The sequence below is a fragment of the Salminus brasiliensis genome, chromosome 4, assembly GCF_030463535.1.
Source record: "Salminus brasiliensis chromosome 4, fSalBra1.hap2, whole genome shotgun sequence".
Lineage (NCBI taxonomy): Eukaryota > Metazoa > Chordata > Actinopteri > Characiformes > Bryconidae > Salminus > Salminus brasiliensis.
Genome location: NC_132881.1, coordinates 5,150,537 through 5,211,484, shown reverse-complemented (window position 1 = coordinate 5,211,484; position 60,948 = coordinate 5,150,537). Strand labels below are relative to the sequence as shown.

The 60,948-nt window shown below is 43.1% G+C and overlaps 5 protein-coding genes across 6 annotated transcripts; 2 read left to right on the top strand and 3 right to left on the bottom strand.

The window, feature by feature from the left end:
- Nucleotides 1–209: 209 nt before the first annotated feature.
- maco1b (macoilin 1b) lies at nt 210–19,714 on the bottom strand. Its single transcript, XM_072677382.1, has 11 exons — nt 19,194–19,714; nt 14,251–14,392; nt 12,958–13,084; nt 10,432–10,555; nt 8,300–8,478; nt 7,537–8,140; nt 6,128–6,286; nt 5,849–6,031; nt 5,090–5,210; nt 4,778–4,952; nt 210–3,648 (listed from the first exon to the last, which is right to left on the bottom strand). The coding sequence occupies exons 1-11, from the start codon at nt 19,271–19,273 to the stop codon at nt 3,446–3,448; spliced, it is 2,097 nt and encodes a 698-aa protein (XP_072533483.1). The 5' UTR covers nt 19,274–19,714; the 3' UTR covers nt 210–3,445.
- Nucleotides 19,715–22,453: 2,739 nt separating this feature from the next.
- Nucleotides 22,454–33,718, top strand: rhd (Rh blood group, D antigen). Its single transcript, XM_072677380.1, has 10 exons — nt 22,454–22,644; nt 24,532–24,721; nt 25,693–25,843; nt 26,158–26,299; nt 28,033–28,187; nt 28,839–28,970; nt 29,868–29,995; nt 30,849–30,928; nt 31,951–32,024; nt 32,177–33,718. The coding sequence occupies exons 1-10, from the start codon at nt 22,494–22,496 to the stop codon at nt 32,201–32,203; spliced, it is 1,230 nt and encodes a 409-aa protein (XP_072533481.1). The 5' UTR covers nt 22,454–22,493; the 3' UTR covers nt 32,204–33,718.
- Nucleotides 33,719–33,965: 247 nt separating this feature from the next.
- tmem50a (transmembrane protein 50A) lies at nt 33,966–43,941 on the bottom strand. The gene is made up of 7 exons (XM_072677381.1): nt 43,890–43,941; nt 39,906–40,011; nt 39,697–39,809; nt 39,399–39,466; nt 36,421–36,513; nt 36,173–36,233; nt 33,966–35,864 (listed from the first exon to the last, which is right to left on the bottom strand). Exons 2-7 carry the CDS (start codon nt 40,005–40,007, stop codon nt 35,819–35,821), a joined length of 483 nt encoding a protein of 160 aa, XP_072533482.1. The 5' UTR covers nt 40,008–40,011; nt 43,890–43,941; the 3' UTR covers nt 33,966–35,818.
- Nucleotides 43,942–46,373: 2,432 nt separating this feature from the next.
- On the bottom strand, nt 46,374–51,198 carry mgst3b (microsomal glutathione S-transferase 3b). Its single transcript, XM_072676779.1, has 4 exons — nt 50,897–51,198; nt 48,295–48,417; nt 47,504–47,576; nt 46,374–46,727 (listed from the first exon to the last, which is right to left on the bottom strand). The coding sequence occupies exons 1-4, from the start codon at nt 51,020–51,022 to the stop codon at nt 46,627–46,629; spliced, it is 423 nt and encodes a 140-aa protein (XP_072532880.1). The 5' UTR covers nt 51,023–51,198; the 3' UTR covers nt 46,374–46,626.
- Nucleotides 51,199–52,128: 930 nt separating this feature from the next.
- Nucleotides 52,129–56,211, top strand: rsrp1 (arginine/serine-rich protein 1). 2 transcript variants are annotated; one of them, XM_072677379.1, is made up of 5 exons: nt 52,161–52,279; nt 53,300–53,929; nt 54,019–54,179; nt 55,450–55,527; nt 55,830–56,211. In XM_072677379.1, the coding sequence occupies exons 2-5, from the start codon at nt 53,308–53,310 to the stop codon at nt 55,968–55,970; spliced, it is 1,002 nt and encodes a 333-aa protein (XP_072533480.1). In that variant the 5' UTR covers nt 52,161–52,279; nt 53,300–53,307; the 3' UTR covers nt 55,971–56,211. The 2 variants fall into 2 exon arrangements, 1 of the variants encoding a protein (XP_072533480.1); XR_011979612.1 differs by lacking the exons at nt 55,450–55,527; nt 55,830–56,211 and adding an exon at nt 54,685–55,039 and having other exon boundaries at nt 52,129–52,279; nt 54,019–54,513.
- The last annotated feature ends 4,737 nt before the right edge of the window (nt 56,212–60,948 follow it).

The window sequence follows — 60,948 nt, the reverse complement described above, 5'->3', positions numbered from 1 at the left end:
TGCTGATGCCAAAGTGGCATGGCTCGGAATTTGAATTCAGGGACCTCGGGCATAATGATGTTATTATTGTCTTATAAAAACTGCATTCAAGCAGAAAAGAACGCAAAGGAGATCTTCACCAGGGGTTTCAGACATCTGGACCCCACTGACCATCGCTTTGGACCATTGGACCACTCCCTTTGTTGGACAGAGGACAAGAACTTCAGAGATGCCAGAAAAAAAAAATTCTTTTTATTCCTCAAAAAACCTCACAGAGTGAGAATGCAGCCACGGTCAGGTCTGAAGAAAGAAAAACAGGAGAGGGAGGAGAGCTGACGCAGGGCAAGAACACAAACAAGTGCCTTCCTCCATCATCATCATCATCATCATCATCATCAACTTTATCCACGTCCACTGTGACACATCACCGTTCTCGGGAACACTTTTGGGACCACAAACATTGCCGTATGTTGCAGTCTCCCACACACCATAATTTAAACACACTCACACACACACACACTCGCTCAAAACAACCACTGCTGATCACTACACAACACCACGTAGGACTCCCTCGGGCTAATCCGATCTCGTAGCCCTAACACAGTAATACCACTGACCGGCGAGAAACTCGTCCCATCCAGAGCCGAACAGCCAACCCTCGTTCTCCAGAAATCCCTGTGGGGACACAGCACAGCGATGTTCCTGACGGTCTGCAGAAGCAGATCCCAACTTCAGTCCCTAAATTTGCCAATGCCCTAAACCACTGGTCAACAACCCTCCTGGTGGAGAGCTCCAGTCCTGTAGGGGTCACCTCCACACCCAGACTGAACTGGACTCAGTCTGCTGCTCTGTTGAACTGGGGTTGGAGGACGAGGTTGAGGTCACTGTTGAAACTTTCCATTCCACCTTAAATGGCATTAGAAGACTAGGAGGCTTCGTGGCTGGATTACAGACGGAGCTGAAGTCTGGAGGACACTGCACACCAAATGTAACTGCTGTCCCATTTAAGGTGGAACGGAAAGTTTAATTGAAAAGCCAACGTCTGCTGTGGGCTGGAGCTCAAGTCTGAGGAGCTAGAACTGCTAAACCACTTAAGGTGGAGCAGAAAATTAGCATCCTTTGAGAGGCAGAATATAACTGATGTGCCACTTAAGGTGGAATGGAAATTCTGAATAAGAACTTGAGCTTTGTGGGTGTATTAGGGCTGGAGCTGAAGTCTGAGGAGCTAGAGAGTGACTGGTGCACCACTTAAGGTGGATCTGAAATAGGGAGGGGGAAATATAACTGCTGCACCGCTTAAGGTGGAATGAAAGATCTCTGGGTGGGCTTTTTGGGTGGATAAGGGCTGGAGCGCGAGTCTGAAGGGCTAGGAACTGCAGCACCATTTAAGGTGGAACTGGAAACTAGGATAATTTAAGGAGGGGCCAAATATAACTGACGCACCACTTAAGGTGGAACAACAAAGTTGAGGCTCCAGAAAAAGAAATTCTGCAACACTTAAGGTGGAATGGACATTTTGAATATTTTAAAGGCACCCTAACATAACTGATGCAGCACTTAAGGTGGAATGGAAAGTCTGGGGATTAAGAATACAGCATATTTAATGGAAAATACTGAACATGTGGACCCCTCAAAGTTTGAACGGCTTGCATAAATGGTTCTCTCCTAGTCAAAAGACGCCAAATACACAAGTTATTAAGAACAGCAGCAGCAGTAATTACACAGGTCTGGTAATGGGGGATAACTAAGGTAATGGCATATATTTAAAAAAAAAAAATCCCATCCACCTTAAATGGTGTAGTAAGATTCTGCTGCATTGGGGTTGGAGCTTCTGCAGGACGGTAAATCTCCAGGAGAAGGGTTGGTGACCACTGCCCTCACCATTTTTTGCACCATCACTAAAGCCTAGCATGGGACGTTCCACTCAGGTCCTCTCCTCCTGGTCTTTGCACAGTAGGTTTTAATCATTGCTACCAAACACCACGAGACTCCTACTGCTTTGAGAACGAGGGCTGACCGCAGGCTCTGGTTGAGGCCTTATTTCCTTTAACACTCCGTCCTTCGCATGAAGTGAACTCTGCAATACTGAGAACTTGAGTCCCAATACTTTTCCTACGCACAATGGCGCCACCGTGTGGCAACATCGAACAGCTTTCGGCTACCAAGACACTGAACTAGAAAATACAATTCAACTTTTTTCCTTTTTTTTTTTTTTTAAACCTCGGTTGTGTCCGACACAAGTCAGCGGGGCTGCAGCTCATAGTCCTGGTCAATGAAATCTGGACAAAAACAAATGAAAGAAGGAGAAAAAAAATAAAATAAAAAAAATAAAATAAATCGGCCTAGCTACTTGGCACTGGACTAAGTTTTAGCATTCATCAGATAAAGAGAATCGACTGGCCAATGGAATTGAATTTCAGGAGTAATCAGACCTCACATGCTCATAGGTACAATGCATCACGTCCATCTAAAGTTACCCCATTGTTTCCCTTCTAAGCTACAGTTTAAGCATAGTTTCACTCAACAGTGCAACGTATGTCAAAATAAATAGATGTAAACAAGCGACCGAATCAAATGGAAAATGTTCACAAGCCTTCTTTTGTTTTCGTACATTTTTAAGGGAAGTTTTTGGCGTTCGATAGCAGTTGCAATACGATTGAAAGGTGGGCTGGCTGGGCGGAGGCTTGGGAAGGGGACAAGGCCTTTCAGTTCCACCAATGAGGTCATGTCTAAAGGCACTGGTTATCTATGACTGAACGTCAAAAGTCCAAAACAGCTAGACTGGCGCTGCGCTTGGGTTGTTGACAGAATGAGGAATTTCTAGATACGTTTTTTTGGGGGGGCAAATTTGGGTTCCTTTAAACGGTGTGACCAGGGATCCCTAGAGAGGCCTCAAATCAAAAGCAGGAATTCAGCAAAATGCATTACAGCTAGAATGACCTTATGCTGGAGCCCTGAGACCAGAGTCCCCTTCTGTCATTTAGGGAGAGAATTTTTTCCCCAAATTAAAATTAAAGGCCAAAAATAAATGCTAATTTAATTTTGCACCAAAAAAATAAAACAAAAAAAGAAAAACAAACAAACAAAAAAAAAGCACACCAACTTCTGTGAGGTTTCTAGATATTTACCAGAAAGAAAAAAAAAACAAAAAAACCCAAAAAACAGCAATTTCCTACTCAACGGGCAATGTCCCTTAAAAGTCTTTTTTTGTTATTTTGTTTTTGTTTTGTTTTTTTACTACAACAAATACAGTCACACAATACAACATCCTTCTGACCAGGTGAGAAGTATCCGTAGAAGGAGAAGGGGGGAGAAAAGAAAAAAAAAAAAAAAAAAAATAAAAAAATCATCCTGAAACATTCTGAGCCTCAGACATCTGTATCTGGGCCTATGAAAGAGAAAAACTGAACACAGAGAAAGAGAAAGAGAGAGATGAATGGTGAGAGTTGTGAGCTGGAGCGAGCATTCATTTCTTGAGGGGCTGGTAGACGGATGCGTTGGGGTCCAGGCCGGAGGGGCTGGTGTCCATGAACTTGGAGGAGTAGTGGGGGGCGACCGGATTCATGTTGCTGGTATCTGCTGAATAAGCGATGCTGGGCATGACTGCCATCACCTCTGCGATCTTCTGTTTCAGGTCTTTTATCTCCTGGTCTTTCTGCAGGATCTGACCTGAAAGCAGAAGAGGAACACGTTAGATTTCTGTACCAAGCCAACCGTCAGAAGAGCCACTTCGCTAAAACGCTGCAACAAGGACCCACATGCATGCAGACTGCCTGGCTCGGACACCTGAGGAGGAGTGCGGTGTGAAACGTGCGGCTAAACGGACTGATGGGTCTCTATGGAAAAGTAATGACCTTGTGTCGAAGCCCACGGTCACCGAATAAGAAAAAGCTAAGGCTGGGCAAAAAAAAAAAACGGAGCAAAGCAATGGGGGGGGGAGAGAGAGAGAGAGAGAGAGAGAAAGTAAATAATAATCCTATCTTGATATATTTTAGATGAATGGCAATAAACAATACATGATATTATATACGTTGTTCCAGGTTCTGTAAAAAATGACTTTAAGAACTGTAGGTTAAATAGAACTTTTTAAAATGGAGCTAATTTAGCCCTAATTAAATATTATCAACATCTCAGTACACATTAGAGATACAATTTTACGTTAGTAGGCCATTGTACATTGTATGCTGTAGTCAATTTAATAGAGGATGTTTATTATGATATAAGCAACAAATATTGAACTGATTTAACTCATTGTAAATGGACCCAGTTAAATAAACTGCTGAATTCCAGCTTTGAGAAATATAACAATACAGCATTTAACGTTAATTTGTTCAAGTATGCACTTTACCAACTGACAGATAAAGTCGAAGCCTCACTCCATATCCCGCTCTGTTTATATCCTGATATTTTAAATAACGATATATCGCCCAGCTCTAGAAGAAGCCACGAAGGCACAGGCCTGCCATAAACCAGAAGCTGCTGGAACTTCAGAACTTGTTACATCGCCATTGACTGAGAGGCTGCCGCCGTCAAAGAAAAAAAGCTCCAGCTCTAAAAAAAAAAAAAAATGATAAGATGTACATCACATCATAACTGTCCATGTTTCCCGATTTCTACTGAACACATCAGCTGCCCTTTATACTGTGTGAACATTTCTTGACCAATGGACCAATAGCAGGGGTGCAGAACTGGAAATAAAACCCTCACGTTCACATATATATTCAGATTTAAGCACCATTTCAGAGATGCATTATTTTAAAACACCAACGTTCTGCAGCTCCTTCATCCGGGTACAGACCTTGTGCGATCTCCAGCTGCCTCTTGGCATCTCCGAGAGCAGAGAAGAGGTCAAGCTTGATCCTGGTCTCTGCACTCAGACTGTTCTCCAAGTGCTGGGTTTTATCCTGCATCGCCGACAAGGCTGACATCAACACCTCTGTGTCCTTTTCATTCTCTTTATACTTATGCAGCTCCTGTGGGGGACAAAGCACCAACACTGGATTTAAATGGTGAAAGGTCAGGTTGCCCACCATCAGTGGCGTTGCATGAGGCAATAGTCCAGTCTTCTCCACATCAGAAGAGTGGACTAGAACGTGGACACAACACGCACCTGGACTTTGAGCTCGAGGTCATGGATCTGGTCCTCTTTGACTTTTATGTCCAGCGTGAGTTTCTTACACTCAGCCTCAAGTTCAGAGATCCTCCTCCTCAGAGACTCTGTACACTCCCCTCTGAGAGACAGATAGACAGAAAGTCATCAGCTACACAGGAGCCAGCTTAACGGCCGAAAGAGCAGGAAACAAAATTAGAAAGGGGTCATTATTTTATCAGGTACTTTTCTACTGAACGTACTGGTTGATGTAGTAAAATCAGCGAGGAACCTTATTAAGACTCAAACACCCTTGGAATAAAGGTCTAGTATTTGCATACTGTCAAACCAACCCAAATCATCTTTGTGTAAAACCCACTTCTTTTAAAACCAGTCAATGTTGTACACAATGTTTCCCCACTTACCCTAGACGTAGTCCCCCTCCGCACCCCCTCCATGTAGCTTATTATGACACTGGAGCCAACAATCCGACATCGTTAAACACTAACACTCAACTGTCAGGCAGTACATGCAGGTCTCCTGTACACTTGTAGCTAATCAGGCCTGCCTGGCGACCTGAGACCATCAGGACATAGCCTCCACCTGCATGAGAATGCAACAGAGCCAGCACATGAGCCGCCCCCCCAAATCCACCCCAACCTCAGCGACAGCCTTTAGGGACCACACAGCTGTAGCTGCATTTACTGCTTTACCACACACCAAGATAAATCACGCAGTTTAACCCAGGTTTGCCTCCTGAGTTTTTAGGTGACGGGTTACCTGGAAGCGGCGGCGAGAGCTACAGCCCTGGCTGCTGTGGCCTCCTCCAGCTTCTTGCGCTTTTTCTCTTCCGACAGCTGCCGCTCTGCTGCCGCTCGCGCCTCCTGTTCGGCCTTTAGCCGCTTTTCCAGCTGCCCCAACGTCTGTTTATCCTTCTGCTTTGCTTGTACAGCGTTGTGGAGCCTAACATGCATGATGCACACAGTAAAAATGCTATTGTCGTCACCGGTGCTGCAGGACACCAACATACTACTCTGATCTCACAGACCGGTGTCTTACTTGTTCTGCAGCAGTTCGTTCTCCTGGCGGAGCTGGCTGAGCTCTGAGCGTATGCTGCGCTCCGAGCTGCCCAGGGAGCCCAGCTGGCTGCGAAGGTCCTGCTCTGTCTGCCTGCTCGCCTGCAGGTCCGCCTTCAGCTTCTTTACGTCCTGCTCCAGCCTGGTGGCGAGACATATGGGGCAGTTACTCTTAAAGAATATGAATGAATGAAAAGCTGGATTAGCTAATCCTTCGCAATAATTATACCTCTGCGTCTATTCTAGTCAGAAGGCAGCCACGACCGTATGGACAATTAAGACCTCTAAATGTGTCCAAAACGAACCTGTATGAACACTGCATTACTCATCTGACTCATGTTCATAAATATCACTCTGGATATAAACGGAACGTCAGGTTAAACATGAACGCTAAAAACTGAGAGTGGTTAATGTAGTGTTCCTGCAGCCCTGAAGACTTACAAACTCTCTAATAGTTAAACATGCTGCTACTTAATCTCCCATCTCTAAATAAGCAGTTTTTAATCAGGAGCTGAAAGCAACAGACAGCAGATACTAACTGGGTTTCAGATTTCAGCCAACTCAAACCACAAACTTCCTCATATCTAGCACACAAGGTTTTTTTTGGTTCATAAATGCAGCCATATGACCTCTGAAAAGAACAAAAGTTGTTAAGGACTGAGCATGTAGGTTTTTTTTTATGTACTGTGCTTAAGTATGTATGCTCAGAGGCAGCATGCGAAACACAGGGTCTTGTAGAAATCTTACTTTCACAGTGTCTTCAGAGAGCTAAACAGCTGATCTTTGAGGAGAACACTAACAGCAGGTTCTGTCAAGTTAGCCAAAAAGCCTTCTGTGTGGCTAGCATCACACCGAGAAATGGGGAGAGGGAGGGCCATTCCAGCCATCCCGGAAAAGCAAGGAATTTTATGTTCTTGTGGCATCACCACTGAAGCCCTGGAGCTACCAGGGCTTCCATTCTAGCTAACATATCTAAAATGTAACAGAAATAAAAAAAGACGGAATAGTTTTAAAAATAGTTTCAAAAGTTATTCATGAGTTTAAAGAAGCAGTATGGAAAACTGGAATTACCTGCTCCTGGGCTCCCCCTACAGTTCACAGTTTTAGCTACTTATCAAGGAGGACACGCTTACATGAATTTCTGGCAAAGCTGAGAGATACAGAAGCAGAATCTAAAAAAAAAATGATGTGGGCTTCAGTGGAGAATCAATGTGATTCTGAAGCTGCTATTTTAAGGTAAAATTGCTACATAATGTTGCTTTAATTTGTAAACCTTAAAACAACAGACATTAGGTTATGGTTCTGGTGTGTATGTAAGATCAGGTTCACCGCCTCCTTGCTTTCTGTTGTGTAAAATTTGAGTGCTTGTGTGTGTCGGCATGTCCGTTTTACCTGACCAGCGCCTCAGGTTTGCTGAGCTGGTTATTAGGGATGCAGTTCTCCACAGGATCTCGGTGGGACCCAGCTCCCTTCCCACCGCCACACTTCTGCTTTTTCTCGCCCTTCCCCGAGGAGGAGGACGTCGACTGCCCGCCCGAGGAGGGCACGCTGCCATTGGCCGTGCCGTGGCCTCGGGGTGACGAGTTACCGCCGGCCCCGCCTCCGCCACTTGCGTTTTTGTAATTTTTGGAGGCGGTGGAGTTGGAGGAGGACGATGAGCATGAGGACGAAGAGTTGTCCTCTTTCAGGAGCAGATTCTCTGTGCTGCCCAGCAGCTCCGAGCCGCTCAGTCTCTTACTGCTCACGTGATTCTCCATGTACTCCAGCTCCTGAGCTTTATAGTCCACTACTGGCAGGATGCTGCTGCTGCTGCTGTTGTGATGGTTCTGGTTCTGGTTGTGTTGTTTCTTGGACTCCCGGCTCTCGCCCTTGCCTCTTTCTTTCTCCCGGTACTCCAGCTCCGGTAACGTACTGGACGCGGGCTTCTTGCCTCCGGCCGAGCCGTTCTGAGTTGCTGGAGGGGAGTCGGCGTCGTGGACGCCTTTGGCTGCTGCGGCTAGGAGAGCAGAGATAAGAGTGAGATTGAGAGCGGGACAGACGGGCGAAGAGAAGGCTGGAACAATGCTCTCTTAGAAATGACTCATAACCTGAACAATTATAGTAGAATATCATATTTTCTAGCCATATCCATCCTACCAGCCCCTCAATTGCTTACCTTCTTCAGCTTCTCTCTCCTGTTTCTGCAGCATCTGCTGTTCTGGAGGAAGGGCTTGCTGGAGGAGCTGCATGTAGAACTCGTTCTCCTTCTGCACCTCCTTCTGCTTCCGCAGACGCATCTTGTAGCTCACATAGCTCTTGAAGCCAAAGCCCAGCGTCACCACTGGGTACCCAATACTACAGAGAAAGAGAGAGACAGACAACAGGGGAAACGCCAGGTAAGTTATAGAGTTCACACTGCATGACACACACTTTCACTTGGAGACTCGAGATGCACAGTAAGATGATAGTCATTAAATAGTCATTACAGTAAAGATTCAGAAATCCTTCACACCATACACATCAGTGAATGTAGGACCAGGCCTCATTTAAATACATCAGCACAGAGCTGGAAGCACCTCAAGATTTTCTAGGACGCATTTCCTATAGCTTACACTAGTGGGGGAAAAAGGAAGTGAGTTGGAGTGAAGGAAGTGTGAGAATCAGCAATGCGCCTGAACTGCTGGGAGCTTTAAATAGTCCAACTCACAGCAGACAGCAGCACAACCTCCTAAATCACCACATCATACAAGTCAGGAGACCATCATTCCAGCAGGGCTGGTAGAAATAACCCAGCTCATTTGACCCAGCTCAAATATTCAAAAGAGCTCAATTAATCGCTGACCCCAGATACAGTCGACCAGCCGAGACAAGCTCAGGATCTTACGTTTGCTTCTTCAACTCTAAGAGGCTCAACAGTCTAATGTGCAACCACTATGGCCCAGAGGTCACAAGCTCGGATCCAGAGCCAGCTGCTTTGCCATCAGTGGCCGGAGTCTGAGAGATCACAATTGGCCGTGCTCGCTCTCCGGGTGGGTAGATAGCGCACTCTACCCAAAATCACTCTTAAGCGATGTTGGCCGTCTGTTAGCCGGTGCAGTGGAGCTGGGGATCCGGCAGTTTTCACTGAGCATGTCGCCTCGTAGTGTCTGAAGCACTGAAAAAAATCCATGGAGCTTCTCACTTCCATGCGTTAATATGCCAACTACACCAACAGGCGCTATACAAGCGGAGTTCCTCTAACGTGATGCTGACAGTGCAATTGATGTCCGCCTAATGTGACAATCAGGTTTGTATGTGCTTCACTTTGGTGCAATAATTACAAGCATTACAATTTCTGCACTGTTATTTATTAAGGGCTTTACTGTAATCATCACTTCTTCGTAACACAAAAGGGGGACATAGACACATAGGCCTTGTTTAATTCTGGGTTGTCTCCTGATAAGATTTTAGCCACATGCATTTACACAGGGTGGTTAATTGTGGCTCCTGTTAGCCTGACTGAAATCTGACCACTGTGTGGGACGAAATATGCAGGTTTGCTTGTTGCATTGCAATTATTACTGGTGTTTGGATTGTGGACTTGGATGCCGTTAATCGGCTGTAACCTGTGCATCTCAGACCTCCTCCTGAAGTGGTCTGAGTGATGGTAAACTGAGTGTGTTTACACTTGCACTTAATCCTCATACTTAAGACGCATGAAGTGACCAGGAGTAAACTGGGTCTTTGATGCATAGCTAGAGATAGACAGAAATAAAGAGGGATAGAAAGATCACCAGATCTTTCTCAACAGATACACAAACAAAAGTATTGGGACACCTGCTCATTTTGTTGGATCTGATATGAAGGGTATTAAAAAGAGTCAATCCTGCTTTTGTCGGAGTAACTGTCTCTACGGTCCAGGGAAGAAGGCTTTCTACTAGATTATAGAGGAGCACTGCTGTGAGGATTGAGCTTTAGTGAGGTCAGGAGTGTTGGACGATCAGCATCTGACCTCATCTTCAACTCCTCAACTCATCCCAAAAGAATTGGATGGAGCACCATCATGACTGCAGGGTACACAGCTGCACTGCTCCACAGCTCAATACTGGGGGGGGCTTCATACTAACTGAACGCATTCATTAGAAGGTGACCACAAAACAAACAGATCGATGGCTCAGTCAATAAGCACACAGATCTTTACTGATCCCAAAGGGAACGGACTGACATGGAATTATGTGTGAAGTCGTGGTGAAAACCAGTAAGCGACGCAACACACGGCCACGTCGATCTGAAAGTCACTACTTGAGTTTTTCTTGGCCGACGTCTTACCAGTGCGCTGCGAATGGACGACATAGATCCACATGGAAATCTTTCAGATCTTTGAATCTTATAGCTGCCTCAATATAAACGAAGAGTATCCACAGCGACACAGTGGGGAGACACACCCCTCGTTCTGTAAAAAGACAGAAAAGGAGAGCGTTAGTACTCAACACAGGAATTACATTTTATTATTATATATAAACTACTAAATAAACTACTAACAACATTGGTACAGCTGTAGATAGTGTCATTCACCTGTAACTATGCACTAAACACTACTGAGCCAGATTTATACATTAACTGTGCTTCAATGTAGCAACCCCCCCCCCGCCCAAATGTGATCCCATGACACAACCGCAGAAGAGTTCATCCAGCTTTTGTTGGAGTAACTGTCTCTACTGTCCAGGAAAGAAGGCTTTCAACTACATTTTGAAGGAGCACTGTTGTGAGGATTTGATTGCATTGGGCGACAAGAGCGCATGATCACCACTCCACCTCATCTGAAAAGTATTGGATGGAGTACAAACCATCATTCAAGAGAACACTGTTCTTCCACGGCTCTACAGCTCAATGCTTGGGGAGCTTTATACCTCTGTAGTCCACGCCTGGCATCAGGCATAGGTTCCTACTGCTTTAACGCCCACCCTGCAGCTCTGAAAGGGCGCGACAATGAGCTGGTTAGTTGAATCAGGTGAGTCGGGAGCAAGGAAAGCACTAAAATGTGCAGGGCAGGGTGCCTCCAGAACCAGGGTTGAGAAACAGTGCTCTCTACAAGGACTAGAGCAGCAATGGGAGCAACATAAAACTCAAAGTAGCTGAGTAAATTCAGTAGAAGGGGTGTCCACTAATAAGTTTATCCACATGTACACAATTCAACAACTCTCAGACTATGTAATGAAATGCTGTAGATTGGACTGCAGGGTTACTGGGGTCAGCTGAACATTGCACTAGTGGAGTGACTAGATGGCAGCTGCTACTAAGCATAACGCAACACACACAGATACGGCTGCACACGCCATACTCGAATGACGGCTGTTAAGAAAGGATCGGGGGGGGTGTGAGGGAGTCATTCGAGACACGGCCCAGGCGTAGACAAAGGGCTTGAATGCTGCTTTGTCGCTCTGGTTGAATAAGCAGGCCAGTAGCTGGGACTTCCACCTGTGTGCGGACGCGTGCCTGTGTGTTTGATTAGGTAGGGAACTCCTTGTACAGATACAGGAGCTCAAAGGCCCTCAAAGTTATGAAGAATAAAAGCATAAAACAACCTTCTTCTATTCAGATGAGATCGGACCATACCTGACAGAGTGAATGCGCTACTAAAAACTTGATCACAGTGGTGGTGAACAGATCTAGGGGTCTGAAGGGGGCTCTATAGCTATGGCTACAGCTATGAAGACACAGACAGGGAGGTCCCAATCAGGTTATTTTGCCCCGTGATCTGATCAGAGTCTCTTAATGCTGAAGGTACATACTGGGGGACTGGCGGGACAAGAACACATCCCGGCATTCGGACTGGACTGTACTTAGCTAGGGGTGAACTTTTGAATGGAGCAGTACTTGGGCTGCAACTGATGAGGCCCACAGGGATGCAAGCACATACAAGAACGCAGAATGAAGGACACACCCAATATGCAAATACACAGTGTCAGGAGCCAATGGAAAAGGTGTGAGTAATGAGTCAGGTCGCAAAGCCCAAACAAAGCCACAACCTTATGGTTTCATGGTGACCATAACTATTCGTTTTGGGTTAGTTCTGAAAGTTGGGATCACTTAAGCTGATCGGGTAAGGTTAACTTAATTCCAGCACAGTCAGTTTTGGCAAATGTCGGTCTTCACACAAGGTCTCACGAGATGCACTGTAAGGAGCTAAATTCAGTCTGAGCTGTGTTTATCATACACTCACAAAAGATGTACGTAGGAGGTAGTTCTGACAGTCGGCAGCGAGCTGAAGGGGGGGGGGGGGGGGGTTACAATGTGGCAAACAAAAAAAAAACCTCAGAAAACACCTCAGAGGGAACAGAGCTTCTCTCCTCAGCATTAAGGCAGCGAGCGAAAATGGCGTTTCTTAGCAAAACAGCCTCCCCGGACACAGGTAATTAGGTCCTTTGGTGTGAGCCCTCCGCCTGACTGTAAACGGTCCCAATCACCAGCTCCCCCCCGACTGCAATTGGTCCTACTGACCACCTTGTTTGTTTTGAGACCTCCTCCTGACTGCAGCTGGACCTATTCACTATCTTGTTTGTTTGTTTGTAGACCTCTGCCAGACCGTGACTGGTCCTCATAGGTGCGTCACTTCAACAAAGGACAGGCTTTTTACACGCATTTCTGGACAGGCTGAGAGATACAGAGCAGTCCCTAAAAATAGTATGTGGACTGATGAAGCAATATTAGTAATATTACACGAATTCACACGAATAGGACCCCGGTCACGCTTCACTATAGCTGGACAATGTGGATAGCATTGTGCCGAGCTCGGAGTAGCGGCGTATCACAAGAAGTTTGAAGCTGGTAAAAATGCTACATAGTGTTGCTTACCTGTGTGCCAGACATACTGCACCCACACGTATGTGCTGGCAGCAAAGAACAGCCACTGCACAGGGATGAAGAGCAGGCATATGATATCTGATGTAAACGCCACACACACAAAGAACACTGAGAAAGCCTATGAGAGGGGGGAGAGAGAGAGAGGGAGGCATCACGGATCTGCTTAGCAGCTTGCGGCTCTAATTAACAGCATATCAAAAACAACATGAATCCCAAATGAATTTGAGAAGGATGTAATAACTCCCTGCTTTTAAACGTGATCAAGCAACATCATGCAATATTACATTTTCCTACCGATGTAAACACCTGTGGGGGATACGATGACATTAAACCGGTACCACAACACCACACTGCATCACAATAAACTATTGTTAGCTGTAGGTTTCATTTAAGAGGCTCTGAAATGGCCTAGCTAGGTCAAGATTCAGTCTGTTCAAGCTTTTCAAGACTAATAAAAACGAAATAGGAATGTTATAATGATCTAAATGAATTACCGAGAAACTTAGTAGGGATGCAGCGACTAATCAACGTGGTCTATTAAAAAACTAGGAGCGGTTCAGGGTGCTTGGAACAGTGTGGAAAACAGCTTTGCCACTGCGGTTACTTTTTACGGTAATCATTTCCTCAGTCTGGACGCAGAGCTGCTGTGAAAACGTACACACTGAGCAGCAGTCGGTCACGTGAACAGAGCGTGTGAGTGGGGAGCAGAGTTTTATTAGTGTGAGGCATGAGAGTCTCATATGAACACGGGGTGAGTGTAAAAAGTCAACCAAGAGATGTTAGAAATGAGGCTCTCGGGTCTCATTAGAGCCAATCAGTTAGCTGGTTAGGGAAAAAGTCCCGCCCTTTGACAAAGTCAAGCAGTTAGCTGGTTGTGGGACAAAGTCCCGTCCTTCGGCAAAAAGAGCCACTCAGTCAGCTGGTTACAGAAAAAGTGACGGCCTTCAACAAAAAGATCCAGTTGGTTGCTGGCTGCCGTGAAGGGTTGACTATATTGTGGTTCTGGCATTTCAAAATAAGAGTCACTAACTACAAAAAGCTGAAACACAAAATACTTTCAGACTCTTAAACCAAAAAACTGCGGAAAACTGATTGAGAAAACTTGCACATTCTTGGTTTTACATTTTTATTGATCTTTAATATATGCAAGAAAGTAAGTTAAAACTGTGAATTTTTGGATAGATCTTAATCTTAATAGTCTTCATCACTAGTTAGCAATTGCATGAAACAACCTCACGCTAAATGTAAAAGCTGACGGCTACATAAGAGTTTGGTAATGCTCACCAGGCCCTGGTATCTGAAGGAGTCGTACACACTCCTGATGAAGAGCCAGAATGGCCAGAGGTACTCGAACCGGAACTCCAGCACAAAGTCTGCCAGCAGCACCAACGCCCAGACCACCAGGAACTTCAGGTAGAGGAAGGTGCTGAGGAAGAGAGAGAGAGAGCAATAAGCGCCATGCAACTGCAACACAAACATTAGTGTCCAGTGATGCGGTCCAGTCCACATTAGCACAGCTAGCTACACTAGCTAGAATTCTCACATGTCGGGCTGTGGTTAGCTCTCCAGCTAGTGCATGCTACTGGTCCCAAAACTACCTGAATAATATAATAAGCATATTGTGGATCTTATTAAAATCTTATAAATTTTATATATTATGTTATATACATAAATAAATAAACAAATAAATAAATCAATCAATAAGAATAATAAATAAATTTGATTTCACATTTCAAAACAGTGGAAAAAAAGCCCGCTTAGAAACTAAGTGTTAAAATCAGCAATTTCCCTTTCAGGTACAAAATAACCCCAAAATACTAAGAAACAAAACAATAGACACAAAAAGTGCTAAAAAATTACATTAAATATATTGTAATTAAAATATTTATGCCTGGCATTTACTGGTTGTTTATATATTTGGTTTGATAAAGTCTGCAAGCAAAAATGTTCCATGTAAAATAAATAAATAAATAAATAACGGTAAGCTTCATGGTATCGGTGCTCTCCATTTCCAATATGATACTGTGTGTAAGTGCCAGTATCAGTGCAACACTCAAATGAGATTGTTTATTCAGATTTGGGACACTTTTATATGCGGTACTGAAATCCGACGCACATCCAACACTTACTAATATGACCTCGGCCTGAACAGCCTGATCCACATCCATGCAACATTTACGTCAAGCCAACATTATTTCATCATATCTTGGGGAATTGCGCATGGGAATTGACCCCTTGCGGTAACATCATCACAGGCCTGTTACCGTGGTTACACGGTTACACGTTGCATCTTTGAGGCAGGCAGAGCAAGCAAGGCAGCACGGCGCTTCATAATTGGGGGGACAAAGCATCTACCAGCTCTTCAAAATCAGGATCATTAGTGGTTTGCTGGGCTTGGCCGGTCATTTTATTGCAATCATCTTAATATTGCAAATGTATTATTATTAATAAGAACATTTTATTGATTTTATTAAGGATTTTTTTTAAATAATTCAGAAAATTTAGACATTGGATTTGGGCTATTAAAAATGTATTTAAATATCCTATCTAGTTTTAAACGACCTCATTCGACAAACTGCCACATTCACAATGATGGGCTGTCCTTGGATCAGACCCATCTGACCCATTGCCTTTTGCGCCGTTTGCCAATTCTGCTGTATTCCGATCCTCACTATACTGGGCTGAGCGATGTACTCCCAATTAACCCACCCATTCATTGACTGGCTAAAATCAGCAAAGCTGCTAAAAATGCACCAAGTAAACAAAAAGGGCAATACTGGGGTCAGCAAAAACTACAGAGCTCATGTCTATAAATATATCGTACGATCAGTCCCTAGCGTAATTATCGCGGCATTCCTACACTTGGCTGATATTCACGTCACAGAGGAAATACATACATTATGAGGATCATATTTTCTAGGGATGTGAGAATAAAATGATGCTTGTCACATACAACACACACACACACAAAAATGAAATACAGGCAAAAGCCAAGAACTACATCCACCTGATTCAGCATTACAGAATACCATAACATTTATATGCAGGAATAAAATAAAATCTCTCTTAAATATCCTGCACTGGATTTTTACACATGCATTCATTATAATTTTCCAAACATCGGATGTTGTTTTGCATTTATAGTTTGCATTATTAAAATGACTGAACACATGCTTCCAGAGTACTGGTACGCTACAAAAACTAAAAACCTCATTTCTAACCAAAGGGAACTTCACACAGTAGTATAATTGTTCACCAAACAGAAACCACAGCACCAAAAAGGAAACGTACTGTTTAGATATTACGGACTGATTACAGCAGCTAGCTGTCAGGTCCTGGATACCAGAGGAAGATCATCTATCATGGACATAAAAGTTCATTATCGGTCAGATTACTGCAAAGCAAAATCAGGGTACGTCCACAGTGCTAACTAGCTGTATACAATTGATTTATTTTACAGTATTTGTACTCCTTCTCACATGTCGTACAAATCTTGTATCATGGCAGAGGGGGTCCCTGAGTTCAAAGTTCCCTGAGCCAAGCCGCTTTGCCATCAGCAGCCGGAGTCTAAGACAGCACAACTGACTTGTGCGTGCTCTCCCCTCATCAGCTGGTGTGGTGGGCTTATAACTGTACTAGTGGCCAGGACTGCCTGATGACAGACTGCAAAGAGGTGGAGGCTAAATGTCCTAAAAGTCCTTACCCTCCTAGTGTTGGGAGCATTATAGGTGCTAAAGGAGGGCTACGAACAGGTGATTTTATTATATATATATATATATATATATTTATATTATGTTAGCCCCTAGCTCACACACTAGCCAAAAGCTACCCGTTAACTACCCTACATCATCATATGCAGTAATACATTATACAACTGCAGCACACCAGTGCCGATGTCTTAAGCTATTATAATAGAGCTTATAACCTCGGTGATCTGGGCAGAGCTATACATCCCTCTACACAAAGCTTCAGTGTGCAATTATTGTGCAGGTGTGGTGAAAACACATGGAGGACGAATCTGCCTTTGACCCACCAATCCAGACTGATGACATAGTTATGTGCATCACCTGAGTCAGTCAGGACACCCTGCCCTACAGTCCTACTGAGCACAAAAGAAAATGCTCCCTGCTGTAAACGCAAATCAGGGGGTTTTACTGACATGGATCAACACATTTTTGTCTAACAGCTAATTTTAGCATAAAGGGAGGGAAAGAAAATGTCACACAACATGTTAAACAGGTCAGTGTGCACAACTCCAGCCTGGAGGAACAGCTGTCAGTAGCCCTTTGCCTATCCGTCAGTGTTTATCCTTTTCTTGGTGAGGTGCGGTGTTTCTATTGTTGGTTATAAACAGTGACCATGTGACCAAAAGTCTAGATTACAGACTATAATAGACTGATTAGTCTCATAGATCATAGACTGTGTTTTACACACGTGTAAACTAAAAGTATGCATGTGAATGGGTATATACAGTTCTTCAGTGCTGTGCAGACTAATAATACTAAACACTATGATTAAGTACATTATGTATAACAACAAAAGATATCATTACTACTACTACATTACTACTACTAATAATAATAATTATAATAATAATAATAAATATGAAAGCTGAACTCTGATTAGCACAGAAAGTCATTCTTAAGGTCTTTGCAGGCTTCAAAAATACATGGACAACACAATAGAGGTGTGTTTAAAAATGTATAATAATAAATCATTATATATATATATATATATATATATATATATATATATATATATATATATATATATATATATATATATATATAGGCTTGCTTATTGCTTTTATACGGTAGAAACAACAAAAAACACAGAACCAAATTCCTACTTTGGGTCAATAAATCTGATTAAATATTTTTTTAATGAAAATATATTTTTATTTATTTATTTTTGAACAGATGCATATCCCTAAAAATGAGCAAAATATCAGTAAATGCCTCTTTATGTGTGAGAAGGTTAAAGTCTGAAACATTAGGGTCGATCGAAACGGGGACAGAGAAGGGAACATCCTGCACCCCTGCCATTAAGGCCACACATGCCTCAATATGAGGATTCTTAAATAAGTAAGTGCTGAAAAATAAATCTATTAATTAAATAAAGAAAGAATTACACCAAGGTGGATTATTCATATCTATATTATTCATATCATATTCATCTTCTAGTTTGTGTTTAATTTTTGTCTCAAGTGAAATAAAACATAAAAGTCACATATGCAAAAAGTGCTATTGTTTTATATGAAACAGAATAATGTCAAAAACAGTAGCTTTAAAGAATTTGACATTTCTGGCATTTATTTGAAGAGCCAGGCTTTAAAGAGGGGGTCTAAAGAGGGGGTCTAAAGGGGGTGGGGGGTCATCCAGGGTGCTGTATTTGGGTATTCAGTCACAGCAGCAGCTGCATCAAGCACTCCTGACAGGCTCTGGCTGCTGGTGCCTCGTACTGGACGAGCTGAAGCCAGTTCCCCTCAGTTCACACACACACACAGGCTCAAGCTGAGGTCCAGCATCTTCGTCCCGATGCAGTAGATGGACTAACTAGGCAAAAATACTGCCCGAAATAAGCAGTGCTGTGAGCTGGGTAACGTTAGACGGCTGCTTGGCATTGTCACAGCAAGCGGAGCTCCCCTCGCTCGGACTGTCACCCAGCCAGAAGAGATAAACAACAATGCTCCACTCACACACACCCTCATATCCTCATTAAAGACACACTGAAACCCCGTTAAACGAGCAAACGCCAGCTCTGGAGGCGAGATCGCGGAGACATGGCTGAATGTTTACAGACAGCGCGGCCGAAGCCACCTACGTTAGCTAGCTAGCCTAACGCGGCTAAGCTAGCCAGCTAGCCAGCAGTTCTCCACGCAAAATAAGACACAGCTGCGTGTCAGACAGCGGTTCTAGCGACTCCAATATAGCATTAATATCTGTAATATCGGCTCGCAGGTCGCCCCCGCCTTGTGTGAGGGTGTTTTGCGGTGTGTAACGGACCACAGATGCCAGCAAATCCAGGTCCAGGAGGCGGCTAGAAATCCACCCCGGGATTTCGCACTGCCCAGGCTCCCACCGCTTGACAGCGTCGCGCGGCAACAGCCCTGCCGACGCGGCTGGAGCAAACACCTGGGGTGGATCTCACCGTTCCGGAGCTGGATTCGCCACAATTTCTGGCCAGGCTGAAGCTAGCTCCGTTAGCCCCGCCAGTGCGAACGTTACCTGCCGTAGATACCCTCGGCGATTCGGTTCCGTTTCAACGGCCGTCGGAGTTTGCTGCAGTCCGCATTGCGCCGCTTCATCCTCCTGTTTTCCTTCTTCGGTTTCGGCTTCTCTTCAACAGCCTACCGCAGCAGCGGCCACGTCTCCGTCCAGGCTGAGCGGAGCGACATTGGAGGTTCCCTGAAGGAGCTCGGTGGCCAGCTATCGCTGTTATTATTATTATTATTATTTTGCTCTCCCCCCCAACTGGAAACAAAGAAATAAATAAAAAGACTCAGTGGAAGACCCTCCTCTCCTCTCCCCTCCTCTCCCCGCGTCTCTCTCCCCCCTCCTTCTCCTCGACGCACACAACACACGCTTTCACCCAAACACCAGGTTTTCCGCACACTGCGGCCCCCAAATCTGCCCACGGCCACCGTTCTCCACAGGCGATCAGACTGGCTGATCAATGGCCGGCCACCTCCATGCACCAGCCATAAGCAATAAAGCGCCGTTTCGTCGCGACTCCACAGAGAAAGGATATATAGGGCGACTGACAACCGTGAAGACGGCCTCTTTTGTTTGAGCGACGCTTCTGCCGACCAATCACGTCTCGTTCAGGCGCATCAGGTAGCGCTGTGTGACCAATAGGGTGGGAGGGGCGGGTTGTCGGTGTTTTTTTGTGTGAGCGTGACCTACGCTGTTTGCGTAGCACGTCGGTCGTCGTTAACGAGCGTTGTTAGCGTTGCCAGAAACAATGGAATATCAATATAGGCCTTAAGTCTGAGTGTGTGTGTGTGTGTGTGTGTGTGTGTGTGTGTGTGAGGAGCTCAAACACAGGTCAGAAGCTGTAAAGAGAGCATATACGGTCTTCTGTATAGGGTTTTGCAAAGGTTTTGGCACCCCTAGTGAAATGACTCGTTTTTGGTGTAAATGAGTTTCCACAATTTTGCACATTCGGAAGCATAATTACTGTTTATTTGCTTAATTTGTTTATTAATGAGTGCAAAAGTAACAACAGATCAACTTTCAGACATTTCCCCCCCAATGTCTTGTAAATAAAAAAAAAAAATAATAAAATTAATTTAATGAGTTTCTTTACTACAGAGGATATATACGTACTTATTTCCGCTCAAAAAAAAAAAATAAATGTGTTGCAAACAAGCTTTTTTTATGCTTCTACCAGTAAAGTCATATTTGTTCAGGTATCGCTGCACAGTAGAACAGTGCGCACCACCACCACTCCAGAGTCTGCTAGACCTTCCTGCAGGTCTTTTGCCATCAGTCGAAGGTTTGGATTTGCCTTTCTACCCAGCTAGCAGGTCCATGCGGAGCCTGTTTGGGTAGCCCTACTGGCAACCAGAAAGTTTTGTCCTCAGGTTCCACGTTGGCCCTACATATGGATGCCCGCCTGGGTCAGTGATGGGACGAGGAGTGGTTAAACATGGGCCACATCTGGATTGCACACTGCATGCAGGGCCTAGATGGGACCCATGTGAGGACTTCTGTCATTAGGGTGGCCTGTAACGATGGGTCCCACTCAGCCCTGGCCCACCTGGAAAACCGTTGTACCCTTGAGTCCCAAGCTTGTTGGCTGGGATATTACAAGCAATGCTCTCTGAGAGTTTTCTTGGTCACTCATTCATTCATTAATTCATAATGTTTAACTTTATGCTACTATGCACTATATACATTTTTTCCATTCCTGATTTCGTCTGAGATCCTCATATACTTGTCCTTGTAATTCTGTCATACATGTGACAAATATTGAATAAAAATACAAGAAATTGGATCATTTTTTTTTTTGTACATATTTCAAATTCAGGTTATTTCTACAGTTTAGTCAAAACGCAATGCAGTCATTACACAGGCCAGCTCCACAGTTTAACAGAAGACATACTTAGAGGCCTACCGGGAAGGGGGCTGTTGCAAGCAAAAAGGGCACCAAGATGTACAGACCACCAAAGGTACTGAATGCAGTTGATATTGCAGAAAAAAACAAATCAAATAATTGGACACATGTATGTAAGGATAAGGCCCACTACAGTGTAGCACAGTGTGTAAGAGAAAGTGATAGTGAAGTAATATGGTGGACTGTATGATGATACAGTGTAGTACTATACAAATATTACTAGGATATAACACAATATAATAATATATAACAATATGATATAATATAATAAGGCATTTGTGTAATGCTGAGCCAAATTGTAAGGCCATAGGCATGCCTCTATAATTGACAGAGGTTAATAGACAGTATGTCATGTAGCCTATGGAAGAGTAAGTATTATATACTGTATGTCATGTTAAATGACTTTATTCTGTTGTGATTTGGGCAAATATTCGTATTAACAAATGCCAATAAATGCCAATTAAGGCAATTACAGACAAAAAAATTATAGCTTGCCAGAAAGTTTTCTGCAAAAACTGAGCTCGTCGGCCAGAATGCAAAATGCTACGTGTCTCACAAAAAACAAACACTATTTGTTACTCAACAAACGTCGTCAGTGAAGCATGGTGGCGGCAGCATCATACAGATGCACAGTGGGCACTGTAAAACTGAAGGACGTATGGATTGTGCACCATACAGATACTGCAACACAACCTACTTCAGCTTTGGAGGAAAGCTTGGGAGAAATTTCATTTTTCAGAAGGACAATGATCTTAGTCACAAGGCCAAAGCAACGCAGGACTAGTTGAACACCAAAAACGTGAACACTCCACCAAGTCCAGATCTCAATCCAGTTTAAAAATGTGAAAATCCAACCAACCTCAACAACCTGGAGCAAAACAGCCAGCAAGGGACTAAGGCACAGCCCCACTGGGCTTTCCAAATGGGCCACATTGTTATAGGCCACCTTAATCTCAGATGGGTCCCGTTTAGGCATCAGTGCAGTGTACAACCCAGGTAAGGGGGCCCGTATGTAACCCCTCCTGGTCTCATCGCCAACTCAGGTAGGCATCTATATGTGGGGCCACAATGGAACATGAGAGAAAACCCCCCATTGGGTCACTCATACAGGCCCTACATGGACATGTTAGCTGGGATGTGTCAGTCCTCAGCCTCCCAGTGTCTTACATTACATCTGATAGGGGGAGGAAAATTGGGTAAAAATAATAATAATAATAATAATAATAATAATAAAATGACTAGCGCTCTACAAAGATCTGCCAGCTCTGGGACGTTCCTCTTGGCTCTCAGGCTCCTCAGGGTATTGCAGGGTGAAAGCTTTCCGGGGAACTTGTTGCTGTTCCCCGCCCTGGACAGGACAGCCCAGACAGAAGTCATGCAGGGCTGGACGGAGAAGTAAGCGCTCGCTCATGGCTCCACGGTACGCTCCTAGCCTTCGGTCACGGCTGCCACCTCTGGCCATTGTCCTGCAGGTCGCCTTTATTGTACTTTTTGCCTTTTTCGTGGAAACTGAGGATTTCAAGGAAGAGAATGAGAAGGAGTTCATTAACTCGTATGCAAGTAAGTGGACATCCTAGTTGTGTGCACTGTGAGTGGGACAGGAGCTTTCTGAGTCTATCTGGAGAGGGAAAACTAATCATGTACACACACAGTTGTTATGCCTTCTATACACAATTCAGCTTTTAAGCTCAAAATGAAAAAAAAGAACCAAATTTATAATTCCCATGAATTGAGTGGCAGCATGCACCTTATATAAACGTGTGGCATCCTGCCGTGCCGTTGGGGTGGGGTTGGAGCGCACCGCTGGTTCGGCGTGATAAGAGCAGCCCTCCGCCCCTTAAACCACCAACATGCTTTTTCCAAAAGTGAAGAATTAGGAGGGTGATTCCACAACTAGGGAGATGCTTTTGTTTATGTCTTTTACAGTAAAATTACAGTATTTTGCCTTAATTTTCAGCTCTGAAACAACACCTCAGGGCTAATTTACAAGGTTTCTTCTTAACGGGCAAGGGCAGCACTATGGTTACCCGATCTAAGACCCTTTGGCCAATTTGCACCAGCCCAAAAATTGGGCAGGGGTGCGGGAATCGGGTAGCGACAGGTGCTTTACAGCGTGCAAATATCTTTATATAGTCAAAGAAATTACCCTAAAATGTCACAGCGCCACCTGGAGTAGTGGAGCGCTCACATGCAACAGTAAATACAGTATTTGGCCTAAATATTAAGTTTAGGAACAACACCTCAAAGAGTTTTTGGCCAAAAGCGCCTTACAGGAGTGAAGTCCTCATTATACTTCTTGTATACTATACTTCTATACTTGTAGTATACTTCTTGTGGAGATGAGTCTTGCCTGGCTTTGGTGAAACAAATGACGTAATTACGAGGAAAACCAAGAACGTCTGGCATTTGAACGTGAGAGTTGTGTCCTGTTAGGCGGGAGGGTGGTTCAGTGTAGATTAGCTTATGTTAGCTAGCCAGCCAGATACCTGCTCCACTTACTGTTACAGCTATATATGATATAAAGGCGAAAAGCTCAGGTTGTCTTAACGCTGACCTTCGTTTTGAGGCAGATAAACAAACAGTCAAGGCTGTTGACCCAAAGTCACACACTTGCTGTCATACCCACACTGGCTAAACATGCTAGATCAGGCTAAGTTTCAGCCTGCTAGCCAGTGAGGCCTAGGGAGGTCAAGTTAGCGGGCCAGGGCAGCACTGTGGCTTACCAGTCCGCGCTCTTTGGCCAAGGCCAGGTAGCGACAAGTGCTCTTCAAATTGTCAAGGCTGGCTCCCCAAAGTCACACACTTGCTGCAGGCTAACATGCTAACTCAGCGCTAACCCAGAAGTAACTCAGTACTTATACAGTAGTTTTTGGTGGTTTGAGTTATTATAATATTCATAAAAGTTATTATAGAAGTATGAAAACAATACTGGACAATCCTCTGCTGTAGAGTCTTATTCTGCACGCTTAAACATGAAGGTCTAATATAGTGCAAGTCTCCTCTGCATGTCTGAATGACCTGTAAAATGGCCAGAGCAACAAAGGTCAACATGCCCTCTAGTGGTCATTCAATGATAATGTAGGCAATAACTGGGACTGGCTTTCTGCAGACTGCCAATGGCCTCCTAATCGGGATGCTGTGGGGCCTCCACACATGAACTTGAGGTCACCATGCCCAACGCTGAGCATGATCTAGAGGGGTATAAACCCCCCAGCATTGGGCTGTGGAGCAGTGGAACTCTGGAGTATTCTCTGGAGTGATGGTGCTCCTTCATTCAATACATTTGGGGACGAGTTGGAGTGGCAGAACTAATCCCACAACATCAGTAGCTGACCTGACTAATGCCGTCAGGACTGAATGCAATCGAATCCTCACAGCAATGCTCCAAAGCCTTCTCAGAAGAGCACTGAGCAGATGTCTATGTTTCATGGATTTCTTTGCTCCCAGACTTTCAGGACGTCCATGTGATGGTGTTCCTGGGTTTCGGCTTCATGGCTACGTTCCTGGTGCGCTATGGCTTTAGCAGTGTGGGCTTCAGCATGCTCGTGGCCGCCATGGCTGTTCAGTGGGCCACCCTGCTAAACGGCTTCCTGCTGATCTCCTCTTCCAGCTGGAAGATCCGGATGAAGATACAAAGGTGATGACATTCTCACACCAGTGCTGGGTTTAATGGAAGGTTTGTTAGATGACAGACAACCTCTTTACTTCCAAAGTCTTCTACATGTATATTTAATGCTAATGATGGTAAGCATCGAGGATCCTCCCACAACTGGGTTGCAATAAACCAATCAAATCAGTGTAAACAGCTCAACACAACTAACAGTAACTAAAAGTGCTTCCTCCATATTCCAAAAAATACCCATTTTTAAAGACGACTGCAGTCTCAGAATTATCCAACCCCTTCATGACAAGCATCCTACTGCTGTTATGACCTGCTGCAAACGTGATGCATAGCCAAGCACCAGCTTCTGGCATCGTTTCCCAGGAATCTCAGCCCATTCCTCATGGGCAGTGGCCTCCAGTTCACCAATATCCTTTGGTAAGCTGCTGCAAGCGCCTTCTTCAAATCTCATCAGAGATTTTCTATGAGATGTAGTGAAGTGAGGCGACTGTGACGACCACTCCAGAACCTTCCAGAACTTCTTTTGAAACCAAGCCTTTTTGAAGTATGCTTGGGATCACTGTCCTGTTGCATAGTCCAATGATGAGGCCCAAGCTTCTTTCTCTTCTATGAGTTCTTGTAAAAAAAAACTTTTCATCATCTTTTATAAAAGATATAAAAATCTAATTTTAACATATCAAGGTTAACATTCTCAGGTACACAGAAGGACCCATTCTTACCTGATAATTAATACGTTCCAATACGCTGTAATTCAAATCCAATATTCAATTGTCAACATTCTAATTACACTTAAATAGCTTTGATCACACCCCTTTGATTATCCATGAATAAACACAGCACTGTCTGTAAAGGCATCTTTTACAACTTACCAATTAGCACCAATAAAATTCCTCTAGGGGAGCGTCCGTCAGTCTTCACCACACCAGCACATGCAAACGAAACATGAAAATCTTCGTATTGTGTTTTTTTTTTTCTTCCTCGGCCAGCCTGGTGGACGCTGAGCTCTGCGCATCCTCTGCCCTCGTGGCCATGGGCGCCGTCCATGGCAAGACCAATCCGGTCCAGCTTCTGCTGATGTCTCTGATGGCGGTCACAGGGTTTGTGGTAAACCAGTGGCTCATCCACACGCTGTTCAAGGTGAGCATGTGAACGTTCCTGGAGGGAGTGACCTCTTAGCATGAGCAGCACCGAGGCTTACTTTTCCTCAGAGGCGCTTGCTTATCTGCTCAGAGCCCTCTGGGAAATTCTCTTTGGGAAGTATCTCGACACTGTAATTTAATGGCATATTTGGAGTATTTTGAAAAACCAGGCGGATTTGGGTGGTCTGTTACGTAGAGTGTGATCAGCTTGGGCCTCGACCCTCAGTCTGACCTCGTTTACTGCGTGTGTAGACCTTGACTGTAGCCGTTACTCACTGAAAGTGCAATATGGCCTTCCTTCTTCTGGAGCAGACTCTGGCCAGCTTCATGTCTCTGCACGTCTTCGGAGCGCTCTTCGGCGTGATGACATCGTGGGTGCTTTACCGTAGAGAGAACACGCCCAAGCACCAGAAAGAGAAGTTCAACAGTAAATCTGGCTTATTCGCAATGTTTGGTAAGCACATGACACAGCGCGACTGAGGAACTTCGCTATTCTCATATTCCGATCCACTAATTGGACACTTTATCAGAAACCCCTGCTTTGTAGCTCCACCTTGCTGACATGACCGTAGCTCACTGAGTACCAGGCATTAATCGTGTTAGCCTCCAGTGGATGGGGGGTCAACCTAAGTGGTCAGAAACTGGTCAGTTTTACAAGCCACAGTCTAGTAACTAGTTAAGGAGGACTGCATCACTCAGTCAATGAACTAAAGAACTCATCAACCAATCATCAGCGGTTATACACGGCTTAGTTGCCAAAAAATGTTTCTGTAGAAAAGTGGAAAAGGGGCTCTGAGTGGGTCAGCTATCTAATAGCTGGACTGGACATTGGACCAGGGTGAGGTTTAGGATTGGGTTTTAGGTTGAGATTAAAGTTAATATTAGGGACAGGATGAGAGTTAGGATTGGGTTTTAGGTTAGGGTTAAGGTTAGTGTTAGGATTAGGCATTGGATTAGGGTTAAGGTTAGGATTAGGGCCAGGGTGATGGTAAGGATTAGATTTTGGGTTGAGGTTAAGGTTAGTGTTAGGATTAGGGCCAGCATGAGGGTTAGGGTTAGGTTTTGGGTTGAGGTTTTGGGTTGAGGTTAGGATTAGGCCCAGCATGAGGGTTAGGATTAGGTTTTGGGTTGAGGTTAGGATGAGGGCCAGGACAAGGGTTCGGATTAGATTTTGGGTTGAGGTTAGGATGAGGGTCAGGGCGAGGGTTAGGCTTTGGTTTTAGGTTGAGGATAAGATTAGTGTTAGGATTATGGTCAGCATGATGTTTAGGATTAGGCTTTGGGTTGAGGTTAGGATTAGGGCCAGCATTAGGGTTAGGATTAGGCTTTGGGTTGAGGTTAGGATGAGGGTCAGGGCGAGGGTTAGGCTTTGGTTTGAAGTTTAGGTTAGTGTAAGTATTAGGGCCAGAATGAGGGTTAAGATTAGGTTTTAGGTTGAGGATAAGATTAGTGTTAGGATTAGGGCCAGCATGATGTTTAGGATTAGGCTTTGGGTTGAGGTTAGGATGAGGGCCAGGGCGAGGGTTAGGATTAGGTTTTGGGTTGAGGTTAGGATTAGGGACAGGATGAGGGTTAGGATTAGGTTTTGGGTTGAGGTTAAGGTTAGGATTAGGGACAGGGTTGAGGTTAGGATGAGGGCCAGGACAAGGGTTAGGATTAGGCTTTGGGTTGAGGATAGGATTAGGGACCGGATGAGGGTTAGGATTAGGTTTTGGGTTGAGGATAGGATTAGGGACCGGATGAGGGTTAGGATTAGGTTTTGGGTAAGGCTGGGTTTGGTTCTGCTTAATGGAAGTAAGGTATTAAGTCTACTTGATGTAACAGATCAACAAAATCTACTGTTAATCTACTGAATGTCACTCATGCATCAACAGAACATCATATTTATGTGTATTTATGTGTATTCAGGTGTTTCACTGCTGCTTCTGCACTGATATGCTGCTGATGTGTTACAGATGTTTATAATTAATCTAAAACAATCACTCCAAATTAAACGTTACAGATCTTGTTACAAATCATGTCTGATGTGGAATCTATGCAGCATGCAGTATCAAATCATCATGTTTTGTGGATGATGGAGTCAAAGAAACCTAGATTTTTTTCCATGTAGAGCAATATTAATTACCCTGCATGTCCCTTAATTACAGATACTCACTCACACACTCTCTCTCTTTCCCTCTCTCTCAGGGACTTTGTTCCTGTGGATGTTCTGGCCTAGTTTTAACTCTGCTCTGGTAAAGTACAAAATCATAGCATATGGCACATATCTGGCCCTGGCAGTCAGCACTGTCACGGCGATGGCCGTCTCTGCGCTGTCCAGCCCCAAAGGGAAAATCAACATGGTGAGTTGAGTACATAGCTTTTCAAGACAGCCTCAGTTTCTTGTTTTTATGGGCAATCGTACTCCTCCTTAAGGCAGCACTATGCCGCATTTTTTACATTAAAATTGCAGCAAAATCATTGTGATGCTCCACTGATTGGTAATGAGGAAAATAGCAATGCTGGTGTTGCTGCTCCAGGTTTGGTGCACCAATAACCGCACTATGTAACTTTGGAGAAGCGGCAGGATATTACTCGCCTAACCTGAGTAATTTTTGTGTAATCTGGTAATGCTTGCTTGTTTCACTTTCAGAGACGGTTCTTTATCTCTCAGCTCGTCCAGAAAAACATGTCCTTCAGTGGCGTATCAAAGCTCGAATTGCACTTCCCGACTGCAGGGGGAGCCCAAGAGCAGGAAATACCAATTCTACAAAGTGTTGCTTTAAAGCAAGAGGCAAAGTTTAGTTGAGCTTGAAAGAGCAAGGTCTTATTTTCTTGGACTGTCGTCAATCATGATGACTAACAGGAAGTTAAGAGGCCTTGGCAAATTAAAAGTTTTGGAGCCACTAATTTAAAACTCAATGTAGATTTTTTACCCTGTGCGTATACTTTGCCACCAAATGCTTCACCCACAGTATGACAAACGATATTAACTGCTTCATGTCTCCCAAAAGGTACATGTTCAAGGCTCAATCCTGGCTGCCGGTGTCGCTACTGGGGCTGCCGTAACAACTGTCCCATGGATGGACATGACGATTGGCTTTTGTGCTGCACTTCTGTCAACGCTGGGATTCCGATACTTAAAGGTGGCCTACATGCCAGCTCCATAATCAATCACTCACGACCTGTCCTTCATTCAGGGCTAGAAGACCTGTCAGTCACTGTAAATGGCTACCATGTACTAATGTTAAAGGGGAATTCTATGTTTAAGTTTCTCATGCAATTAAGTTGAATTAATTCAATTCAATTCAATTAATATCACAAATGAAAGTCATCTGGACTGGCTTGACCGTTTCCTCTAACATAATGAAATCATAAATATAATAAAACAAACGGTTTCACACCAGATTTCTGCAAATATGTTATTTATGTAATAATATAATGTACAATTAATGGTCGGTTCTGGCACATTATGAGATTTTCTCACAATTTAGTACTGCCAATTAACCCACCCGTTAATAGCACCCCTTAGCACTAGCAATGCAAAGCCAGCCGCTCCCTCTTTTCTAACTGTGGCAATCTGGCATCGCCGAGCAGCCAAGTCCCCAGCTAACAGACGCCTGTGCTGGCCAACATCACTGTGTGATGAGGGGGGAGAGAGAACCATCTACCCACCCGGAGAGACCACGGCCAGTTGTGCTCTCTCAGACTCCGGCCGCTGATGGCAAGACTGCACGGCTGCATTATGAGGGTACAACACAAGGATAGTTACTGTGGGAATGTTCAGCAAATTCTGCTTGGACCCCTACGGTTGCCCGTACTTGCAGTGTAATATAAAAAGTTACAAACGCACAGCAGAACACACACCACCACCATGCCCGGACAGTGAACCTGTTAGACACAGCAGATTGACTAACAGGTCGGTAGAATCGACAGCCAGTGGAGGGACATGGTGGGTGTTTCCAATAAAGTGGCCAGCGAGTGCGCGTAACCTTCATGTGCTTGGGTTTTGTCAAGCCTCACTTCACATGTCCGTCTCTCAGGATCATATGCTGCATGCGTTTGAGTGCCACGACACCTGCGGGGTCCTGAACGTGCACGCGATACCGGGGATGCTGGGATATTTCGCCTATCTCCTTATACGGCTGGTCAGGGTTGATGACGGCACAGTGTAAGTCTGAAACCACAAATCTCAAGTGATGAAACCACAGCTGCTTCTTATTGCCTGTTTACCCCTTCTGTCATGTTCAGCTGTAAGAAACAGCTTCTGGCTCAAATTGACCTGGTGCATGTTTTTGACCATAAACATTGTCTTGAGCTCAATTAATATTAATATTAATAATATTCATTTACCAATTAATAGTTTTTAGCTACAGCTTAAGAATAGTTACTTGTTTAATGTTTTCACTCTTCTATTAATTAATTAATGTATCACCTGTGTTTTTGCTCTTTAAAATCATAAATTTTTTTTTGGTTTGCATAAATTAAAATTCTACTCTTATAATTCCTAATGTTTAATGTATTGTTTTAGTAAACAAATCTTTTTTTATTGTTTAATCTATATTTTAAATACATTTTGTTTAAATAAAAGTTTGAATTTTAAAAAACTGAAGAAATGCTGCAATATTTAGTTTAATCCAAATGTTGATTTTGAAGTAAACACGTTTTACTTATGATAATTCACTCATTCAAAATGAAAAAATTACATTGTGTCTCAGTTTCGAAAGGAAAACACTTTGTAGTGTAGTTCTATGACCTGAACAGTGTAAAATAATGTAATGTAAATTTCCTATTTACATTTTAACCACATTTCACTCAATTTGAGCCACAACATACACAGCAAATCTGGCAGTCAACACCCTGAAGTTTGCTGTGTAACTGGAGGGTTAAAAGGTCTGAAGGTCAACCATCTTGCATAGTTCTAGTTCTCTGGCTCAGGCACCTCACTGCATGTCAGTATATCGGGGATCCATGCCTCGTGCTGCTGAGGGTTGTACTGTATTTCTGCTGTGTTTTATTTTCAGTGCTATCCGGTTGGCGATGCATCACATCAGCATTTTGCTCATCACAGTCAGTATGAGCCTGGTTTCGGGCATCATCACAGGTGAGTCCAACGTTAGGTTATCCTATTAGGACGTAAATCACATGTTATTTTACAGGATATTTAGTGTAATACCCCCTGGATGCCCGGTCAGAGGTTGAGACCTCAATTTCAGGCCAATATGTATGAGCCCTTTTCATTCCCACAGTGCAATTCATGTGTATAGCCATGACATTATTTCTTTTCTTTTTTTTTTTTATAAAAAAGTAAAGTTGGTCTTAAAATTGCTACATTTAAATTAATAATAATTTGGCCAAAGAGCAAGATCATGATTTATCACACATCCAAGATGCAGATTATTTGCTCAGGCATGTTTGGTACATGAATAATCCTTACTAAAGTACTGTGGTACTTTGACCAATCTCATTTTAGTAAATAACCATCCTCTTAATTCACATATCCCGATCCGGTTTAGGACATAGCATGATTTCACCCAAAAGCAGGTCTTTTATTCTGTAACTGTTTATTTATCAGTTCTATCCGTGCTGCTGTGTTGCATTATTAATATATTTAAACTATAAATAATGACAAAAGTATTGGGACACTTGCTTTGGTTGAGAGTAACTGTCTCTACTGTCCAGGGATTGAAGGCTTTCTACTACATGCTGTGAAAATGTGATTGTATTCAGCATCACCTAGCCATCATTCAAGAGAACACAGTTCTTCCACTGCTCCACAGCTTAATGCTGGTGGGCTTTATACCCCTCTAGCCCACACCTGGCATTAGGGAGCATGGTGCCAATAGCTTCATGTTAATCTGTTCCTGAGAGTCCTATTCTATTGGCAGCACTTCTCAACTGGACTAGACAAGCTGTGTGTATGTGTGCAGCAACGAAGCACAATTACACAAAATGATTTGCTAACAGATGAGCAAAAAGAAAAGGGGCATCTCTCTGTTTGGGACGGGGGGCAACCCCTGCTTATCATTAGACTTCAGCAGAAATCGACTTAGACAGCTGTGCTATGGAGCTGGTGTCAATCCAGTGGTCACTCACCCTGTGTTCTACTAATGTTGTAATCTACAGGACTTCTCCTCAAATGGAGCTTCTGGAGACCTCAACAGGACCGAAAGTGCTTTGACGACCAGGCGTTCTGGGAGGTTTGTGGATTTACTTTACGACTCGATTGAACTAAACCCCCATATGGGTCATAAAGCCCCTTCCCAGAGTATATGCGCCTTAAACCCTGTCAGACATACTGCTATAAGCCTTGCAATTTAGATCACACTTGTTTTCTGACTGTTTTTTGCAGTTTCCACATTTATCCGTGCACAAATGAGCGACGATTCGAGGAACGCAAGAGGAACATTGGAGCAATTCCATTCCAAGGGCTTATGTTTGACTTTTCTTTGCATGGTGTGTGTATATAATAGGGTGTTTGCATGGGTATGGGATGTGTACGGAAACCCTGGACTATCCCTGAGATGAGGAAAATGCATCCACTCGCACTGCAAACAAGCAATGGGCTGACCCAAGCCTTTCCAAACTGAGGTGTGATTGAATTACTTGTCTATAGAAATATAGAAAGCCACTGATTTTACTGAATAAGGGCGTTGAACACACAGCCTTTGCCTTGAGTTTATGCAAAGCTTTTTCTGAAGCAACTGTCCGTTGGCTTCTACTATAAGCCAGTTGTCTTTCTGTTTATTTAATAAACTACCAGGTACTAGGTGCAGTTTGAGAGACGTCTTGGGTCTTGGCTTTTGACTTCTAGTCGTCATTGATCATCCTTAAGACACACTGTACCACGTCCTCTCCTGTACTATCAGATGGGATAGGTCACCCAGGTGGCATGTTAGTGCCAGGTATAAATGGGGTACAGTGTGTCTCGATGTGTCTCGAGACACATATGACATTATACACATTATTCTTGTAATCTTGAGAACGGCAAAGTGTCTTGATGAGTCCCCGGCAGCAAAGCAAAGCACATTAACTGCAAACCAAGCAAAACAAGGCGCTGTGCCCCTCCTCCAGTGGAAACGATGTGAGGGATCCGATCCCAAACGCTCACAGGACACATTTTTGAATTGATAGGTGTGAACAACTATGCTTTTTTGTGATTGGATTATTAGAGATGCATGTTAATACCAAGTGTGAACGATGCCTTAATCACTCAGACAAGCCTAGGGCACCTTAATTAAGACCTGGATGCAGATTGATCGGATTGAGCAGACTGAGAGATGGTTGTGGGAATATATTTATAGGAAAGATTTGGGTGACTTGACTTTCAGTGTTTGTTAGTTACCTTAGCTGAATAGTCCCGGCACTCAGCTAATCACAGAAATAACATTTGGACATCAACATAGACTACATTTGGGATTAGTGGGGGGTGGGGGGGTGAGGTAAGGCACACTGTTCTAGAAGTCCTGGTCTTTGTCTAGATGTTCTTTGGAAATTTTTACAGTATTCTCATATGCTGAGCTTGCTAGGACGTCCTGACCAGGGCATATTGGTCAGCTGTTGCACTTTCGGATTGTCCTGAGATCTTTTTAAACCCCTTCCCAGACTCCTTTGCGTCTACAACCTTATTTCTGAAGGCATCAGAGAGCTCTTTGGATCTAAACATGGTGATCTTCACCTCTCACTTCTACTGAAACAAGAGCAAACCAAACTAAATGTCTATGACTCCTTAAGAATCCTCTCTAACCATGTTCGTAACAAATGTGTATTTTTTATTTTAATTATTTCAACTAATTACATCTTACAAATAATATTTAAAGATATTTCTTCACCTAATGTGTATCTTTCAATATTGTTTAGATGAATATCAGAACAGCCAGATGTTTAAATAAATAAAAGACTTTTTTTTTCCACATGACTGTAGAAAACTCATTCTGTCAAATTTATTCCTAAAATATAATTCGAATTAAAAAGCATCACCGTCAATACAGTTCTAAACGATATACAGCCTTAGCTCTAAGCACTGTACTTACAGAAAGTAAGTACTTATCCTGAACCGACCTCATCACCCTCCAAACTACACCGCAAGCTCGCTGTTCTGCAGTAACTACAACAAATAAATACGCCGCACTTCAGAAACGTTTTGTGCCAACTTCCAGTAATTTTATTTGCTTTGACAAATACAGTCAGTGATTGAAATATCTTTACTTTGATTTCTTTTGTCACCAAAAAAAAGTATAGACGAAATACATGAGCTTACATTCGTTTAGTGTTCCTAAGTAACAAACACCACTAAGCAGTTGGTGCTGAACAGGCTGCTTACTCCCACTGAGGCCGGCTCACGCTCGCTGACTATGCTGTATAAGTACTGGTCTTCTCTGTACAGCAGCTGCTTTACATAAATAGAGTGCAAACTTAAAGGTAAAAGCTACAGAACCTCGAGACTTGAAAGTACAAAGTAAACACAACATGAGGAAGAAAATTACAAAGAGCCAAGATCTCCAGTCCTTCTCGATTTAACATAAAAGACTATTATAGAAGGGACACGTTTGGATAGAGAATCTGTCGCATTTGTTCGGGATTTCGTTTCAGCATTAGCATGACACTGATATACTGATAATGATCAGCCACAACATTAAAACCACTGACGTGTGAAGTGGATGGCATTGATTATCTGGTTCAGGTGGCACCTGTGAAGGTCTCTGGAGAGGTGTCTTATTTCAGGCAGTAAGTGTATGAATCTGAGACACTTTGCCTACGGCCAACTTGTGATGGCTAGACGACTGGGCATCTCCAAAGTGCTCAGGCAGGTTTTGTGTTGTTTTTTTTGGTATGCAGTGGTCAGTACCTACCTAAAGTGCTCCAAAAAAGGACAACTGGTGAACCAGTGACTGGGTCATGAGCTCCCATGGCTCCTTGATGTGATCCATGAAGGTCTCACCCACTTCGCCACTTACAGGGCCCTAAAGGATCTGCTGCTAAGGGTCCCTCGCTGCCAGATACCACAGGACACCTTCAGAGGTCCAGTGGAGTCCATGCCTCGACAGGTCAGCACAAAGGGCACCTACACAATATCAGACAGGTGTTTTAATGTTGTGGCTGATGTGTATAATTGAGGGATACTTCATTTGAAAGGACTTGAAAATAGAGTTGATGGTACATATGTTTATTTAAAAATGACATCAGAAAGAACTATGATATATCCATAAGTGGTAAATGAAAGCGCTAGCATTAAATCCTGCTGTACGATTCTTTTCCGAGCGGTCCATAATCTGGTTAGATGCAGTTTCACAGGGACTTTGTTACACTTCTCACACAGAACATACAGGAGTATCAAAAATGGACCTCATCGCATCGAGTTATCCCCCTTTCAACTGCCTAAGGAAATTACCATTAAAAAAACAAACAAACAAACAAAAAAAAGAAGAAGATGGAAACGTTCTTACTCTCAGGTAGACTACATCTCAAACATCCCAACGCAACCATCATGAAGGAGGTTTCCATCAGACCAAGCCCACCCAGAGCGTGACTTGGTGAAAATATTGCACGAAACTAAAGAGAAACTGAAGGAACGTCACGCTAAGGAACCGCCGTGGACACACCAGTGCAATATTGGTAATAAGAGTAGGAAGCAGGAAGGAGGGAATATGGAGGGTTTGTTCGCTAAGCCAGCACTCTGCACGCCACCGTCTCCTCCCCTTTCATGGCCATGGACGAAATATGCGGCCTTCAAAGTCGCTGCGAAGAATCCAAGTGTTGAAGGCGTTGCCTTAAAGAACAAGAACAAGTCCTGGTGTGTTGGACAGCGGGAGAGCCTCACTGTTCAGCAGTGAAGCAGCTCGAGCTGGTGACACGCAGCTGAAGAGTGCTGGCAGTCGCACATGGGAAGCATACTTAAAGAGCCGCGAATGGAAAGAAAAGGAACCAAAAAAAAGGAGAGGGAAGAGATGTGTTGACAGACTTGGGGCTTATCATGATGAGGGAGTTTGTCTTTTCACTGCCAAAGGTCCTCTGTGCGCCCGAACTTGAACACCAGACCCCTGTAGGTAGAAAAAGGCAGAAAGACACGGATTTAGAAGGATATTAAGACTGCAGTGGTTTATTAGACTGAAGTTTATTACACTTACATCATGTCCAGTTTTAATGAATGCAAGAATGTAAAGACTCTTAGAACATGCTGCCATCAGATTATACATTACAGTGACCCACATCAGATACCCCTGACTTCAGATGAAACAATGCATGAGCAGGTGTCCCAATACTTTTGCCTGTCCAATGAATTGACAGGAACTCTTGAAAGTTTATTTATAATGATGCACATTTCTGCAAATCCTGCAAGAATACCTACCCGAAGAAGATGAATGCATTCTGGAAGAAAACGGCAATTCCAGGGTACACTGCTTCCCTAGCTGTTGACCCCCCAAAAAAACAACAAAAAAAACAACAACTTGAACTATACAGCTGAATCATTTTGCAACACTGGCAATAATAATAGCAAGAGTAAATAATAATGCGAAAGTCCCAGTAGCTTATGGCAATACATGGATATGAACGTGCAGAAGTGCAATTCCAGCACGGGATGGAGCGGAAGCTTACCAGGCACGACAAAACCTCCGAACAGAATCCACATGGAAGCGATGAGAGAGCCAAAGGCCAGCATGAAGCCAATGAAGAGCCACACTCTGGCACCTGTGTAATCACGTGGTACAAATAACATGCATTCAACACCTACACACTGAAGAGCACCAAGCTGCATAGGTTTACTGCATAGGACAGGGACTCTTACATTTACATTTACATTTACATTTACGGCATTTAGCAGACGCTCTTATCCAGCTATTTACCCAAGAAAACCTCAGCTAGTTAGAATAGACTAATAATACAAAAGATACCTCTAAGCTTAGACATTACTAAACACAAGACAATAAGGCGACCATAGAACTATTCGTCCAAGTACTCTCTGAAGAGGTGGGTCTTCAGTCTGCGTTTGAAGACAGCGAGCGACTCGGCCGTTCGGACACCCAGGGGCAGCTCGTTCCACCACTTTGGTGCCAGGACAGAAAAAAGCCTGGACGCTTGTCTTCCGCGGATTTTGAGGGATGGCGGGTCGAGCCGAGCCGTACTTGAAGCTCGAAGGGCTCTTGGTGCGGATCGGCTTTTGACCATTGCCATCAGATACGGAGGGGCTGGTCCATTCTTGGCTTTGTAGGCCAGCGTCAGGGTTCTGAATCAGATGCGGGCAGCAGCTACAGGAAGCCAGTGGAGAGAACGCAGCAGTGGAGAGACATGGCTGAATTTAGGGACATTGAAGACGACCCGTGCCGCTGCATTCTGGATGAGTTGCAGGGGCCTGATGGTGCGCAGAGGGAGACCAGCCAGAAGAGAGTTGCAGTAGTCAAGTCTGGAAGTGACGAGAGACTGAACAAGCACCTGGGTGGCCTCTCTAGAGAGGAAGGGTCGAATTCTCCGGATGTTGTACAGAAGAAATCTGCAGGACCGAGTTACGTTTGCAACATGACTTGAGAACGATAACTGATCATCCATCACTACACCAAGGCTTCGGGCTTCAGTAGAGGGAGTGACCAGTGAGTTCTCGAAGGTGATGGCACCATGCTCTTAAAGGTACAGTTCACCAAAAAATCTACTCAACAGGATTCATATTTATAACTCAGCCCAGACGCAGTCCATCAGCCGAGAGACGTGTTAAATATCCGATGTGTATGTAACACAACAAAACCCCTGAATATAATAATTAAGAGGTGTGTCCCAATACTTTGGTCCATTCAGTGTATTTCATCTAACACACTTCCTGTGATGTAGCTTTCAGGGGCAATGAACTTTTCTGATGTCTGGATCCATTCACCACCACTGCATGACTGAATGACTTTACATCTTAGCTGTTTAATGATTTAGACATTTTGGGGGATTAAACGGTTACTGGTTAGCCAGACTATTGATCGCATCAGCAGAACAAGACAATCTTCTGGTTGGCTGACCTAACCGATATGAAAATGTAAGCCTAATGCTTATGGCTCCATTGTAGTTAGTAAAGTTGCTGCATTGTAGATTTACAGTCCCCAATTTTATTTTTAGGGTGCTGAATTTTTAACCAGATTATTAATCTACATTGAGTATACACTCAAACCTTCTCCATGAGTAAATGTCTGTAGGACGCTCTGAATGTGTGTGGGCCCCATACCACCATGTAACATCAGCTCCATCCCCCTCCAATCCCAATCAGCTGACACTCCTCATGTGCACTCCTCAGTCCAATTATTCCGCAAACCAGACCAAACAGGCTTGTCGGCTCAGGCCGGCTTTTTAAGGCTCAGCTGATATTCTGCTTCCGTGTTCTTTTGCTTGTAATATAATACATGTCAATCAGCCACAACATTAAAACCTTTGTAGCCCCCCTGTCCCTCGTGCTGCCAAAACAGCTCTGACCCACTGAGGCATGGACTCCACAAAACCTCTGGAGTTGTCCTGTTGTATCCGGCACAGTGAAGTCAGCAGCTGATCCCTTATGTCCTATATGCTGTGAGGTAGAGGCTCCATGAACCTTGGGCACCCTTAACCCTATTGTCAGTGTTGGAACCCTTTCGGTAGGTACAGACCATCAGAAGACCTGCCTGATGTTCTGACCTTGTCGTCTAGCTAATATGTAGATCCCTCCTCTTGACAGGTGCCCAGTGGAAGCTAATTATCAAACGTTATTTACTTCACCTGTCAGTGGTTTTATAATGTTATGGCTCATCAGAGTTTCAATATAGTTGTTTTTTTAAACACAAGGACAGAGCAATCCGGTGAACTATCTTGAGGACCAGCTTGAAAGCCAGTGATTTAGGACAAGCCAGCAAATAGACTGAGAGAACTTCTAAATGAAGTGAAAACGTAATTATCATTAACAACAGAACATGAGAAGGTCTGGGATGATGGTTAGATGGTTGGAAGTCGGAGAAATGGGCAAATGTGAAGATCTAAAGCGACCTTGACATGGTCTTAATGGTTGTTATGGCCAGACGAATGGGTCAGATGTGTCCCAACACCCAGCGCAGAGCCCCCTGTTGCGTATGGTGTTTAAAAGCCACTGGCTGTTCAGAGTGCCCATGCTAAACCCCTGTCCACGGTCGAGAGCACCTACGATGGTGATGTCCCTGCTGGAACTGGAACTTGGAGCAATGTCTGGTCTGATAAGTTTTCTTTTCAATCACATTGATGGCTGGCTGGTTGTGTGTGCACATAAGTGCATGAGCCTATAGCACCTCTACATAGCAAATTGGAGGACTAAAAGGATATGCTGGAGCATCTTGGTGCCAGACACCACAGTACACCTTCAGAGGGGGGTTCTTTAGTTAATGCAATGTTTCTGCTGGATGCTTAAATGTTTTTTGCCTGCATAAAGGGCCAAAGAACCCCTTTCAATGCTGTATAGTAGCCTTTTTGCTTACACAGGGCACCTCCTGGAGATTGAACCGACAACCCTCTGGTCCCAAACCTGCTTCTCTAACCTTTAGTCAGCAGTCGCCCCCTTTAATTATAGTACTCTACACCAATATTCACACATTATCACATACCTGTCTGTCCCATGCAGCCTTCACTGTAGCTGTCACCTCTCACCTGTCCATTTGACACTGCATTGATCCTGCGTTCAGTATAGGAGACAACAATGTTAACTCAAGCATGTTATCAGACAAATAAATCTAACACTTATCAGACTGCTCTACATAATCCTATCTCTGCGAGATAACAGCCAGTAATATGTGGGGCATGCTACAGGCATGCTTTAATGTTTAATACAAGCTTGAGCCCGGCCTAAAAAAAATAATAAAGAGCCGCGCAGTGTGGGAAAAGGGTCTGTCGACGAGAACTTACATAAGAAATGCTATTGTGGCTATGACCCCGCAGGTGTGGTAGGCATGGTGAAACTGCTCCTCCTTGGGGTACATTATCGCCGCGTCAATTATGATCCACCAACCTGTGAAGAACTTCAATCGGACAGTGGGATTAGGGTGTGTTGCTTTTAATAACGTCAGTGTTTAACTGACACAAACCACAGGAAATAAGACTCGAAGTCACTATACCAGCACGCCGGCTGCTATCGAGGCAATGGTGTTCCTCTTCTCTCCCCAGTCCACATTACACTCACAGTCTCCACATCTGATGCCATCCAGTAACCCAGACATTTTCCTGGAAACACAAAGAAGCAGAGAGTCAGTGCGTGCTGGGAAGAACGACTGTGTTTTCCAGAATTTAGCATGGTATCGGATGTTATGTAAGCTTTTCGTTAATGAAACCACCGCTTCCTGAGAACTGCTTACTCTGTGGTAAAAGGATGGCTCACAAACCTGACACCTGGCATCACGCCCAGGTCTATAGAGGTGCATAAGCATGCACTGCACCCTCAGATAAGCTTTGTAGAAAAACACAGTGGCTTATGAAGAGCGTAATTTTAAGTCGGTGCTAGGCTGATGCGCAAGACTTTGATTTCCAATAGTTTCAATAGTTTTCAGATAAGATTTTGGTATACATTCATAAAAAAGGGACCCCCACATGATATTTACAACTAGAAAGGCAGATCCAACCCCCTATTTGAGTGCAACAGACCTCTATGAAAAATGAGCAGACTCTGCAGAACGTCATACAAAAAGAACACCTTGCCAACTGTTAAACACAGGGGTGGGTCGATCATGCTTTGGGCTTGTGTTGCAGCCAGAGACACAGGGAACATTTTTGGCATTACGTAGCAGCAAATACTGGATCCAGCGGTAAACGTGTATTAAAATTAATATTATTATTATTATTACCATGCTTTTTAAAATCAGGTCATCTTTTTTTTAATCCCAACCTTTTGGGATCGATCACTACTGGAAGTCATGCTGGACAGTAGAAGTATTAGTAAAAGTGTCTATATTTGCGTTTTGAAGATCAGATCTTCCTCTCTGTATCAAAAATCCTTAGTGGAGAAAGATCATCTATGCTATCTGCACTGATACCAGCACTTACACTTTTATTTATTTATTTTAATTATTATTATTATTTTTTTTTACATAGAACATTTTTGCTTAAGATTTTGTTACGAAGCTAAACATTTAAACAATCAGTAAAACCAGTTATGAACAGTTATTACCATTAAACAGACATTTAATAGAACTTTTTTTTTTTGGTTCAGAAACCAAAAGTTGCGTTTCAGCAGCTTGTTTAAAGGCCACACACTTAAGTTTAATACCTTTTTACGCAAAGACGTGTTCCTAAATGCAGAACTTGTTAAATCCACACTATCTTTCTTCTGCTCTGAAATGTGAATTTTAACCACCAGATAAAAGCTGTCTGGTGAACCTTAGCTGGATTACGTTGGATTCCCGACCTGCACGTGTTTCTGCACTGTGGTAATTTAGGCTAAGGCTCCGTTACTATGATCAGAGGATCGCCGGTTCGAATCCCGGTCATGCTGCTAGCCATCGGCAGCCGGGGTCGAGGCGTTTGACACAGGCTGGTGCCGGTGTTCAGTGGAGTTGTCCTTCCGTAGCGCATATTTATAGATATAGCTGTCGAACAGTCCTCCCGCGTCGAAGTGTCCTACCACAGCAAGCATTTACAGATAGTGTGGCAGTGACTCATAGGGAATATAAGCATTAACTCAAATTACTCTACAGGTAGGATAATCTGATAGATTACTGTGTACACGTTTGAAACATATTTTCGCTGATTCTGTACAAAGGTGCACAATTTGGAACATGGAACAAACAATAACAGGTAGACGGGATTATATCATACACTTAACTTAAAAAATTAACATTAAACCAATAAACAATAAAACATGTTAAATAACAAGTCATCTGAACACACTGATGAAATGCGGAAAGTCTAGATAGGATAAAATTACGGGCGGATTACCAAGGACATGAATGAAATAAAGTTACATAATAATAATAATAATAAAACATAACATCACATAATAATACATGACATCAGTACACATGACACAGGGACACAGGGATCAGTACACAAGACACAGATGATCAGTACACATGACACAGGGACAGAGGGATCAGTACACAAGACACAGGGACACAGGGATCAGTACACAAGACACAGGGACACAGGGATCAGTACACAAGACACAGGGATCAGTACACAAGACACAGGGATCAGTACACAAGACACAGGGACACAGGGATCAGTACACATGACACAGATGATCAGTACACAAGACACAGATGATCAGTACACAAGACACAGATGATCAGTACACATGACACAGGGACAGAGGGATCAGTACACAAGACACAGGGACAGAGGGATCAGTACACAAGACACAGGGACACAGGGATCAGTACACACGACACAGGGATCAGTACACAAGACACAGGGATCAGTACACAAGACACAGGGATCAGTACACAAGACACAGGGATCAGTACACAAGACACAGGGATCAGTACACAAGACACAGGGACACAGGGATCAGTACACATGACACAGATGATCAGTACACAAGACACAGATGATCAGTACACATGACACAGGGACAGAGGGATCAGTACACAAGACACAGGGACAGAGGGATCAGTACACACGACACAGGGACACAGGGATCAGTACACATGACACAGATGATCAGTACACAAGACACAGATGATCAGTACACATGACACAGGGACAGAGGGATCAGTACACAAGACACAGGGACAGAGGGATCAGTACACACGACACAGGGATCAGTACACAAGACACAGGGATCAGTACACACGACACAGGGATCAGTACACAAGACACAGGGACACAGGGATCAGTACACAAGACACAGGGACAGAGGGATCAGTACACAAGACACAGGGATCAGTACACAAGACACAGGGATCAGTACACAAGACACAGGGATCAGTACACAAGACACAGGGACACAGGGATCAGTACACAAGACACAGGGACAGAGGGATCAGTACACAAGACACAGGGATCAGTACACAAGACACAGGGATCAGTACACAAGACACAGGGATCAGTACACAAGACACAGGGACACAGGGATCAGTACACAAGACACAGGGACAGAGGGATCAGTACACAAGACACAGGGATCAGTACACAAGACACAGGGATCAGTACACACGACACAGGGATCAGTACACACGACACAGGGATCAGTACACACGACACAGGGATCAGTACACAAGACACAGGGATCAGTACACAAGACACAGGGATCAGTACACAAGACACAGGGATCAGTACACACGACACAGGGATCAGTACACACGACACAGGGATCAGTACACAAGACACAGGGATCAGTACACAAGACACAGGGATCAGTACACACGACACAGGGATCAGTACACACGACACAGGGATCAGTACACACGACACAGGGATCAGTACACACGACACAGATGATCAGTACACACGACACAGATGATCAGTTCACACGACACAGGGATCAGTACACAAGACACAGATGATCAGTACACACGACACAGATGATCAGTTCACACGACACAGGGATCAGTACACAAGACACAGGGATCAGTACACACGACACAGGGATCAGTACACACGACACAGGGATCAGTACACACGACACAGGGATCAGTACACACAGACTACCAGCTAAAGACACGGGATTAGAGGCAGATCTAGCTTAGCTATCTAACTATAGCTAGCTACCCTCTCCAAGAACCGAAAGTAACCCAGCTAGCGAGCACAGCCAGGGCTCAACTGCGCGAACGGCTAGACTGGTTAAACTGCTGAAGACTGGAGCTAATATATATATAAATATATCTACGAGCCCCAGAGATACACAGCACACGGCTGTAAACACAGCCAGCCGCGGTATCTGGGTTAACCTGGCTGGCTGGCCAACACTAGCTAAGCTAAGCTAAGCTAAGCTAAGCTAAGCTACGCCGTGTGTCGCGGGGTTGAGGCTCAGTCCTCCTCTTCCCTCCATCACTCTCTATCCGAACACACAGCAGCGGAAACACCGCCTTCACTCCTGCTGCGTGAATCTGGAGGCTAAACCTGACACTAGCTGGCTGTAGGTGTCAAGCGCTCCGTGTTTTCCTCACCTGACCGTGTTTCTGTCCTCCGCAAACAAAGCTCTCGCTTCCTGAGGAGGCTCGGTTACGCACATGCGCAGACAACGCGGACGCGAGCGTGGACTCCATTTCCCAGCCGCCCTAGCGATGACCACCGTCCCTCAGTATGTTGAAAATAAGTCTGATTTATGTTCATAATGATGCAGATACGCTGTCTAATGAATGCGTTTAGGTCTGTCTGTTTTACACAGAGCCTCAGTGGTGACATCCCACATAAATAAAACTAAGTCGTCGACAGGATCTCGTACCCACGCCTTACTAAAGCCCCGGCCACAACTTAATCATCTCGTTCCCACAATGTACTAAGTCCCGGCTACAACTTAGGATCTCTTACTAAGTCCTGGCCACACCTTAATTATCTTGTTCCCACGCCTTACTAAGTCCTGGTGACACCTTAATTATCTCATTCCCACACCTTACTAAGCCCTGGCCACACCTTAATTATCTCGTTCCCACACCTTACTAAGTCCTGACCTAACTTGATCACCTTGTTCCCACACCTTACTAAGTCCTGACCACGACTTGATTATCTAGTTCCTACACCTTACTAAGTCCTGGCCACACCTCAATTATCTAGTTCCCATGCCTTACTAAGTCCTGGCCACACCTTAATTATCTAGTTCCCACACCTTTCTTAAGTCCTGGACACACCTTAATTATCTTGTTCCCACACCTTTCTTAAGTCCTGGCCACATCTTAATTATCTTGTTCCCACACCTTACTAAGCCCTGGACACACCTTAATTATCTTGTTCCCACACCTTTCTTAAGTCCTGGACACACCTTAATTATCTTGTTCCCACACCTTACTAAGCCCTGGACACACCTTAATTATCTTGTTCCCATGCCTTACTAAGTCCTGGCCACACCTTAATTATCTTGTTCCCACACCTTACTAAGCCCTGGACACACCTTAATTATCTTGTTTCCACACCTTTCTTAAGTCCTGGCCACATCTTAATTATCTTGTTCCCACACCTTACTAAGCCCTGGCCACACCCTAATTATCTAGTTCCCACGCCTTACTAAGTCCTGGCCACACCTCAATTATCTAGTTCCCATGCCTTACTAAGTCCTGGCCACACCTTAATTATCTAGTTCCCACACCTTACTAAGTCCTGGCCACACCCTAATTATCTTGTTCCCACACCTTTCTTAATTCCTGGCCACACCTTAATTATCTTGTTCCCACACCTTACTAAGCCCTGGACACACCTTAATTATCTTGTTCCCACACCTTTCTTAAGTCCTGGCCACATCTTAATTATCTTGTTCCCACACCTTACTAAGCCCTGACCACACCCTAATTATCTTGTTCCCACACCTTTCTTAATTCCTGGCCACACCTTAATTATCTTGTTCCCACACCTTAATAAGTCCTGGCCACGACTTAACTATCGTGTTTTCATGCCTTATTAAATCCTGGCCACAATTTAATTATCTCGTCCCCACATTTTACTAAGTACTGGCCACGACTTAATCATATCTTTCCCAGGCCTTATTAAATCTTGGCCATGACTTAATTATCCCGCTCCCACACCTGACTATGTCGTGGTCAGTTTATGTGCAACGTCAACAGCGAGGCTCCATAATTTAGCATGTACGTACATCTTTAGAAATTGTCACTTACCTTATGACCTCTGGATATACTTTTTATGTTGATTTTATCTGACTGTCCATATTATCTTTTGTTATTTATCACCGGACAGTTATTAAAGCATAGTAATGCTTGTTGTACCATGTATGTGACAAATATATATGTGATAAATATATTGGTTTTATAATACAAATATGACACATTCAGTGGAAGCCTGTAATTTTCGGCTGAACAGGATCAAAAGTGTCCATGATATATTTTTTATGTCTACTAGTTCAGCAATAATTTGTATGAATGTTATGTTTTGGTTTGTTTTTTGTTTATATATAGAACTTAAATTACCTTGTTACAGCTATGGCTTGCAAAAGACCTTCAGGACGGTGGTGCACTGTTTTACTGTGCAGCGCCACCAGTGCAAATATGATCTTCACGGAAGAGTCATCAGGAGAAAACCTACGGCTGCACAGTAACCATAAAATTCAGCATCGAAAATCATCTAAACAAGAAAAGTGGACTGATGAAGTGAAACAGAACAATCTTGGCTATAATGAGCAAAGGTTTCTGCAGCGATGTGTAATGTCCTCAGCAGCAGTTACCCACTGTAGCATTTATTCCATTAATATACAGATAGGTTTTTATTATACAGTTATTACCAGAATGAATCTTTGGGTGGATTACATGAAACTGCACGTTCTACATCACCTTGCTGACAGTTGTGGCCACTGACAGTCAGTAACTTTCAGGTTTTACCAGTTAATCAGTGCTGTTCATCTGCCACTATCTTGTCTGGGATCAACTGCAAAGGAATCGGTCTGAAAAAGCCCACTGTGAGAAAGTCATAGTAGCCATACTACATACTTCAGTCAGCACAGCTTCAATGCTTTTTATTGTATTAAGAGGATGTTAAGTACATGTTAATGTGATATATGTGACAAACAAGATACAAACTCTACCAGTGGTCTGCAGAAACAATTCAGTTTCACATTCTGTAGAGAAAAATGTAGAAGAAATAATAAAAACGGATATTAAAACTGCAAATAAAAAAAAAAAGCCTTTAGAAATGAACCTTCATTTGGTCAGTGCTATGAACGAAGTTAGTGCTGAGAGGCTCTTAAATGACTCCAAGGAGCTGCAGGGCAACAGAGATGGACAAGATGATCACTCCAAAGAGGCCGATGTAGCCATAGCTCCCATTCATCCTCTTGGCAGGGTCTAAAAGAGGGGTTGAGGAGAGAACACACAACAATAAGGACGCGGGAAATGCATACACGGTGTGCACAGGATGCAGCCGAACCCTTGTATAATAAAAGCAGGCTGTAATTGTATTTCTATGAGTTCCATCCATGCGGTTTTAATTCATTAGGCATGTTTTTTCCTATGAAACCACTTGTTTTGCATTCTAAATTGGTTAAGGCAATTCAGCGAGCTACTTAAGTAATTCTGCTTAGAGTGAAACAGCTCAGACGCTCATTTCTACACATTTGCATTCCATTCGTTATGCAATCCTGTCTGCACCTGTGGTCAACGGCAGTAAAGAAAACAAGGGATTTCCTGTTGTGGTGAAGAGTTACAGACGAGAGCACTGAACGGTTGCGTGCAGGCCTTTGTGTTATCTTTATACTGCTGGGTTTTGGTCAGACCGAGTAGGGTGACGTGCTCAGTGTCCACAAAACTAGTTTAACCCATCGATCATCATCATCAAACTGCCTGATTAGAGTCGAAGAGCAGGACTAGAGTGGTTGTAAACGCAGTGAAGGAACAGAAAAGTGGTGAACGCCCCTGTTTTTAACCTTATCTTCGGGTCAGCATGCTCGCTGAGGGACGAATCCGAACAATAAAGTACACGTGCATGAAAATGTATGAAGCACAGTCACAGGGGGAGGTTCTGGAGGCCGCCAGGGTGTCTGTCTCCATTTAGTGGGTCTGTACCTACAGCTGTTTACAGAACATATATGATAACAGAGGAGCTTGGAGGAAGTCAGTCTTACTGCCAGTGTAGTAACCCCAGGCATAAGAGAACCTGCTGGTCACCCAGATGACACCCAGAACAGAGGCCACGGTCTAAAGAAAGAGAGAGAGAGAGAGAGAAGCAAAAGTTTATAACAGGAGGCCAAAGGTCACTGCACAATGCACAGTAGGGCAAAGTGAGCCTTTGACAAGTGACTCAAATGCTCCGGTGAAACATTAACCGCTTCCAAAGCCACGTTGTGTTATTGGCCGTATAAAAAAAACAAACGGCTATTCATACAAACGGCTGAAATTGTGGCAAAATAACTTAAAGGGCCCATTTCTGACCCTTTTTTTGGATTTTACTTTTAGTTTTCAAGTCGTTTGATTGGGTTTTCGTACCAGAAGCAGTCATAGGCCAGGCAAGGCACGTTTAATTGAATAGCACAGTGCCAATTAAAAACGCACAATAATTAAATGAATACTAGCCAGATTTTACAGCCTGTTGAGTTGATCAAGCTTAGGATGACATTTACATGTACGCGAGTCATTTCCAGCACCCTAAATGAGGAGGCACAACCTCTAAGCTGGTAATCAGTCCATAGCCATGCTAGTTTCTGGTTATGCCTTAGAAATCAACAGGCTTTACTTGCTTACTGTGCCTTTAAGACGGATCTATATAAACATAGCATCTCAGTTCTGATTGTCTGAATAGGTGAATGTGTGTAAATTGATCAAAATGGGCAGTTCTTTAAAAAAAACAGGCCCTTCGACATGTGGCACAGAATGCAATCCGGACAAGACCTGTGCCGTATAACTGTTTTCTACTCACCGGATACACAAGCGCAGCGATGGTCTGGAAAACGAGCCACTGTGGGTAGACCTCCAGTGTGTTCTGATGAGCCCTCTGGAAGCAGTTAAACAGGTCATCCTTATCGCTGTACATGGTGGGGTACTGCGGAGACAGACAAACAAGTACCGGAGGCGTTTAGATGATGCAATATTTATCATTCATTTAAATGAGTCTTTTGAAATGTAGCACCTACTGTAACACTTCAGAGACTGCATGCTTTAAATGCATAAATGCATGTATAAGCAAAGAAATACCATTTACAAAGTCAGCTTTTTGGCTGTTTGTGAACTGAGTGGTATATAAAAGGGACTGATTTTGATTAGCATGGTCATGAGGCACAACACTTAAGTCCCACACAAACACACACAGAGTACTGTGCAGCTGTTTGAGGCTCCTAAGCGCAAAACTTTTGTAAAAAAAAAAAAGAATTGTACAAACTCCATTAAAACAGATAAAGGTAAACACAAACACAGTAAAAAGTAAAATCCCATTCTGAAGAAAGTAGTCTGAGGAATCTGAAGACCAGCGCTCTTTTATTCTTCCACATCATTTACCACCATTAAGCACAGATTTACCAAACCAGGTAACTCTAAATAATACTAGACTCCATGAGGAGAGCTTTGGAGATATTCTAATTAATACAGTGATCGAAAACCACCACGACTTTCTGTAGGAATGATATTAGTGTTTATTCTAATATCAGTGTTTTACTGAGGACATAAACACTTACTGCCCAGCTAAGCACCTTTTTCATTCTCATTTTAACACGTGCCTACAACTTATATAGTTAACTTTGCGGTTTTACAGATATTAATATTGCTACTGTCACATTAAAAAACTAACTTTACAACTTTGAAATTCAAACTTTACACTCTAAAACAGCAACTTTACAGAAGAAGGAATAAATCTTAACTTTCGATGGAAATTAATTGAAAGATGTGTTAATCCAAGTCATTCTGGAGCATTTCTATGCAATGTAAAGAACAACTGCCAGAACCAAAATTAGTCAAAAAGTGAAAACTGAGATTTTTATGCGACAGTGACAATATTATTATCCATTATCATTATCATCATCATCATTATTATTATTACTACAACTACTACGATGTCTAACTAGATCACTGTCTGAGTCTGAGACCAGTAACTCAGCAAAAACCTGCCAATGAAAACACAGGATAAAAGGATAAAAAATAAAAAAGCCTTAAATTATATTTTACACATAAGATATAAATCTTACATATTATGCATTCACGTTTTTTCGATTAGATGTTGACAGTGACAATGACATTATTATTATTATTATTATTATTATTAATAATAATAATTAATTGCTATTATGCAAAAGTAGCTCACTGTCTGAGTCTGAGATCAGTAGCTAGCTAACTGGAAATAGAAATAAAAGGAAATAAAAGAATGTCTGAAATATTATAGTTTTACATATAAGATATACATAGTAAATATACTTATAATATAAACTTAAGTATATTACAAAATATAAAGTTAATAATTGCAAAGTTTGAGTTTAAACTAAAAATCAGGTGGAGCCAAAATGAGCAGCGTTGCTGCAAATGGTAACAGGGTGGTGGGGTAACAGGGTGGTGAGGTAAGGTAAGGTAACAGGGTGGTAAGGTAAGGTAACAGGGTGGTAAGGTAACAGGGTGGTAAGGTAAGGTAACAGGGTGGTAAGGTACGGTAAGGTAACAGGGTGGTAAAGTAACAGGGTGGTAAGGTAAGGTAAGGTAACAGGGTGGTAAGGTAAGGTAAGGTAACAGGGTGGTAAAGTAAGGTAAGGTAACAGGGTGGTAAAGTAACAGGGTGGTAAGTTAACAGGGTGGTAAGGTAAGGTAAGGTAACAGGGTGGTAAGGTAACAGGGTGGTAAGGTAACAGGGTGGTAAGGTAAGGTAAGGTAACAGGGTGGTAAAGTAACAGGGTGGTAAGTTAACAGGGTGGTAAAGTAACAGGGTGGTAAGGTAACAGGGTGGTAAGGTAAGGTAACAGGGTGGTAAAGTAAGGTAAGGTAACAGGGTGGTAAAGTAACAGGGTGGTAAAGTAAGGTAAGGTAACAGGGTGGTAAAGTAACAGGGTGGTAAGGTAACAGGGTGGTAAGGTAACAGGGTGGTAAAGTAAGGTAAGGTAACAGGGTGGTAAAGTAAGGTACGGTAACAGGGTGGTAAAGTAAGGTACGGTAACAGGGTGGTAAGGTAACAGGGTGGTAAGGTAAGGTAAGGTAACAGGGTGGTAAAGTAAGGTACGGTAACAGGGTGGTAAGTTAACAGGGTGGTAAAGTAAGGTATGGTAACAGGGTGGTAAGGTAAGGTAAGGTAACAGGGTGGTAAGGTAAGGTAACAGGGTGGTAAGGTAAGGTAACAGGGTGGTAAGGTAAGGTAACAGGGTGGTGTGACTAGTCTAGTTTTAGCACTGAACGTATAGCTATATATGATATACTGTATGGAAATGCTAGAGGCTAATCTTTGAGCTCCTAGTGCTACAGGCCGGCTAGCAGAAGCCTAATAATGACACCAGCACAACAGATCGGGACCTAATCCAGCGCGTTGATCCTCAGTTTAGGGTTAACATCACCTTGACGTTGTGCTTCTTCCTCGCTCCTCCGACTTTGACGGCGAGGTAGGTCAGCATGGTCCAGCTGTACAGGTAGGTCAGGATCACGTAGCCGAAGTTGGTGGGCAGGACGTCTAAGATCTCCATGTTTCCGAGCGCGACGGGGCCTCTTCTCCACACACACGGTACCTGAGCAGAGCGGTAGGGAGTCCGCACCCCGGGTGAAGCGCAGACTCACGGTGTTTCAGCCCTTTTTGTGCAAAGGGGGACAGGAGCAACAGTCGCGGAGCGGCAATGGGCAAAGTCTCGCGATAAGGACACTTTAAACGTGAACACGGATGCGCGTTCACTGAGCCGTCTCCTTGGCAACGGTGTCTCGCGTTACAAAATATAATACAAAAAATATCTAATTAATGAATATTTTATCATTAATAATTTAATAATTAATTAATTTATTTATTTATTAATAAATATATATATTTACGCGATATTATTATTATTAGTACATTAGTAAAACATCACATTACAGCAGATGTGTTTTTGATAGGTCGACGCAAGGGTGATTCAAAGTGAAGTATTTAAAGTAAAGTTAGAGATAAAAAAATAATACATAAAAAATAATAAAATAAAAAATAATCTCAGTTCAAATTAAACATTTCTTAGGTGATCGTTATCTGCGGTCATACAATACACTAAATACTTAATGCATGTTATTATTATGTTGTATTTTCGTTTATTTCGTTTAATACCACATTGAACTGACTGGAAAGGTTCAAAGGACCTTGAATGCATGTAATAATATATAATATTTGCACGTCGAGAAAAAATACATTTATATTTATATATATATATGAGAATCATACTGGACACAAGCCTGGGTCTGATCAGCCCGATTAATATTTTTTATTTAAACATTTTTTAAATCTCACAATTTAACACGAATGACTGTTTAGGTAGAAACTAGATGCGTGGCTTTTGTACACGTATTACATGTATTAGTAATATACTTTATTTACGTATTTTACGTACTGGAGTTAACCACTTTTATTGTCTGGTATGGTCATTGTAAAAATGCTAGTCATCTAGACTGAAGAGTCTGAAGGCGCGTGAAGAAATATTAGATGTATATAAGATATTATATAATGTATTATATAATGTATTATGTAATGTTATATAGTTACGCAAACAGCGTTAGACGGGCCTCCCACCGCCAATAGCGTGCAGGGGGGCGGGGCGAGGCGAGGCCGGGGGGCGGGGCGAGGCGACGTTCGAGAAGCTTCTGGGGTTTTCCAGCTCACCTCCCAGGGGCGACGGTCCGCTCACGCAGCCTCGCCAAACTCCGTGTCCTACAGCAGAAATACAGACGATCTTACAGTTTTTACGGCTTTACGGTAATCTCAAGAGGTATGTGATGTGTTCATCGCGGGGATGTGTACTGTTCGGTGTGTTTTATCACTTTTATTTGGGGTAAATAAACGCAGTTCGGTTGCCATACTGTGACTTGAGCAACAAGCGGAAGTTAGCTAGCTAGCTAGTTAGCTGCCTGGCTAGCGACTTTTAGCTTTTGTTTTCTATGTTTGTTTGTTTTTTATTTAGCTCTAATCTTCTGTAAATACGAATTATTTGGATAGATTAGCTTTAGTCACTGCCCACGTTGAGGTTACGTTTGCTAGCTAGCTAGTTAGCTAGCACCACGTGATTAGCCAGCTAGCTACTACTACTACTGCGTCAGCGATCCACTGATTAGCTGTTAGACTGACCAGAGATCTGGTGTGTTTATAAGGTCTAACAAGCTGGAGCCCACGTTTAAACCCATTGACCTCTTTGTGTTTTTCTCCTTGTTAGCTAGCTATAGCTAGCTAGCTAGCTAACACAGGCTGGGTGGGGTTCCGGTTACATAAGCTGGTCTATTCTGGTCTGGCTGTGCTGGAACATTCCCCTATCAGCACCCTGCTTGTGACCCTGCAGTCCTCTCCAGGAACACCATGCAGATTTTATTACACCTTAAATCTATTTTTTGATGATCTGGAAATATATACTAGTCATTTGAACCTTTATTTATTTTTATTGTTGAATATTTAAGCTTTTTTTTGCTTAAATACTGCTTACCCCCCTATATGTAGCTAGACCTTCTTCTTCGTAGCTGTAGCTATTAAGTTACTCCCCTCCTCTAAGCCCTAAAATAGATCCCTAAGGGATCAGTATAGTATATTGTTGCTGTCCGATGAAAACACATCAATTTATGGGCGTTTCCCCCTATGGGAATACTTCCGGGTAAATAGACCGATAGAAATGCTCCAAATGACTTTGATTAAACTGTATGAATTAATCCAGGGTTTACTGACTTTTAGATGGACGGTGGAACTTGATTTATTTAGTAGTTTCTTTTCTAATACATACATTTCTGATTTCTCTCTTCTGCAGGTCTAACAATGAAGACTGAGGAGTGCAACCAGGCCCAGCAGGCTCGTCTCACCGAGGGAATGCGGCTCATTTTTGACCAGGATTCCCTCTCGTCTCGCTCGAGCAGCCGCACCAGCAGCCAGGACAGTTCCTACTCTAGCAGCAAGAGCAGGCGTTCTTCCTATAGGTCGCGCCGCCGATCCCGTTCCTCCTCCTCCTCGTCCTCCTCATCCTCTTCTTCCTCTGACAGCGGCGACTCCCCAGATAGCCGCTCCCGCACGCGGTCCCGCTCTCACCCGAGATGCCACCGCGCCTCCACCGCGTCCCGCTGTGGACACCGATGCCGCTCTCCTCCTCGCCGCTACAGAGCCCGCTCTCGGTCCTACAGCCCCTCCCCAGATCGCTCTCTCCGCCGTGGCCGCAGGCACAGGGCTTACTCTCGCTCCCGCAGTCGCTCTTCTTCCCACGAGCGCTACTCCAGGCGCTCGTACAGGTCCCGCTCGCGATCCTCTAGCTACAGGGCGGCGAAAGATAGGTTTATGGGGCGATACAGGTGCAGGTTCTCGCAGTCACCCAAAAGGAGGAGCTACAGAGAATACAGGAGCAGATCAAAGTCTCCAGAACGTCCTGCTGTTCGGCTCAGTCAGAAAGGTAATGTTTTTACTTCCTCCACATGCCCCCCTACCCCCTCCCAGAACACGTAGAAATTAAAAGGTAACGTTCTCGTTCTCTCTTAACAGAAAAAATGGATCTTCTGAACATTGCCAAAGAGAACGCAACCAGGATTCTTGGAGTGCAGAACCTGGAGCTGCCCTCCAGTGTGAAGATTGTGGAGCAGCAAGAGAAGAACACTGAAGAGCGGGTGAGAGCGGACCCAGTGCCGATGAAGAAACAAGCACAGGTGATTGTCACACTCTTTCAGTCAGCAGTGAGTAGTTAATCTATAATGCAGTAAGCACTCTCTTCTCTTTTGAGAGGTACCTAGCATGGAAACAGTGATTTAATTAACAGACCTGATTAAGAGCTATCAGATTTCTACAGCACTTTGTAGTTCTATACATGAATAGGGCCCTTTAATCTTTGGTTTCCATATTGTGCTCTGTATAACCCAACCTGGGTCATGGTGTAAATTATCTCCTCAGACGTGATTGTTTTTGGCTGATGGATATAAAGGAATCGCGATGAAGGCAAAAAAATAGACCACCAGCAGCTACATACTGTCATATCTGGATTAGGTAACGGTAAAACTATGTAAGAGTGTGGATGTGAGTGTGTGTGTGTGTGAGAGTGAGAGTGTGAGTGCACCCCTGTGCTTTGAAGAAACTATAACAATTTCTTTAAACCTTCCTCAATGTCTTCAGGAGCGCTTCAATTGCTTTGTTTTTGTATCGTTTCTATTCCTGTAGATCACATGACAGTGGTCTGCACTCCTCCACCCCTTGGAATAGGAGAAAGAGGGGAAGTCATTTGACTTGAGTGGCAACTTTGGGTTTTCAAGAAGGTTTAAAATCTTATTTTGCGCAAAGGTCAAGTAACACCAGTGCCAATATTCCTACCACTCGATATGTTCACAACACAGTTTAACGTTTTGATTGCTACAGTGCATTTAAGACCTCATTTCATTTTAGACATACTTGGGACAAGACTTGTAATGGTAGCTCAAAGTACACAGCACATAAAGAAACTGTACTAGATGTTAGAGCTGCAGGAACCTGATCATGCTAACTTGTTGATGGTTGAAATGGGTGCGTTGTTATTTACCACAGTCTTCCTCGAATCCGTGTGTCTGAAGAAACTCAGGCGTACGGACTGGCTCTTAGTGGCCCTTAAATCAGAAGAACAGACCCTCTCCCCTCTGTCCTCGTATACCAAAGACAAGTCTGCGCCCAGAGCGCTGGATGGGGGTTTGGACAAAATTACTGCCTCTTCATCATTCTATTCAGAGAAGATTTCTTTTCTTTTTTTTACTTTTTCATGTTTTTGTTCAGTGTAATTTTATACTCTCTGTAGTGGTAATATCGGTTTGTCTGTGACAGCAATACAACTGTTGACAGTTTTGGTTTTCTTTCTTTTTTATGCATGTACATAAACATTTAGGTTAGAAAGAAAGTAGATTTACTGACCTTTTCCGATCTTGGTGTTCACCTTCTCTTCTTTTCCTGTCTCTGTAGGACAAAGATGTTACAAATGAAGATGATGCTGTCACGAGGACATCACCCTCAAGAAAACCAATTACCTTCAGCATCAATGTAAGTTTATAACAGCTCAACTCCTACAACCATGACAGAACTGGAAAACCATACTAAGAGACCCGATCTCTACAAAACAAATGGGTGGGCTGATTAGACTGGATAACACTAAATTCAAAGGATAACTCGTTGGTCTGGCTTTCTAATTGCAGTGGTTAAACCCACCCAGTTGTTTTATGGACAGTTGGTGTCTTAGCCTCTTAGTTTTTTAAGGTGGAGGAGGTTATTTGGGGGTGGTGGGGGGGGTCACAGTAATGGTACCATACTTCTATTGACTTACCTTCTTGCCCCTTTCTCTCCAGAACACTGTTGCCAAGCCGTCGGGCAGCCCAACGTTCCATGTGACTGAGAGTAAGGTAACGTCCAGAGCAGACAGCGTGGGGAACAGGAAGCCATATGGACAGTGGGTCCCAATCAAGAAATCCTACCCTAACAAACACTGATCCTCTATCCATCTGTGGATTGGAGGGCTTTATGGACACTGTAAATACTGTAAATAGTCTGTACAGAGGAAATTAGATGGGATAGTGATCTCAGTTTCATCAGGTGTTTTCTTTCAGATGTAAAGTGATAAGTCGGAGGAAGACGAGAGGATTGCGAACAGGTGGGAGGTGATGTGTACATAGCATTTTCGTGTTTTGTGCTGTTCGAATATAATTTTAAATAAAGAATTGTTTTGTGAGACTTTGAGTCTTCAGCGTCTTTCTTTAACCTATGGAGGAAGAACAAGACGACACATGGTCGCTTCATATCTGGATAAGGCCAAAAATGTAAACTCGCCCAATATGCATTTAACCCAGATACAAATCCGATCAAATTATTATTAATCATCTCTCCAAGACCTGTTTTACAACCAAAACTCCTCCCAGAGCACCAGTGATAACATCTAATTAGGATACAATGCAAATACTAATTACAAGAAGTGACCACATTCACACCTAGCATTAACATACATCTTAGGTGATCCATCCGATGTCTCCTGTGACCCCTTGTGATCAGATTCCTCACCATTTCTCATCATATCTGCTGAAAGAAGAGCACAACCTACTTTAATAATTAATCAAGGTGAGGCACCTAGTTTTACTTACTTGCTCACCAGCCATGAGCTTCCCCTTTATTCATTTATTAGGTAGGTAGTTATAGAAGTGTGCTCAGCTAACTTTTGCAGCTTGCAAGAGCAGTGATGTGGTCATATTCGTCTCCGACCACCTCTGAATGTGGAGTGATTGGATTTACAACAGAAAGACTTGGTCAAATTGGATCCAAACCACGTTGGGAGGTGTTTTTAAATGCAGCTCAGTCTGGCCGCTCAAATCGGATTTCCAAGTGTCTTTTGCGTCACTCGCAATGCGACAGACCGGGCAAAAGCTCTATGAAATCCGAAAATCTGATCTGAAAATCTGATCACTTTGGAGGCGATTTAAAAGCTGATTATAATCAGATTTGTGCCATGTCAATTCCAGACTGAATTAACCACCACACGTTAGATACTGATGCCTACGTCATCACCACAGCACCCATGCAGGTAGGTCTGTGACGTCAGAACACCCAAATCCGATCCGATGGTCATCTCAATAAATACAATTTGAGAAACAAAGCCCTTGAGACGCACTCAGACTTTCTGCTGGACGCTTCTGATTGGATCACCCAGGGCGGGTGTTAAGGCTAGGTGTGAATTGTGATGGTCATGAAGGACTCTGGTAATAATGGATGTTTCTTTTAGACCGGGCTATGTTAGCTGTCCAGTGTTGGTGAGCCTGTGCTGAGCCACTGCAGCCTCAGCTTTCTGTTCTCAGCTGAAAGTAGTGGACCCCAGCGTGGTCTTCTGCTGTAGCAGCTCGTCCTCCTCAAGGTTGCTCGTGCTGTTCATTCTGAGAGGCTTTTCTGCTTTCCACAGTGGAAGAGTACGTATCTGCGCTACTGTAGCCTTTCTGTCAGCTTGAACCCCGAATCTGGCCTTTCTCAGCTGTTGTCAGTGTAGGCTGGCTGAAGTGCTCTATGCTCCTGATCCCTGGTCTACTGGTATAGTAGTTTGTGAGGAAATGGCCGTCCACGTAATTCTACTACCCCCAATACTAGCATCTCCAGAGACAACCCAGAACCTTGAATGCTGCGCCTCATTTTTTAAAATGTAGAGTCTGGGCAAACTACGCCACTAGGTGGCGGCATTGCCATGCCAAAGTCCATGTGCCCAGTGCAGCGTTCCTGCGCTGTGGTAAACTGAGTTTCTTTGTCATATCAGAGTCACCAGGCTCCAAGAATAGGCATTAGGGGGTTTACTCGAGTGCATGCCTCAACAGAAATGCCACTGGTTCATTTGCACTTACTGATCCCTTAGGCACAAAATAATGAACCTCGCTCCCCACAGGCATCGATATGGCCTAAAACTGGGGCATGTTTTACATGGTTTTCACCACAAATATAAAAGTAATTAGAAAAATAAACACATGTTCTGGTAATTCGGTAAGTATTTTCATGTTCACTTAATGAATAAAGGTTTTAGAAGAGTATTAGTTACCTGCAGAGACCCCTGAAGAGAGGCAAGGTACCAGAATTATATTTTATATAGACGTAATCCATTCCCTCAGAATAATAATCCATTCTTTCAGTTTAATAAAATAATTTCCTCAATTTAATAAATTGGTCCCTCAGTTTCTAGGGGACGCTTTCGTTAAACTAAGGGACAGATTTATTAAATTACTGATGAAACTGAGGAAAATGGATTACATTTATAGATTATATTCCTTTATCTACACTGGTACTGTAGGGGCTTCGTAGTTACCTGTGTTTTTACCTGTTAGCTGGACAGTGTAACTTCTAACAGTTAGGTTCTACTTATTTACCGTTCAGGTTCTAATTTGTTGCCTATAAGGTTCTAGTCATTTACGTATTAGCATCAAAGCTAGTCATTTACTTATTAGGTTCTAGTTATTTACCTATTAAGTTCTCGTTAGTGACCTTTTCAGTTCTAATTACTTTCCTATTAGGTTCTAGTTATTTACTTATTAGCTTCATGGCTAGTCATTTACCTTATAGGTTCTAATTAGTTTTCTATAAGGTTCTAGTTATTTACCTATTAGGTTCTAGTTATTTACTTATTAGCATCACAGCTAGTCATTTACCTTATAGGTTCTAATTACTTTCCTATAAGGTTCTAGTTATTTATTTATTAGCATCACAGCTAGTCATTTACCTTATAGGTTCTAATTACTTTCCTATAAGGTTCTAGTTATTTATTTATTAGCATCACAGCTAGTCATTTACCTTATAGGTTCTAATTACTTTCCTATAAGGTTCTAGTTATTTATTTATTAGCATCACAGCTAGTCATTTACCTTATAGGTTCTAATTACTTTCCTATAAGGTTCTAGTTATTTACTTATTAGCATCACAGCTAGTCATTTACCTTATAGGTTCTAATTACTTTCCTATAAGGTTCTAGTTATTTATTTATTAGCATCACAGCTAGTCATTTACCTTATAGGTTCTAATTACTTTCCTATAAGGTTCTAGTTATTTATTTATTAGCATCACAGCTAGTCATTTACCTTATAGGTTCTAATTCGTTTCCTATAAGGTTCTAGTTATTTACTTATTAGCATCACAGCTAGTCATTTACCTTATAGGTTCTAATTACTTTCCTATAAGGTTCTAGTTATTTACTTATTAGCATCACAGCTAGTCATTTACCTTATAGGTTCTAATTACTTTCCTATAAGGTTCTAGTTATTTATTTATTAGCATCACAGCTAGTCATTTACCTTATAGGTTCTAATTCGTTTCCTATAAGGTTCTAGTTATTTACTTATTAGCATCACAGCTAGTCATTTACCTTATAGGTTCTAGTTATTTACCTGTTAGGTTCTATTCATTTTTCTTTCAGTTTCTAATTAGTTGCCTTTTAGGTTCTAGTTATTTATTTATTAGCATCATAGCTAGTCATTACTTTAATAGGCTCTAGCTATGTTCTTATTAGTCCTAGCTATTTACTTGTTATCTTCATGGTTATTTATTTATTTATAAGGCTCTAGATATTCACTTATTAGTTGTAGTCATTTACCTATTAGCTTCATGGCTAGTCATTTACCTTATAGGTTCAAGTTATTTACATATTAGGTTGTATTTATTATGCTTTTAGGTTCTAGTCATTTACCGTATAGGTTCTAATTCGTTTCCTATAAGGTTCTAGTTATTTACTTATTAGCATCATAGCTAGTCATTTACCTATTAGCTTCATGGCTAGTCATTTACCTTATAGGTTCAAGTTATTTACCTGTTAGGCCTGTATTTATTATGCTTTTAGTTTTGAATTAGTTGCCTTTTAGGTTCTAGTTATTTATTTATTAGCATCATAGCTAGTCATTACCTTAATAGGCTCTAGCTATGTTCTTATTAGTCCTAGCTATTTACTTTTTATCTTCATTGTTATTTATTTATTTATTAGGCTCTAGATATTCACGTATTAGTTGTAGTCATTTACCTATTAGCTTCATGGTTAGTTATTTACCTTTTAGGTTCTCGTTATTTATCTTTCAGTTTGTAATTAGTTGCCTATTAGCTTCTAGTTATTTACTTATTAGTTTCAGTCATTTAGCTAATAGCTTTGTTGCTATTATTTACCTTTTAGGTTCTCGTTATGTAGTGCTAGCCTCGTAACTGGTCATTAGCTCAGTTCAGTGAGGAGATTGCTCACATCTTGGTTTTTATCAGTTCTCAGATCTTCTTTACAGATTTCCAGAAGCTAAACTAGCAGGATTTCTAGAGGGGAAAAACGATTGGACTATTTTTTATAACACGCTGATGAATTGCACATGCGAGCGGCTCGTCCGCATCTGCTGCTGAACTTGTTAACTTGCTTAAAATTCGCAACTGTTGTTTTACTTCAGATCTGTCTTTGTTTTAAAGGCCGTAAACTCCACTCTCGCGTGATATCCCGATCACCCCATTCCTGCCATTATCATACAAATGAACTCCAGTCAATCAAGCTGTCAGCGTCACGGAGCGACCAGTAGATTTACGGCCTCGGTTATTGTGACGAGGAGACGCGCTGTCGTGAGACATGGATGAACTATTTTTTTAATTCTCGCTCTGATTGACATGTGCAGCGCATCAAAGCCATCCCGGGCACTCTCAGCCTTTAAACAGCTGAGTAACAGGTTCCCTTTGATGTTTGGCGGTTTTAATTAATGGTGTCAGATCAATATGAACTGCAATAATACATCATCCAGAAGCTGTAGCAAAAGTGTCGAAAACCTTGGTCTTGGCAGGTGCCGAGAAAATCGTAAATGGGCTTTCTGAGGCAGGCTTGAGAAAGGCCTGTGGCACTCGCTTCAGAGCAGGTTCAGCTTCGTATTCTGAAGGAAGCAACTGAAGGCGGTAGAAGAGTGGTGGCTCAGTGCTTGGAGCGCTGGGTTATTGATC

Excerpts from the sequence above, each read along its gene's own strand:
- tmem50a (XM_072677381.1), bottom strand. The coding sequence starts at position 40,007 with ATGTCTGGGTTACTGGATGGCATCAGATGTGGAGACTGTGAGTGTAAT. Across the intron at positions 39,810-39,905 it reads CGATAGCAGCCGGCGTGCTG|TTCTTCACAGGTTGGTGGAT; the intron begins GTATAGTGACTT and ends GTCCGATTGAAG. Across the intron at positions 35,865-36,172 it reads AATGCATTCATCTTCTTCGG|GGGTCTGGTGTTCAAGTTCG; the intron begins GTAGGTATTCTT and ends TTCTACCTACAG.
- mgst3b (XM_072676779.1), bottom strand. The coding sequence starts at position 51,022 with ATGGAGATCTTAGACGTCCTGCCCACCAACTTCGGCTACGTGATCCTG. Across the intron at positions 48,418-50,896 it reads GGAAGAAGCACAACGTCAAG|TACCCCACCATGTACAGCGA; the intron begins GTGATGTTAACC and ends CTGTCTCCGCAG. Across the intron at positions 46,728-47,503 it reads CTGGGGTTACTACACTGGCA|ACCCTGCCAAGAGGATGAAT; the intron begins GTAAGACTGACT and ends CCCCTCTTTTAG.
- rhd (XM_072677380.1), top strand. The coding sequence starts at position 22,494 with ATGGCTCCACGGTACGCTCCTAGCCTTCGGTCACGGCTGCCACCTCTG. Across the intron at positions 30,929-31,950 it reads GGTTTCGGGCATCATCACAG|GACTTCTCCTCAAATGGAGC; the intron begins GTGAGTCCAACG and ends TGTAATCTACAG. Across the intron at positions 32,025-32,176 it reads ACGACCAGGCGTTCTGGGAG|TTTCCACATTTATCCGTGCA; the intron begins GTTTGTGGATTT and ends TGTTTTTTGCAG.
- rsrp1 (XM_072677379.1), top strand. The coding sequence starts at position 53,308 with ATGAAGACTGAGGAGTGCAACCAGGCCCAGCAGGCTCGTCTCACCGAG. Across the intron at positions 54,180-55,449 it reads CGATGAAGAAACAAGCACAG|GACAAAGATGTTACAAATGA; the intron begins GTGATTGTCACA and ends CTGTCTCTGTAG. Across the intron at positions 55,528-55,829 it reads CAATTACCTTCAGCATCAAT|AACACTGTTGCCAAGCCGTC; the intron begins GTAAGTTTATAA and ends CTTTCTCTCCAG.
- maco1b (XM_072677382.1), bottom strand. The coding sequence starts at position 19,273 with ATGAAGCGGCGCAATGCGGACTGCAGCAAACTCCGACGGCCGTTGAAA. Across the intron at positions 5,211-5,848 it reads GCTCTCGCCGCCGCTTCCAG|AGGGGAGTGTACAGAGTCTC; the intron begins GTAACCCGTCAC and ends TCTGTCTCTCAG. Across the intron at positions 3,649-4,777 it reads GCAGCTGGAGATCGCACAAG|GTCAGATCCTGCAGAAAGAC; the intron begins GTCTGTACCCGG and ends TTCTGCTTTCAG.